Below are 70,697 nucleotides of genomic sequence, written 5' to 3'. Positions count from 1 at the left end.
TCGTGAATTTCCGTTTTGGAAGTACGTACTGTTAATCAAGGATTTGTATCTTGGAATAGGTACTTCGGTTGATCACTCGCAGCAGGCGGGACCCTCACGGGGCCGGGCAGCTTGGGATTACTTGTGAGTGGACTTTGTTTTAAGCATATGCATGGTTTTTAATTATGAAAGTTTTGTGCATATACTTTTAATGATGGTGACTTTGATTTAATAAGTCTTTGGTAGATGATTTGAATATGTTTATATATTTTGGATATATATATTTTGAATATGAACATATATATTTGAGTATGATGATTATGTTGATATGGATTTTGGGAGGGCTATCTATATTGTCTATGTATAGAGTATGAGAGGTTGTTGTGGTGAGATTGTGGAAAGGTAGGAGTTTGATGGATGGTTGTGAGATATGAGTATGGTAGGTGAGTACCCTTCCCTAGTTACTAGGCTTCCCACACACGTCGTTGGCAGTGCCGGTGGGGTGGGAAGGCCATGAGATTACGGGTCTCACACATGGCGTTGGCGATGCGTGTGTGAGACACTTTCCATACGTGTCGTTGGCGGCGTATGGGGAGAGTATGTATATTGCTTGAGTATCATCACACACGTCGTTGGCGTGCGGTGGGGTGATGATACTGTCTGCGCGCGTAGGACTTGATATGAGATTTGTGAGCTACACGTGTCGTTGGCGGTGCCGGCGTGTGAGCTATGGAGTTCCGTCCCCCGGTTGGACTACTCATCCCGGGCCGGGTTCGGTTGAAAATCCTGCGTACCAGCCAACAATCCCCCGGTTGGATTGTCTCCCCGGTACATTAGTTTGGAGTGAAGTATATATACTATACTAGAGTCCTAGCTATATGTATATTTATATATGGGTATTTACGGGTGTTGAGAGTTGCATATATTTTGGGAAATGAGTTGTGAGCCTGAGTTGTGGAGATGTTTTGGACTTTGGGATTTTTGTGTTTGAGTTTTGGTTTCTGAATTGTGAAATTGCATGTTAGAGCATTATTTTTACATGGTGGGGTTACTATGTTGTTTTAAAGTGAAACTTTATTTCATCCACTCACATCTTTCTGTTTTGCGCCCCAGACGTAGTTGCTCCTGAAGGCATTCGAGCAAGTCACGAGCTCGAACTTGTCGTAAATGTTAATAAGGGTCTGTATAAATTCTTTCTACTCCCCTGTTTGTTGTAAACAAATTCTGTAGACGCTTTCTGTTATTGCCCATGTTAGGCTACTACTTGAGGCCGGAGGCCATTTTGTGTTGGATTGTAGTATGTTAAAAGCTTGCTGGCAGTTGGATTGTATATTGATGTAAATTATCTGCGGGTTGTTTATTGTTGGTTTGAGCATTTTCTGGGGAGACTACGCCAAAATTTTGGTAGAATGTCTTGGGTTTTAGTAAGTGGGCCCGGCATCGATATGATGTCGGCACCAAACAGTCCGCCCGGTTTGGAAATTTGGGGGTCTGTCAATAGCCGTCTTGGCAAGATACTCGTTTTCCTTAATTTTTTTAAAAAAATAGCATTTACACTTTTGACACTGCACCTACATACACATAGTATAGCCACGCGGCGATACTCTATTTTTTACTTTCAAAATTAAAAAAATGTGAAATATGTTTCTTTGCTTTTGTTTTTTGGCCTACTTCTTTAATTTACTATACATAATCAAGTAATATCTTAGCCTTTTTAAATAACTTTACTTAGTAATTATATTTTAATTATTATTTAATGTAAAGAGATTGAAGAAAAAGAACACAAAGTAATTAATTTCTATTTATTAAGCCTTTTGTGAAATCGTTTGGATGTCTTAATTCAATTTCTCCATAGCCCAAGAACCATATCCATTACTATTATGCCATTACTTGAGTATTTATCATCCCCTTTTGATTTTTTACTTTTCCAAAGTTATTACCCGTATAAAGATTTTAGCACTTTCATGTTTAATAATGTATTATACACGTACGCACATATTTCTCATGTTTAAATGCACATATTTTTTACAAAAAATTCAGTAAGTCACACAAAATTCACGTATTATACATGTATTACGGAATAAAAATAATATATGCCTTTTAAAAAGGGGTATAACCGCATGTACTCATTTTCCCCAATTGTTTTCCAAATAAATAGTCTAGCCCTGCGGCTATACACGTTTTGCATAAAAAATAGTATAGCCGGCCGGCGTTACCTCTTTGACACGTGGGCTTAGGCCATGGGCTGGTCTTTCTATATATATATATTTGTATAGCCGGCCGGCTATACGCTTTTAAAATTTAAAAATAGTATATCCGCTATTTGTACTCGTCTTTTTATATTTTTTAAAAATAGCCTTTACTCTTTTGACACGTGGCACCTAGGGTGAGAACGTCATTTTTTCAGATACTTAGTATAGCCGAACGGCTATACTATTTTTTAACTTTCAATATTAAAAAAATATAAAATATGTTTCTTTACTTTTGTTTTTTGGCCTACTTCTTTAATTTACTATACGTAATCAAGTGATATCTTAGCCTTTTTTAATCACTTTGCTTAGTAATTATATTTTAATTATTATTTAATGTAAAGAGATTGAAGAAAAAGAACACAAATTAATTAATTTCTATTTATTAAGTCTTTTGTGAAATCGTTTGGGTGTCTTAATTCAATTTCTCCATAGCCCTAGAGCCCAACCCATTATTATTCTGTCATTACTCGAGTATCTATCGTCCCTTTTTGATTTTTTACTTATCCGAAGTTATTACCCGTATAAAGATTTAAGCATTTTCACGGTTAATAATGTATAATGCACGACGCTCGTATTTCTCATGTTTAATACGCATTTTTTACAAAAAATTCAGTAAGACACACAAAATTCACGTATTATACATGTATTACTGAATAAAAATAATATATACCTGTAAAAGGGTATAGCCGCACGGTTGTACTCGATTTTGCCTAATTGTTTTCAAAAGATAGTATAGCAGTGAAACTCGTTTTTGCATAAAAAATAGTATAGCCGGGCGTCTTTACCGCTTTGACACTTGGGCTTAGGCCATGGGCTGGTCTTTATATATATATATATATATAATAGTATAGCCGTCGGCTGTACTTATTTATGTACATTCCCCGTGCTTTCAAACTTGTCTCGATTACCACAGGCTTTGAAAGCGTCTTAAAATACCCCACACACTGTTAAAAATGGTCTCACGTTATCCATTCCATCAGTATTATGGACGTTCCGTTACGTGCTTTGAGCCCCACCGTTTTAATCCTTAACATTGGAGAATAAGGGTTTTTTCAGAAAAGGGAATGGGGTATTTGGGTGAGAAGGAAATTTCAGCTTTAATATTGAATCTTTAAACTGGTTTTTGCAGAAATTGGTTAAATACAAATAAACACAATGGTCTGTTAATTACATTTATTTTTAAGCAATCACAGACTACAATGGTGTATTTGTAGTTTGATGTGAGGAGATGTTTGATTAAAACTGCAGATTGGGTTCTACTTCCTTCTCATGCAGGTTATTTCTCTGCTTCAAAGTTCCTCGATTTTCTGCTTCCACTGAAAACTTGTGTTTCCAGATTGAAGAACACAGAAGTACTCTAAACCTAGTTAATGAATTTGAAGCTAAATCAAGTGATTATAATTTGGGTGGAAAGTGACCATTATGGACCCCAAATTGCCTACATTTTTACCCTTTTTGAATCAATTTTACAAGTAATTGGGTTTTGATTGAGAGATGTATTAAGCTAATGCAGCCCTAATTTACCAAGTTCTGATTGATAGACGGTACTAAAGTGTAGAATTTTCAGTTTATTGACTTTTATCTTTCTGAGATTACTTTTCAGTTTATTGAATTTTAGTTGTTTGATGATTGAGTCCAACCTGTTTCTGATACAATGAAATATCTTACAGCTAATGCAAGCTCATGGAAGGAGACGAAATTCACTTACAACTTTATTTATAAGCCTACTCTACTTCTGTTATGTTTAACCTTCAATGATTGTATCTCCATGGCGTCTCATGTTAACTCTCAAAACTATTATATTGGGATATGGTACAAAAAACTACCCCTGAAAACAGTAGTTTGGGTGGCAAACAGAAACCAACCTGTTTCTGATACATGTCTTCAACATTGCAACTCTTCCAAAATGGAAACTTAACCCTACTGGTCCAATCCAAAACTGAAATTTGGTCAACTCATTATATGTCAACGGTTTCTTATTCCACCGTAGCAATGCTACTTGACAATGGGAACTTTGTCATAACATATGCATTTAATTCATCTGTTGTTATATGGCAGAGTTTTGATCACCCAACTAATACTTGGCTTCCAGGAGGGAAGCTTGGACATAATAGGCTTACGAAAGAAAAACTAAGTCTTACTCCATGGAGAAACCCACAAAATCCAGCACCTGGCCTCTTTCCTATCTGGGCAGTATCTTGTATGTGATGGAGAATTTTATTTTCCCCTTCATTTCTCCATTCCTTTCCCCATCCGATCTAGATCTTATGAAAAGGAGTGGTGACATGAGCTTGTATCTTGATGTGCTTTCATCTATTTCAAATGGGATATATAAATATATCATTGTTCTTTGTAGTTTGTATCTTCAAGGTGAAGTATTTGGAATGGGGTATAGATTACAAGCTGCAGCAGCAGCAACCCAGCCCAAACAGTGATTTCTTCTCTAGATTCTCCCAAAATTCGAACCTCACCTCACCTCAGATTTTGATAAGCCTTAGCCTTCTTCTCCAAATTTCCCCTTCTCACCCAAATACCCCATTTCCCATTTTTTGAAGCTGAAAACACCCTTATTCTCCAATGTTAAGGATTAAAACGAAGTGGGGCCCAAAGCTGAAAAAATAGCATTTACTCTTTTGACACGTGGCACCTAGGGGCTGGGAGCGTCCTTTTTTTAAGATATGCATAGTATAGCCGCACGGCTATACTCTTTATTTTGCATAAAATATTTATAAAATATAAAATATGTTTCTTTCCTTTTATTTTTTGGCCTAGTTCTTTAATTTACTATACGTAATCAAGTAATATCTTAGCATTTTTTAATCACTTTTCCTAGTAATTATATTTTAATTATTATTTAATGTAAAAAGATTGAAGAAAAAGAACACAAAGTAATTAATTTCTATTTATTAAGTCTTTTGTGAAATCGTTTGGATGTCTTAATTCAATTTCTCCATAGCCCAAGAGCCCTATCCATTACTATTATGCCATTACACAAGTATCTATCGTCCCGTTTTGATTTTTTTACTTGTCCAAAGTTATTACCAGTATAAAGATTTTAGCACTATCACGTTTAATAATGTATAATACACGTACGCACATATTTCTCATGTTTAATACACGTATTTTTTACAAAAAAATCAATAAGACACCCAAAATTCACGTATTATACACATATTACTGAATAAAAATAATATATACTTTCAAAATAGAGTATAGCCGCACGGCGGTACTCAGTTTTCCCTCGTTGTTTTTCAAAAACATAGTATAGCCGTGCGGCTATACGCGTTTTTGCATAAAAAAATAATTTACCTCTTTGACACGTGGGCATGATCAAATGTCAAAATCTATAACAAAAATGCAATATCCAAAGAATGAAAAGCAGTCCAACCAAGAAGAACCACCAGTGGACGAATATCGAATGCATAAAGATTTATCAAGTTTCAAGCAAGAAGAACCAAACCAATCAATCGATTGCTTAACCAAACCAGAAATAAATAGTCAGAATTTGAGATTGGGGCCTAAAACCGTACCTTGTTATTGGCAAGACCATAGAAAATCCATGATAGGATAGCTTCATCATTTCCTTCCACTGAAGACAGAAACATCAATGAAGCTTTTGAGAGCACTTAATTAACTTGTTATATGTAAATATGTAAAACACCACCATGACAAAAGCGATTGCATTGAACATCAACATAGGATGCAAAAGCGATCCCAGTTAACCAAAAAAAAAACCACACATATTCTCAAGCAACATTTTTCTGATCAACTTCTCATACCAAACAATATATTAACTCTAATTCAAATCACAACATGAGTTGTTCAAATCATCATAGAATACACATATGTAACATCTTAAAAGGAGAAGTTACCCACTTCCAAGGAGCATCTCGAGCAGGAAGATTCAAAGGCTTTAGACTGAGACTAGGCAAAATATTCACGAGATCTCTTTCTTCACTATCTGCATGATTAAAAAATATTAATCATACTTAGTATAGCCGTGCGGCTATACTATTTTTTTACTTTCAATATTAAAAAAAATAAAATATGTTTCTTTACTTTTGTTTTTTGGCCTACTTCTTTAATTTACTATACATAATCAAGTAATATCTTAGCCTTTTTTAATAACTTTACTTAGTAATTATATTTTAATTAGTATTTAATGTAAAGAGATTGAAGAAAAAGAACACAAAGTAATTAATTTCTATTTATTAAGCCTTTTGTGAAATCATTTGGGTGTCTTAATTCAATTTCTCCATAGCCCAAGAACTCTATCCATTACTATTATGCCATTACTCGAGTATCTATCGTCCCTTTTTAATTTTTTACTTTTCCAAAGTTATTACCCGTATAAAGATTTTAGCACTTTCACGTTTAATAATGTATTATACACGTACACACATATTTTTCATGTTTAATACACGTATTTTTAACAAAAAATTCAGTAAGACACACAAAATTCACATAGTATACACGTATTATTGAATAAAAATAATATATACCTTTAAAAAGGTATAGCCGCACGGCTGTACTCAGTTTTCCTAATTGTTTTCAAAGGGATAGTATAGCCGTGCGGCTATACACGTTTTTGCATAAAATATGGTATAGCCGTCCAGCTTTACCTCTTTGACACGTGGGCTTAGGCCACGGGCTGTTCTTTATATATATATATATATATATATATATATATGTATATATCACACTATCGGTTTTTAATTTAAAAAATAGTATAGGCGCCACTGTACTCGATTTTCTTTATTTTTTTAAAATAGCCTTTACTCTTTTGACATGTGGCACCTAGGGCGGGAGCGTCCTTTTTTTAAGATATACATAGTATACAGCGTGGCGATACTCTATTTTTTACTTTCAAAATTAAAAATATGTGAAATATGTTTCTTTGCTTTTGTTTTTTGGCCTACTTCTTTAATCTACTATATATAATCAAGTAATATCTTAGCCTTTTTTAATCACTTTGCTTAGTAATTATATTTTAATTATTATTTAATGTAAAGAGATTGAAGAAAAAGAACACAAAGTAATTAATTTCTATTTATTAAGTCTTTTGTGAAATCGTTTGGATGTCTTAATTCAATTTCTCCATAGCCCAAGAACCATATCCATTACTATTGTGCCATTACTTGAGTATTTATCATCCCCTTTTGATTTTTTACTTTTCCAAAGTTATTACCCGTATAAAGATTTTAGCACTTTCATGTTTAATAATGTATTATACACGTACGCACGTATTTCTCATGTTTAAATGCACATATTTTTTACAAAAAATTCAGTAAGACACACAAAATTCACGTATTATACATGTATTACGGAATAAAAATAATACAAATTTATAAATAAACCCAATCCTAGACATGTATTTATAAAAAAACCCAAGCACTATTTAAACATAGAAATACACCCAAAATCAACCCCAAAGTCAACTTTTTGGGTGTGTTTATAAATGGGTTTTGAGTGTGTATAATGATGGGTTTTGGGTGTGTTTATAAAGTGTTTTGGGTGTTGGGTTTTTTTATAATTTCAACCTCTATTTTGGGTGTTTTAGTGAAACTCCCTTAAAATAATATATGCCTTTTAAAAAAGGGTAAAACCGCACGGCTGTACTCAGTTTTCCCCAATTGTTTTCCAAATAGATAGTCTAGCCGAGCGGCTATACACGTTTTTGCATAAAAAATAGTATAGCCGGCCGGCGTTACCTCTTTGACACGTGGGCTTAGGCCATGGGCTGGTCTTTCTATATATATATATATATATATATTTGTATAGCCGGCCGGCTATACATTTTTTAAAATTTAAAAAATAGTATATCCGCTCGGCTGTACTCGTCTTTTTTTATATTTTAAAAAATAGCCTTTACTCTTTTGACACGTGGCACCTAGGGCTTAGAACGTCATTTTTTAAAGATACTTAGTATAGCCGCACGGCTATACTATTTTTTAACTTTCAATATTAAAAAAATATAAAATATGTTTCTTTACTTTTGTTTTTTGGCCTACTTCTTTAATTTACTATACGTAATCAAGTGATATCTTAGCCTTTTTTAATCACTTTGCTTAGTAATTATATTTTAATTATTATTTAATGTAAAGAGATTGAAGAAAAAGAACACAAATTAATTAATTTCTATTTATTAAGTCTTTTGTGAAATCGTTTGGGTGTCTTAATTCAATTTCTCCATAGCCCAAGAGCCCAACCCATTATTATTCTGTCATTACTCGAGTATCTATCGTCCCTTTTTGATTTTTTACTTATCCGAAGTTATTACCCGTATAAAGATTTAAGCATTTTCACGGTTAATAATGTATAATGCACATACGCTCGTATTTCTCATGTTTAATACGCATTTTTTACAAAAAATTCAGTAAGACACACAAAATTCACGTATTATACACGTATTACTGAATAAAAATAATATATATCTGTAAAAAAGGGTATAGCCGCACGGTTGTACTCAGTTTTGCCTAATTGTTTTTCAAAAGATAGTATAGCAGCGAAACTCGTTTTTGCATAAAAAATAGCTTACCTCTTTGACACGTGGGCTTAGGTCATGGGCTGGTCTTTATATATATATATATATATATATATATATATATATAAATAGTATAGCCGGTCGGCTAATCATTTAAAAAATCGTGTAGCCGTCCGGCTGTACTCGTTTTCCCTTTTTTTAAAAAAAATAGTCTGTGCTCTTTTGACACGTGCCACCTAGGGGCTGGGAGCGTCCTTTTTTTTTAGATATACATAGTATAGCGGCACGGCTATACTGCTGTTTTACTTTCAAGCTGCTCTTGTTCATGCAACTAAAAACTTTTCAAACAAAAATAAACTTGGAGAAGGTGGTTTCGGATCAGTCTTTAAGGTAAAATCAAATATAGTCCTCCCTACAGTTGGCTTGACAGCTTCCACATGTCTTTTGGGTCGGGACTATGGATACAAGTCGTATATTGAACATTTGCAAACAACAGAGTATGGATTTTGGTCATCATATATGGCTAATGGATTTCAGGGTACATTAAAAGATGGACAAGAAATAGCTGTGAAAAGGCTCTCAAAACATTCTAGACAAGGACTCAATGAGTTGAAGAATGAGGTTACACATGAAGAGAAACAGAGGATTTCATTGAGTTGAAGAATAGGTGTGTTGGTGCTAGAGATAGCGAGTAGGAAGAGGAACAGAGGATTTACTCATTACTTGTTTCTGTTTCTTCTTTTAATTAAGCACAATGGTTTTGAACTTTTGATCAATTCTTTTAGGCATGGATGCTATACACAGAAGGCAGGTCCATTGAAGTGCTTGATACATCAGTAGGGGACTCCAGTGATCCACATGAAGTTGTGAGATCAATTCATGTAGGTCTTTCAAGTGTGCAGCATAACCCGGCAAATAGACCGAGCATGCCAGCTACAGTTGTAATGCTGAGTGGTCAAGGGTCATCGCCTCAACCTCAAAAACCTGGTTTTTATAGTGAAAGGGATCTCAATGAACTGGAAGTCGATCCTTCCTCTAAAGCATTTTTAGCTAATGCAGTCACAGTCCTTTTACACTAATAGAGGCTCGATAAACTATATTTCATGTTGGCGTATTAATCTGGTGCTTTTGAAGTCAGTTTGAAAAGTTAAATATAATTAAGAGATTCCCAACCCATGCGTTAGCAAATGCACCCTCTAATTTTTATTTTTATTTTTTCTTCGGAGTTGAGGTAGAGTTCACACTGCACAAACACATATGCTAATACAAGAACAAATATAAAAGCTTAAATGAATTAGATTTTTCACTTGAGGTGGTGTAATATTTCAAAATAAAATTATGTTCTTTGGTGGGTTGGTTTTTGTGTTCCTATGCAAGAGGAGGAGGAGACAAATCTCTTCTTCTTCTTTTTTTCTTTATCTTTTTTTTTTTTTTTCTATCAGCAAACAAGAGGGCATGATCAAATGTCAAAATCTATAACAAAAATGCAATATCCAAAGAATGAAAAGCAGTCCAACCAAGAAGAACCACCAGTGGACGAATATCGAATGCATAAAGATTTATCAAGTTTCAAGCAAGAAGAACCAAACCAATCAATCGATTGCTTAACCAAACCAGAAATAAATAGTCAGAATTTGAGATTGGGGCCTAAAAACTGTACCTTGTTATTGGCAAGACCATAGAAAATCCATGATAGGATAGCTTCATCATTTCCTTCCACTGAAGACAGAAACATCAATGAAGCTTTTGAGAGCACTTAATTAACTTGTTATATGTAAATATGTAAAACACCAGCCATGACAAAACAGTGCATTCAGAACATCAACATAGGATGCAAAAGCGATCCCACTAGAAGATTTAAGTTAACCAAAAAAAAAACCACACATATTCTCAAGCAACATTTTTCTGATCAACTTCTCATACCAAACAATATATTAACTCTAATTCAAATCACAACATGAGTTGTTGAAATCATGACAGAATACACATATGTAACATCTTAAAAGGAGAAGTTACCCACTTCCAAGGAGCATCTCGAGCAGGAAGATTCAAAGGCTTTAGACTGAGACTAGGCAAAATATTAACGAGATCTCTTTCTTCACTATCTGCATGATTATGTTCAACAAGACAAGTGTTACCACACAAAGGAAGGAAGGCAGGTTCAATAAATGACAAGGCAAAAAAATTACCAACCAGTCACAACTGCGCTACAATTTCAATGTTGCGAAGTTATATACTCTTAACTTAGGAAAGATGGCCACTGGTTCAAAGTTGCATCTACTAGATGGCCACTGGAACCATATTTCTTTGAATTCTGCTAACCAAGAGGAGCCTTTGGTTCTGACGAAGATATAAGAGCAACCAATTGCACTACTAAGAGTATATCAAAAAGCAAAAACTTTCACTATCTAGCATGTACTCAATCATCCATATATACAAGGGGAGAATGGAGATGATGTGGCTCATAGAATCAAAGCACGATAGGTAAAATGGAGCGTTTTGTTATGCATATATATAGTGTGATCATCATATTTTGCTAGAATTGAAAGCTAAGTTTATAGAACATCTGTTAGACCAGCCATGCTATATGGGACTGAATACTAGACGGTTAGAAAACAGACATATTCATAGTTCCTGTAGGTACATATTAGCCAACTGTTACAACCAGCACAGTGATATGGACACCTCTATGTCTGTTTCTCTAACGGCATATTATAGCCATTATTAGACACAAATTGTTAAGAGATCAGATTAAAATATTTGTCACCTTTTGAATCCTTCAAAATTGGAGATGTTAGTTGCTGAATAATCTTTGCTATCCTTCAAAATTAAAGGGTCATTGCCTCAACCTCAAAAACCTGGTTATTGGCAAGACCATAGAAACTCCATGATAGGATAGCTTCATCATTTCCTTCCACTGAAGACAGACACCAAGTCAGCAAATTTTGTGTTGTTTTCTTCTGCGCCATGCCGTCAATGGAAAGAGAGAAGAGAATAAGGCGGAGTTGGCAGAGGGAGGAATTGTCGTAGTTGTCGTTGGTGTGGTGAGGTGAACATGTGGTTTGGGAGAGAGCCTAGAGAGAAGAGAATAAGGCGGGAAACAGGGAGAGGAATGGAAATAGATGAATTAAGAGTCTCATGATCTCTTCTTCTATGGACCTGACTTGTGCTTGCTTCGGCTTCCCAATCTCAATCTCAAGCTCAAATTTGCAGCTAAACTTCTTCAATTTCGGGTTTCAGACTTTCAGTCAATCGCAGTGTTCGGAAAATCGGCCTAGGCGGGAGCTAGGCGGCTGGGCGGGAGCTAGGCGGCTGGGCGGGCCTCCTAGGCGGGGTGGGTCTTTTTTCGGTGTCGAACTAGGAGGACGAAGCAGTAGAAACTGAAAATCGAACTGAAATGGCTGTGATTGGGTCTGCAACCTCCGCCCTCTGCGAGTGCAAGCTTCGTGTTCGTTTGGATTATATTCGAAGAATATAGCCGATCGGCTATAATCTTAAAATATTTGAATATTTTAAAGAGTATAGCCAAACGGCTATAGCTTTAAAATATCCGAATATTTTAGAAAGTACAGCCGTGCGGCTATAACATTTTAAATATACAATTTTGTCATATCATTTTAGGGTTTAGGGTGGGCTAGAGTTATTTCTTCAATTATTTTATTTATACAAGCGATATTGGGGAATGAGAATTTAAATTCTTTATGATACCTCCCATTATAATGATTTCCAGCTATTAGCCCTTTATGCAAGAATAAAAAGTGAATTTTATTTCTAACAAATAATACAAGTTAAACTCATAAATACCAAGAATAATAATAATAATAATAATAATAATAAGTTTAAATGATCAAGCAAAAGAAACGAGTATGAGCTCAAAATTGTGGCATGCCTACGAAACGAGAATCAGTTCCTGGGGGCTAGGTGAGTCCTCTTTTTCTAAAAAATATTAAATAATACATCTGCGTGGCTATACCTTTAAATATAAAATATTTAAAGAGTATAGCTAGCTGGCTGGCTATACTGGGGCCCCTTATTTATTTATTTATTAATAAATAATATAGCCGATTGGCTACACTCTTTAAATATGTATGTATATATATATATATATATATGTATTGGGTACCTTTTTTTTATATATATAATTTTTTTCCCTTTTTTTCATTTATCAACAAGATTAGTTTAGAACATTATCCATTTCTATTAGGCCATTACTCGAGTCTCTATTGTCCCCTTTTCATTTTTTACTTTTCCAGAGTTATTACTTGTATAAAGAATTTAGCATTTTCCCGTTTAATACTGGTATTATACACGTATTTTTCAATAATACTTCCCTTTTTTGTACACATCTTAAAGATTCGGTAAAATACACGTTTTTTTTAACAAGCAAACATACAATACATATATTGTACACGTACCTACGTATTCTTGAAGTTCAATACACGTGTATTATACAAAATTTTCAATAATACGCACAAAATTAACGTATTGTACACATAATTTTCAAATATTGTAGAATATAAATAATATATATTTCAATATTTCAATAAATTATATTAAAAATATTGTATAGTGGCCGAACTTTTCAGTTCTAACTTGGCCAAATTTTGTCGAATAAAACACGTACGCCTAATAGTAATGGATAATCCTCTAAACTACTATGATCATGTTGTGCAATGGTGCTTTTCATGCTATTAGTTCTTATTGCGGATTTTTTGAAATTTTTTTAGTAAATAGTACAGCCACACAGTATAATTGTGCTGCGGCTATGGCGGCTAAAAAATAAATTAAAAAAATTAGGTGCTTTGAGCCGGGTCCTTTTTTTAATTTAATTTAATTTAATAAATAGTACAGAACATGACTGTACTAGGGTCTTTTTCATTTTTTTAAATAAATAGTATATGCTATACGGTTAAATGTAATATCTTTAAAGAGTATTGCCGCTCGTTATATTGGTGTCCCTTTTTTTTAATAAATTTTTTTCCCTTATTTTCGTTTAGAGCATTATCCATTACTATTAGGTCATTACTCGAGTCTCTATGGTCCCTTTTTGATTTTTTACATTTTTTGAGTTATTACCCGTATAAAGAATTTTTAGAGCTAAACCCTAAATTTACTAAGAATGGAGCATTTTCCCATTTAATACTTGTCTTATACACGTATGTATGTGTCTTTCAATAATACTTCCGTTTTTCGTACACATCTTAAAGACTCGGTAAAATACACATGTAGCACTCGAGAGAATGAGGTAGATCCAAGGCAGATGTTCGCACGAAAAAGAAAAAGAAAAAAGAAGAAGAAATAATTGAACTCTCATATTGATTTACAGTGAAATTTCCATTTTTTCAATATCTACTTTGGATATATTGAAACTAGCAAATTAATAACTATAAAGTATAAACTAATGGAACTAGGCCACGGAATTTTAAAATTTCTAGGGCACCCTTCTTTGCAAACTCACCAACTAGAAAGCTTATGTTTTGCTTCCCGCGTAACCTCTCTCTGTTAACTGTCTTTCCCGAGCAGAAGGGTACTTGCAATACAATTATAATGGGAATTCAAATCATGTCATTCTCTTATGAGAAATTCATCCTATTTATCTGTCCTTGAAACTTTAGTAATTTGCCTCCCCACTATTCAACTTTAGTATTGATAGCTTACTAATTGTCTTCGCAGCTACTCAACTTAAACTATATACTGTAGGGTTTCTACTTTCTAATCAAGTTTCCAATGCTGCTAATTAATTGTGAGATTTTTTAAGGTGAGAGACAGTTACAGAAAACTTTATCAAATTAATACAATTATCTTCTAATTAGAGTCAAACTCTCCATATACAGTGCAGACTAAAAGAAACACACCCCTCACTGATTCATCAGGTGTACTCAAGGTGAGCAGCCCTGGAATTCTTGTCTTTGTTGACCATAAGAACACTATCAATCTATTGGTAGTCTTTAATGACAATGTCTTGTTCCTCTTAGTTGGAAAGAGTCAATTTCCCCTCTCATTCTCTCTGAGTTTCTAATTTTTTTTGTTTGGCTTGGTTCCTGGCATTACATGGTAGTCTTTAACCCACCAATGAATTCTCCAGGTGTGGCTGCATCAAGGATGAAGCCTCCCCTAAAGAAAGAAACATCAATGAAGCTTTTGAGAGCACTTAATTAACTTGTTATATGTAAATATGTAAAACAGCAGCCATGACAAAACAGTGCATTCACAACATCAACATAGGATGCAAAAGCGATCCCACTAGAAGATTTAAGTTAACAAAAAAAAAACCACACATATTCTCAAGCAACATTTTTCTGATCAACTTCTAATACCAAACAATATATTAACTCTAATTCAAATCACAACATGAGTTGTTGAAATCATGATAGAATACACATATGTAACATCTTAAAAGGAGAAGTTACCCACTTCCAAGGAGCATCTCGAGCAGGAAGATATTACCAATTTTATTAAACTTAAAAAAAGACTTAAAGTATAACCAATTCTGCAGTTCCAAAATAAATAAAATAATAATTTGTAAGTCATATCCCTTGCCTGGACTAGAAATAGGTAATGAGTGCCTCATTGTTGGAACTGTGCGTGGCTCCTTTACTATTTTGGACTCCATCTTCTTATAAGAAGTTTCGCCAATTAACTAAGACATCCGTTAATTTCTTCTCCCCAATATGCTCATTTCCAGAAGCTACGGAAGTCTTTGTTTCTCCTATAACTGAGATAGGAAATCATAAGCGTTGCACATATAGCATCCATTTACCATAGGAATAAAATGCTATCTTCACACTTTTAATAACACATCCAAAATACTATGAACAAAAAAAGCTGAGTAGATACAACAAGTCTGTCTCAACACTTTTATGAACCAAATTCTATTGCATGAACTCTATAATAAGAGCAATTTATAACTTTTCTTTTTATAAGAAACACAAATTTAAGTTACAAACTTTCATTAAAACAAAGAAAGAGAATCGTGATGCAGAAGACACTGTTGATAACAATAGTGAAGATTATTTGTACCATTCCTTATACTCAGTTATGATGAATTGACTTCAGTAGCGGGCAAAGTTGCGTCTACTAGATGGTCACTGGAACCATATTTCTTTGAATTCTGCTAACCAAGAGCAGCCTTTGGTTCTGACGAAGACATAAGAGCAACCAATTGCACTACTAAGAGTATATCAAAAAGCAAAAACTTTCACTATCTAGCATGTACTCAATCATCCATATATACAAGGGGAGAATGGAGATAGTGTGATCATCATATTTTGCTAGAATTGAAAGCTAAGTTTATAGAACATCTGTTAGACCAGCCATGCTATATGGGACTGAATACTAGACGGTTAGAAAACAGACATATTCATAGTTCCTGTAGGTACATATTAGCCAACTGTTACAACCAGCACAGTGATATGGACACCTCTATGTCTGTTTCTCTAACGGCATATTATAGCCATTATTATATACAAATTTTTAAGAGATCAGATTAAAATATTTGTCACCTTTTGAATCCTTCAAAATTGGAGATGTTAGTTGCTGAATAATCTTTGCTATCCTTCAAAATTAAAGGGTCATTGCCTCAACCTCAAAAACCTGGTTATTGGCAAGACCATAGAAACTCCATGATAGGATAGCTTCATCATTTCCTTCCACTGAAGACAGACACCAAGTCAGCAAATTTTGTGTTGTTTTCTTCTGCGCCATGCCGTCAATGGAAAGAGAGAAGAGAATAAGGCGGAGTTGGCAGAGGGAGGAATTGTCGTAGTTTTCGTTGGTGTGGTGAGGTGAACATGTGGTTTGGGAGAGAGCCTAGAGAGAAGAGAATAAGGCGGGAAACAGGGAGAGGAATGGAAATAGATGAATTAAGAGTCTCATGATCTCTTCTTCTATGGACCTGACTTGTGCTTGCTTCGGCTTCCCAATCTCAATCTCAAGATCAAATTTGCAGCTAAACTTCTTCAATTTCGGGTTTCAGACTTTCAGTGAATCGCAGTGTTCGGAAAATCGGCCTAGGCGAGCGGCTAGGCGGCTAGGCGGGTGCTAGGCGGCTGGGCGGGCCTCCTAGGCGGGTTGGGTGTTTTTTCGGTGTTGAACCCGAAGGACGAAGCAGTCGAAACTGAAAATCGAAGCTTGAGTTGATAGAGAAGCGAAATGGATGTGCCTGTGACTGGGTCTGCAACCTCCGTCCACTGCGAGTGCAAGCTTCGTGTTCGTTTGGATTTTAAAGGGTATAGCCGCGCGGCTATACTCTCCGGCTATACTTTTAAAATATCTGGGAAGTACAGCCGTGCGGCTATAAATTTTTAAATATACAATTTTGTCATATCATTTTAGGGTTTAGGGTGGACTAGAGTTATTTCTTCAATTATTTTATTTATACAAGCGATATTGGGGAATGAGAATTTAAATTCTTACTGATACCTCTCATTCTAATGATTTTCAGCTATTAGCCCATTGGGCAAGATTAAAAAATGAATTTTATTTCTAACAAATAATACAGGTTAAACCCATAAATACCAATAATAATAATAATAATAATAATAATAATAATAATAATAAGGTACCGCCAACATTTTGTGGATCAAAGAATTTTGAATTTCATAGTATAAAATTGCTTGCATAGCAATTTACTTTCTAAAATGTATCTGTTGTAATTATGAACTAAACCAAATTACAACATTTTTTCTCATTGCACTTGACGACCATGCTCTTCTGCTATGAGATATGTCAGTTCGCGCTATATTCTATGTAGATGAAAAATTGGATATAAAACAATCTAACGAGACAACAAAGGGAAGTTTGCAACTCTATTTTGAAATTAATTTGAGGTATCAGAGGTCATATGACATTGTTATATGAACTATTCTAAATGAGAATTCAAACAACATGTGTTAGATGAGAAGTAGCATCTCATTCTTAAATATAACATATTATTTCATTTTTCTACTGGTTGTGCCTATTGTTAAGCTGGTGCAACCAACATTCTTTCACCAAGAAATTTAGCTAGGAAAACCTTTGGTGGGAAGGGAAAGTTAAGATAAAAATAGAGGCAGATGCAAGGCTGAAGAACAATCGCAAGCACATGTGATATTACAGAAAATGTAGCGAAAGACTTTAGAATGGCCATTTTCCAAATTAAGCATACATCTTATTATGAAATCAAGATAGGAACTTATAACAAGCCCTCATTAGAGTAACATTGTCCAAAAACACACGATGAACACCACACTCAACACACATAATTGCTCATTAGTGTTGTAAATATAAAAAAGATGAGATATCGCTTACTACAATCAAATAGTTCTTCATTCCTCATCGCCCAAATCATTGAACGCATCGCGCAAATCATTGAGCATTTCATCCCAAGTATCCTCCACATGCAGATGAAATGAGTATCCATCAACAGGAAGAACAAAATTGTCCATACCACAAAGAAATTCAGGAAATTCAGAAACCTCGCACATAAATTTACTAATATGAGACGCAAGTTTTGATATTTCATCGTCATTCTCATCGAAACCAGAACAATCTCTAGCGTCCAACATCACCAGATCTTTGCATCCGCGCAACAACATGACAAGACCATCCCGATTGACTTTTGCACCCTTCAAATTTAAGTACTTGATATTAGGCATCTCATTGTTTATTGTTGAAAATATGTTTCATCCAGCAGTTGAGGTTGGTGGTGGATTCTTCTGATACTGTGAGATTTTCTTCATTCCCTTGGTGGTTATATTATGTTATATAATTTGTTTATGTTGAAAAATAACCGTTCTGGTATGTCCTTGTTTCATTTTTTATAAATAAAAATAAAATGTAATGATTATTTGTTTATGTTTTTCAATTAAATAATGAAAATGAAGAGGGAGATGTGAGACAAGAATGAAGAAAAGAGATGCAGGAAAATTAGAAAAGATAAAAAGTCCTTTTGCCTTAAATGTTTTTATTAAATAGTATAGCCGTGCGGCTATACCCATTACAGCCAGTCGGCTATACTTATTTTGGTCCTTTTTAAAAAAAATAGTATAGGGCTAGACTTGGTTTTATTAATGTTTCTTAAAAACGGTATAGCCGTGCGGCTATATTTATTTTAAACAACTTCTTAGTATAGTCGTGCTGCTATATTCGGTTTTTTATTTATAAATAGTAGAGCCGCACGGCTATACGTGGTTTTATTTTTTTATTAATATTTCTTTGGAAAGGTATCGCCGAGCGGCTATATTTAAATATTTATTTTATAAATCGTATAGCCAACCGGCCATACTCGGGTATCCGAGCAGCTATACTCGGTTCTGATCATGTTTCTTTAAGAATAGTATAGGCGGACGGCTATACTTCTGTCCTGTTTACGATGCTCCAAAAACGTCAGCATGCACTCCTCAATTATACCACCATAAGAAAAAATATTGAACTAGAGAAGAAGTTCCCGATGATTATCTTGCGGCTTTAAACTTGAAACAACCCAGAGTTTATTTTGATTTGCCTCCACAGTCAAAACAGACAACTTAACTGTTTTGAGCACAAGAAGAAGAAGAGAAGGGAAGTCAAACCCAAACACTGTCTGCTGCTGTCATTATTCGTCAATTAAGCCTGTCTTTTACATCCCCATCACAAATATGAATAATATAGTCATCTCTCATTCGCATTGGTCTCTTCTGTGTATCTTTGTTCTTCTCTTTCCACACTGTATCAAAACCCAAGTAAAAGAAAGCCTGAGTCTCCAGAGCATAATCAAGTACAACATGGAAGCAGAAGCAGACGTTATGATTGTGGGAGCTGGAATTTCTGGCCTTGCAACATCCTTAGGACTTCACAGGTTCTCTCTCTCTCTCTCTCTCTCATGGTTCATATATTACTATGGTTGGAAGCAAAATTGAAATTTCTGGGTGCAGGCTGGGGATTGGAAGCTTCGTGTTGGAATCATCTGATAGTTTGAGGACAACAGGGTTTGCATTCACAAGATGGATAAATGCATGGAAGGCCTTAAATGCCCTTGGTCTTGCCAATTCTCTTCGCCAACATCATGTCACACTTGATGGGTAATTTCCTAACATGTTATGTTATCAGACTGCCAATCTCGACCGTTAGTTACGCAAATACAATCCTAACATGTATGTTGGTACTTACTAAGTTCTACTTTTGCACGCACGAAACTGATTGCAGAGATTTGAATGTACAGGAATGTGACTTCCTCAAGAATTACAGGGCTTCAAACGTTTGAGATGTCATTTAAGGCCAAAGGAAAACAGTAAGTTTATCAATAGTATAAGTGCTAAAAGTATTTCTTACTGATGCTTAATATTGGATTTCAATTGTTTGCTAGATTCTATCACTTTGCTTCTATTTCATTGATTTTGTTAGTATCAATATTCAAGCATGCGCAAATGATTGAGAGTCTAAATGATGTGCAGCGGAGACCATGAAGTTCGATGCTTGAAAAGGAACTTGTAGTTGGAAGGCCTTGCAAATGAACTCCCTAGTGGCACCATCAGGTTCTCATCCAAGGTGGTTTCCGTTGAAGAATCGGGCTACTTTAAGCTGGTGCATCTGGCAGACGGGACCATCTTCAAAGCTAAGGTAGACTAATCTTTCCTTTTTATCTCTATTTTTCCCCCTAAAAACCCTTGCAAAAGTCAAGTCATTATCAGAAGGCCAAGATGCACTCGCTCCTGCAACTTATCCCACATCGCTCGGTTGATATAAAAAACTACACTTTATAAGCCTAACACGAGGAAGTTGTAACGCCGAGCTTCGCAACGTGAGCTTGTAACCCAAGTGGGGGCTTTGAGGTGCTGGAACATTGGCCTAGTATTAGCTGGTCGGGTTTGGGTTGGCTATCTTCTGGCCCACCCATTCCAAGCCAGGAGTTGAACCTTGTGGCTTGAGCGAAGGCTCTGGGTCACTGGGTTTCTAGAGAGGAGGGCACTGCGTAAGGCTGGCTTCACAGAGCAACGACTACCTCCCTCTCTTGGCAGTGGAAGGATAACGGGTCGGTGCCACTTGGATCCGCCATGGCCTGCTGGACTGTCCCAATTGAACCAAAACCTTCTTGCTCACTTTTTGTGAGTCTGATTATTTTATGTGGCTGGTTTCTTACAAGATAGTAATGGAAAAATTATGAACTTCTTCAGGGACAAATGTTTATCTCTAATCCTGGCTGGTTTGTTGTTGAAGAAGGCAGATTTTGATTGTGGGAAGCTCAGCATCTCTTAAATGCAATGATACTTCCTCTGCATATATAATAGTGATTTGCATGTAACCTTATATGTCAATCATATTAGTGCAAGAACTTTCTTTTGTTATTTTATAATTTGTATGAAGTTTCTGTAAGGGGACATTTCTTTTTAATCTTTATTAACAACAAGGGAAACAAGATTCGAACTTGAGACATCTTTTAACGTTGAAAAGAGAAATGCCATTAGATTAAGATTTAGTGGGTGTAAGACGGCTTATACCGATGAATCCAACAAACAATATTACACTAGATAGCTGCTAAAAAGATATGGCTGCTAAATAAACAATAAAATGCATTTGATGGCATCATTGGGGTTTGTGCTTCAAAATTGAAGTTCATTAATAATAGATAAGGTAGATCAGATTGAACATTGGCTGTTTTCACTTGTGTTTGGTGTGATCGTCATCTAAATTGTACTCCCACTATAGCACTATCCAATTGCCGCTGCAAAATATAATATAAATACCCATCTCATCCTTCTATGTCTATATCTTTGTTCTGTGAGTCTGTTTCCACTAAAACCAAAGTAAAAGCCTCAAATATCATTCATGGAAGTAGAGAAGCAGAAGCACAAGTTGTGATTGTAGGAGCTGGGATTGCTGGCCTTGCAACATCCTTAGTGATAGGATATAAAGGCACTTGTACCTATTATAAGATGACGAGTGTCATGTCGTGATTTGTTGAGTTAGTTAGATTGCTTAGTCGAGAAGATTACAATGTAACAATACATAAGAATCGTGTAGGCTGGTAATTGATAGATTTAGCAAGAAACAGAAATAGAAAACAAAATCTTTTTCTTCAATTCTCTCAGATTCTTCTCATTCTCTAATGTTTTCACTTAGGACTTCATAGGTCTCTCTCTCTCTCTCTCTCTCTCTCTCATCTGTGCATGTCTGTGTGTGTTTTAGTACTGCTAAAACAAGTTATGATTGTAAGCATGTAGTTCACTATGACTCTATGCAGCAAGCAAAATTCAAATTTTTTTGGCTGCAGGCTTAGCATCCGAAGCTTGGTGTTGGAATCGTCGGATAGTTTGAGGACAGCAGGGTTTGCATTCTCAACATAGACAAATGCATGGAAGGCATTAGATGCCCTCGGTATTGGCGATACTCTTCGCCGACAACATGAGACGGTTCATGGGTACATTATGTCATCATTTTGGACAATTTGACATGTTATTGTGTCAATGTTTGAACACTTTGACAACACAGCCAAAAATAAACCGAGTTAGTTTTGCTTGATAAATTTATGGACAATTGCTCTTTGTGTGTGTGTGTGTATATATATATATTTTCAGCTAGTAGTTACTTGCTTTACAGGCACACATGAAACTGATTGCAGAGTTTTGAATACAGGAATGTGACTTCCTCAACGGTTTCTGGGCTTCCAATATTTGAAATGCCATTTAAGGCCAGGGGAAAAAAGTAAGTTTATACGTAGAGCAGTCTAAGTTCCTCAGTAGCTTCTAATCCTCTAGTTGCTGCATCTCATTTTCGCATACCTTTCGACCCCGAATATTGTTTTCCTGTTTTTCTAATTTTTACCCTCTATTGAAAATCACTTATAACAAGACTATTAACGTTCAGTTTGAGCATGCTCAGATGATTGAGAATTTGAGAGTTTAACTGATGTGCAGCGGAGATCGTGAAGTTCGATGTGTGAAAAGGAACTTGTTGTTGGAAGCTCTTGCAAATGAGCTCCCTAGTGGCACCATCAGGTTCTCATCCAAGGTGGTTTCAATTGACGAATCAGGCTACTTTAAGCTGGTTCATCTTGCTGATGGAACCATCCTCAAAGCCAAGGTAGACTAATCTGGTGCATAAGAACATCTCAACCTTGATAGCTGCACATTGTACACCATTAACTATATAAAGTTCTTATTGTTGAGAGAACGCAAAGCCTTGCCTTACTATATATAATGTTTTAGGCCGCCTTTCGATTATACGTATAAGTATCTTGAATCTAATCACTTACAATATCAACGCCTTGATTGAAAAGGTCTTGGTTGGGTGTGATGGACTGAACTCCGTGGTTGCGAAATGGCTTGGCTTCAAACAGCCGGCATTTACAGGGAGATCTGCTATTAGAGGTCGTGCCGACTTCAAGAGCCCTCATGGTTTTGATCCCATTTTCATGCGGTTCTTTGGGAATGGTGTTAGATCTGGTGTCATCCCTTGTGATGACAAAACTGTTTATTGGTACTACACTTTGGGTTCCTTCCAGCCAAGGGATAATTTATAATACAAAATAATTACTAGCCCCCTTGGCACACGCTCACGCATATGCCAATTGATTTTCTTTTTTTATTTTTTATTTTATTTTTAGAATTAAGAAAAGATAATATGAGTAGTTATGTTCCATAAAAGTAGGATCTATTATCTGATTTTGTTTTAAATTTTAATTTTTTTTTAATATGAAAAGTGTGAATTTACCATATTATCCTCATTTAATTAATAATTTTAATTCTTAATGTTTGAATTAACCAATGACATTTTTTGGTATTTTGAATGTTTCACCATTCTCTACATCTTGCTTTATATAGATAGAAGATAATAATAAATAAATAAAAAATGCCTAGGCCCCGATTAATCCTCTAGGCGCTAGGCCCTTGTCTGCCACCTGCCTACCGCCTAGCAATTTTTCGAACATTACTGCATGATGAATGAGGGATGTGTTGTTTTTGGTCCACATTTCCTATATGTGATGTCTTCGCTTTTTTGTTAAGAGCCCTCATTCTGACTGACCATGTTATACCAATATTGTCCTCAACTTAATTAACTTGGCTAAGTTCAAGTATAAGGAAAGGTTAAGGGGTAGGGTTTCGGTTCCTATGCAATGCAACAACGGAGGAACATAAATACGAGTATTTCTTACTTGTCCAGAACTTTTATGGGTTGCTAAACATCATACAGCTGCCAAATGGCGAAAGCCAAAATATATGAACGAATTGATGTGGCTTTTGATGCCAGTCAAATGCATGTGTGACAATAAGGAAACGTGATATTTGTGAAATAGAACCATAAACCATTCAGATTTTTTTAAATGTCACTTCATTGATACCAAAAACTAAACACATAAGCAGAACATAATGACAATTGTGACAACTTCACAACATTCAGATGGATACTCTTGTACTACACAACAAAAGGAAGAGAGATAGTTGAAGATGGATGAACGGCTCTTTGTCTTGCATAACCAGAACATCAGTAATCTTCACTTCCCCCCTCTTCATCATCTACACCTTCAGCACCAACTTCCTCATAATCTTTCTCTAGAGCAGCCAGATCTTCACGAGCTTCAGAAAACTCTCCTTCTTCCATGCCTTCACCAACATACCAGTGAACGAATGCCCTCTTCGAATACATGAGATCAAATTTGTGGTCAATGCGTGAGAACACCTCAGCCACTGCTGTGTTGTTGCTGATCATGCACACTGCTCGCTGTACCTTCGCAAGATCACCCCCCGGTACAACTGTTGGAGGCTGATAGTTAATGCCACATTTGAAGCCTGTTGGGCACCTGCAGAATCCAGGCACAAAAGTCATTAGATCAACAACCTTGGATATAATTTTAAAAAAAAGAAAAATTAAACAAATTACTATTTTTTCTTCTTAGGCTTGTTCTTACCAGTCAACAAACTGTACAGTCCTTTTTGTTTTGATAGTAGCAACTGCGGCATTAACATCCTTGGGGACAACATCCCCCCTGTACATTAAGCAGCAGGCCATGTATTTTCCATGCCTGGGATCACACTTGGCCATCATGCTTGAGGGCTCAAAAACTGCATTTGTGATCTCAGGGATAGAGATCTGCTCATGGTATGCCTTTTCAGCTGAGATAACAGGAGCATATGAGGAAAGCATGAAATGAATGCGGGGATATGGTACAAGGTTAGTCTGGAACTCTGTGACATCAACATTAATGGCTCCATCAAATCTCAATGATGTTGTCAAAGATGATATGACTTGCGATATCAATCTGTTCAGATTGGTGTATGTTGGTCTCTCGATGTCTAGAGATCTCCTGCAAATGTCATAGATAGCTTCATTGTCCAAGAGCACAGATACATCTGTGTGTTCAAGGAGGGAATGAGTAGAGAGAACACTATTGTAAGGCTCGACAACTGCTGTTGAAACCTGTAATGCAAAAGAAATAAGTCATAGATGAGCTCCACATTATTGAACTGGTTAGTGCTGTTAATTTTATTGTATCGGATATAAGCTAACATATAAATAGAAATATTCTTCAATAACAGAACAGTCTAGAAGAAATATTTGAGGATGGCCATTTCTAAAATCCTGTTTCATCTGCCAAGCGTGAATAAGAAACTGCATAAACTTATGCAGGTGAGCAGAAAATCATAATATTTGTAGCTGTAAGTACCTGCGGAGAAGGATAGATGGTGAATCCAAGCTTTGACTTCTTTCCATAATCTACAGACAACCGTTCTAACAGCAAGGACCCCAAACCAGAACCAGTACCACCACCAACAGCATTGAACACCAAAAATCCTTGTAAACCAGTGCAATTATCGGCCAATTTCCTTACTCGATCAAGGCAGAGATCTACAATTTCCTTTCCGACTGCAGAAGGCAACCATAAAGGCGAAATCAATGAGATTAACATAATAAAAGAGTTCACTAATGTAATTTAGATGCAGGATTTATTACCTGTATAGTGTCCTCTTGCAAAATTATTAGCAGCATCTTCTTTCCCAGAAATGAGCTGCTCGGGGTGGAAGAGTTGGCGGTAAGTCCCAGTCCTTACTTCATCAATAACAGTTGGTTCCAAATCGACAAATATGGCCCTAGGGACATGCTTGCCTGCTCCAGTCTCACTGAAGAAGGTATTGAAAGCGTCGCGGCCAACACCCACTGAGGCATCACTTTGAAGACACAAAACCATAACTTCCATTAGGCACACAATTGTCGACACATTCAAACTTCAAATTGCAAGCACATGGACGACACAAAACACAGTTTTGAATGGGCCAACAAATTTAAAGGCTTCAGTTCACATTTCAAGCGCCTCATTGTCTGCTATAAGATGATGTTATTAAAAAAAATCCATGAACTCAGAGGGGAAAAAAAAAATCAATAGAGTTTTACTTATTACTATTATTTTTAAATGAACAAAGTTTTATCATTACCATTATAGTACCTCTCACAAAACCATAGAATATCAAGCTAAGTTCCTTGATGCTGTCTCAATTGAAGACATATCAATGACCAAAACCTTGCAAAGAAAGCATATACACACCATCCATCGATAGGATTGAAGTGAAAACTATTGTATTTGTTTTATGCTGTTTTTAGTTTTCAATTGAATACATTTCCAAAATCCCATTCTTCAGTTTAGATCCATTCAAAAGAACTCCAACAAAATGCCAACGCAATATATAGATTCATCGACATATAAAGTGACACATCTGCAATCCCTAGTATATTATACACAGGAAGATCTCAAACACCTATATATTAAAAGACAACTATGCCAAGAAATCCCAATAATCCATAAATTAATAGTAAAGTCAGACTCAAAAACATATTCATCATCTACCATTAGACAAAACCCACCGAAATTATGGAATATATATAAATTTATATTAAAAAAAGTAAATAAACTGACCTGGGCATCTGACCATCGGGTTGAATTCCATGCTCAAGACAATAGAGTTCCCAACATGAATTCCCCACCTGAATTCCAGCCTGCCCAATGTGTATGCTTATAATCTCCCTCATCTCTTTTGCTTTGATCCTTCCGTTTCTCTGAAAAATAACTCTCTGTTGGTGTTGTGTGGGTGTATGAAGGCGTGGGTTTTGTGTGTGTGTTTTGCCCTTATTCGATAAAATGGGAATGGACAAAGATTTGAAGTCCGCTGCTAAAGAAGGAAAAATAGACAGCTCTCCCTCCCCTCTGCCATTTGGCGCCAGGCTAACCCTGGGTCCCACCTCCCCTTACGTCAACATTTTCGGTTGACATATGCCTATTGACTCCTTTGCCCTTTTCAGATATGACCAAGAAAAGAACGGGTCATGTGCTGCCTACTCACTCATGCAGAGCAGGAGCAGGTGGATGGAAAATTTGCTATAATAAGATAAGGGTTGGTTTTGAGAAGCAAGGGCAATATGGGTAAGTTGAAAAAGTTGGCGGACCCAGCTTGTCCATGTGCAAGCAAGGCCTAGGCGTCTTTCGAGTGTGATTACTGCTGGCTGTTGTTGCATTTCTCATATTACTTATGCTGAAAAAGCTGGACTGGAATGGATGTAGCATTTTTATGTCATATTATTCTTATTTAGATATTTGATGCTTTGTTGGTTTTGCCTTTTTCTGATAAAATTCTTGTCGGTTAATAATAATATTTTTTGGTAATTAATTATTTGCTGTTTCTCTCAGTTATATATTTAATTATGAACTAAAACTAATAATGCATTTTATAATCTTTGTTTCTTAACACACCATGATACCATCCACTTTCCTATGTTTTCTTTTCTCCAAAGTATATAAGTTTGTTTGAGTATGTAAGAGTAATTCACACATCAAATATATATATATATATGTAAATGAGTGCAACTTTTCCATTATTAAAACTGAAAATTCATTGTCGTATTGGCTTTTCACAAATAGGTCCATTTTAATAGAGTTTTTATATATGTATAATTAGATTTATTTTAATTTAAAATATTATGAAGATTGAAGGCTAGGCTGTCAGCTATAAAGTTTGCTTCCCTATAAATATGTTTGCAAGATACATCATCACAAAGAGAAGAAAGCAGGAGGATGTCTTGGATCAGAAGCTTAATTAACACAATCAATGATAAGTTTCGAATCACCTTCAAGGCATAATTTTACGCTAAACCTTATGAATAGCATAGGCCAAACCATCCCTAAGAGCTAGACAATCTGAAATAGTAATGGAAGTTTGTCTAATTTTCTTGGTCAACAAGCATTGTCTGATTACAAATCCTGTATCGCAACCTTTGCGAACTAGGCCATCAAAGTTCAGCATCAACAAGGGGGCATCTGTACTAATGCCAAATAACAAGGGATTTATATTTTATCTCAATGGGTTCTGATTCAACAAAGTTCCTGTAGTCGCAACCTCATTGCGAACTAGGCCATCAAAGTTCAGCTTCATCCAACCAGAGAGAGGGGGTTCTTTTTAATGGATGTAGGGAGTGGTAGTTTTAAGTGGTGGAGGGAATTTTCCCTAAACCCTGTAGCTAATGAAGCTATTACTAATTTACTACTTGTTAGGTTTTATATTTGGAGAAAGCTCAAGTATGGCAAAAAATCACGACTTACTTTTTTAGTCTATCTGGTTTCACTTGTGGTCTATTTTACTTGTATAAGATTTTTGTTTGATTGGATGTTCCATTTTTTGTTGTCTCTTTCTTTGTATTTAAGTCCTCAGATTACGACATGAAGAATCAATCTCTATCTCTCTCATACACGGATTTAAATTAGAGAGGAAAAGACGCACAGCCAGTCAAATAACAAGGGATTTGTATTTTATGGGTGCATGCTTTGAAAGTGGGTTAAGCCCAAACAATTATACCTTGTCCAATTTAATGAGCATACGCTCAATTCCAATAAGAGCATCAATAGCCGGATAAGATGCTGCTAGTTTACTAATCGGTCCTCTTGCAGTTCACATGAGTTTGAATATCTATTCTCGTAAATTATAAATAATTCAAAATATCATTTTTGGGCGTTAAAATATTAACAAGAACAACGAACACAAAAACGTGACGCACCTGGCAACTTGCATGCCATATCACGCAGGAACAAACACTCTTTCTTATTTAATAACCAATCTCTGAAGTTGTGAAGTTGTGAGGGTGAATAAGTAGGTCGAAAAGTTTATGAGAATATATTGAAGTTGATTATCATATTCATATGCACAGAGGGACCATGACCACGTCACCACGTGTATTGAAACAAAAATCCAACCATCTTTTTGGGCGGTGTGGTGTGTGAGTAAATGCTCTTAATATTACTCCGCCACAGGGACAACTTTGTCATCTACAGGATTGGTTGGATAAGTTGAGCTAAGGTTCTCGTGTGCGTGCGTGAGGCGGGCAAATGGGCAATTGGGCGTCATTGATCCCAACCTTTGATTTTCCTAAAATACCCTCCCAACATCACTTCATTTATTTATTTATTTATTTATTTTGGTCATAAACTTCATTTATTTTGGACGGCATCAAATTATCAAACCCCCGAAATATCATCACTTTTGTAATATGCATGAATCAACATAGTTTCAACGTCATTTCCCATTTTCCATTTCCATTCCCACAATGAGCTCAATCTATTCGAAAATTAAATTATTCCATTTCCATTCCCACAGAAAGTCAATGTTGCTACACACTCTCTCTCTCTCTCTCTCTCAAGGTTTGTTTGAAGGGGGAAGGAAAAAGGCAACACCAACCCCAACTAGTGAACTGACGGCTCTATCCATGTGTATATAATAAAATGTGACCTAGATTTCGGATTCAAAATGCAATATATTATATTGATGTCATTTCATATTAACTACATTGTATTCAATTGGAAAAAAAAAACAAACAAACAAACTGCATTGTATTTAAAATGCAGTACTAATTTTACATTTGGAAATGTTTAAAATTAGAGCTCACTAGCCAACTAAATTTTAAAGTTCTTCCGAATCCAATGATTTAACATAAATGATTTGAATTATAACAATAAACTTTGTCGTAACTTGAATCATTTACTTTAACCTCTTTATATCCAAAAAAGACCCTTATAACTATTTGACTCAATCAACTTTCATTTTTGCATTTTAGAGCATTTCCAAAGATTTAGGAAGTCTCTTAAATAAATAAGGAGGAGATGGAGATAAATCGGTTCTAATGTGCTCCCTATTCTACCCTTTAATCAACAATCCAATTTTGACTCCCTACTTTGGAGGAGACGGTATAGAGAAAACGTGATTCTATCTGACACATGTTTTAATTTATTTATTTTTTACAATAACATTTTGTTCTTTTTTCAAAGTCCTCAGTTGAATCAAAATAAGTGTTCTATTGGTTGAAGATATTCTAGTGTATTGGCAATTTAAAAACATCAACATCAAGCTTGGTTTGTATATTCCTATATCAATTGGAAAAGCAAGGAATAAAATGGTTGCCCTAATTGCACGAAAACAACAGGTTGTTTTTGACATCTTAGTTGTTTTCCATAGAGTACTCTTCCTAATTTTAGTTTTATTTTTGTAATATTTTGAAGTTTTGAATATGATTTCGTGGATTTGAATTTCAAGACCATGTAGTAGAAGCCTATAAAGTTTTGTTGGAAGACCAATAAATGGCGTAGAACTAGAGAATTCTATCACCGACGTGGCCATTCACAATGTTACCAATTTAGGTGTAAGTGGGGGATTATATAATTGCGTTTGCATTTATACTTTTATTATTGAATAATTATTAATTTTTGGGTTTACTTATAATGTAAGGCTAGACAAATAATTAATAACCAACTAATTGTAGAATAGTCGGCGGAAAACATACTTGATGAGGGTGATTTGATTTGAACCAATTGTAGGATAGTCAGTCAGATTTTTTTATTTATGAAATTGCTATTTTATTTGTTATTAATTTTTATTTTCACAATCAATTTGATTTTAAACCTTTTGAACAAGAGGAAAAAAAAGAGCATTTTCCTATTGAGAAAAATAATAGTGTGGGCTTAAAACAATAAATCAAATAATTTGACAATCAAGTAAAGTCACCAACCTTTAAACCACAGTCGGCCTTAAAAAAAAAAAAAAAAAAGGTGGTTCTCTGACATTGTAATTTGGTAGACATCTAAGGTCATACAATAAACTTGTCCATTTTCATTTTCATTTTTAATTATAGTAATTTTCAGGTCGTGAGGAAAGCGAGGAGGAAGAGGGTTTGTTGTGGGTACAGAGTACTCTGTTAAATTGCCTCTTTGCTTTCCTTTGTTTTCTCCTCTTCTGCAACTCCAAAGCAGCCTCCTTGGAACCCATCTCCCCTTTCTCTCCCTTCGAGCTCTCACTATCTCACTTCAAATCCAAATATGGGAGACAAAAATAAGCCCAAGTCTGGTGTTTGGCCCACCATTAAGCCCTTCGTCAATGGCGGAGCCTCTGGTATGCTTGCTACCTGTGTTATCCAACCAGTCGATATGATCAAGGTATGAATTTAGCGATTTGTATTAAACCCATGTTTGTTATTTCGTGTTAGCTGGTTCCCACTTTAATTTTTGAGCTGATAACGAGTTTCTTTGATGATTTTTAGATCTACGATTTCTGGGTCTTTTTGAAAGGTTTTGTTTTGTTTAGTGCAGTAATGTGGTTAAATGGGGCTGACGCGTTAATGGTTCTTCTTATCTTGGGTTGGTGCAGGTGAGAATTCAATTGGGTCAGGGATCGGCGGCCCAGGTCACCAGGAACATGATTAAGGAGGAGGGTATCGGTGCTTTGTATAAGGTATGTATTTTAAACGTGATTAGAACTTGAGTTTTGTTTCATGAATCTTGTTGATCCATTGCTGAAATGAGGTTTGGAATCAAGCGATGATGCTTTAAAGTTGAGGACCTTATATAGATTTGAATTTGTACCAGTAAAGTTTCTGACTTTTAGGTATGGGGTATGATTCAGGCTCTCACTGCCAATCAGAGATGCATGATGTTTTGATTCAAGCTATAATGTTAGGTTAGGCTGAGCGAGATTATATAGGTTGTTTCATCATTTACAAGTTGAGACATTAACATATACTTCAGTTGGGAGGTGAGTATTTATGTGTAAGGATCTTCATTGAAGTTTTATGCTGAATATAAAAAGAAAGATAAGTCCTTTCAGCAGTATCACTTGATACAATTTCAAATGGTACACATTACCAAGCCATCATCAAATTCATCGTCTTTTTAAGTTTTAGTACATCGTTGAATTTAACTAACATCACAAGTTTTGTCATTTTATATTACATCCGACCAATTTGTATTCCAAATCCCTTCTCTCTGATTCACAGATCCAAATTCAATTTTAGGTATTTTTTGTCAGATTTGAGGTTCAAAATGTGGATGAATGTTTTTTATTGACATAAGTTTTTGTTTTGTTTTGGTTTTTTTGTTTGATTGATTGGCTTAAGTTCATACGTTACAATATTTGTTTCTCTAAACGGAAATCCTATGAGCAGGGACTCTCTGCTGGATTGCTAAGACAAGCTACATATACCACAGCTCGTCTTGGATCATTCAGGTGGGTCTTTTGCAGCATTCAGACTCAAGTGAAATTGCATAATCTATATTTTATAGCTTTTAAATTTGTTTATTTGAAGCTTCACTTACGTTTAGTTTCATTTGCTTGATATTGTTAAGTAAGTTTATCATGTGGTATTTTCATTTATATGTACATTGTTTATTAGATAATAACATTGTTAATCTGATAAACTTGTTTAGGATTCTGACAAACAAAGCAATTGAGGCCAATGATGGGAAGCCCCTACCTCTATACCAGAAAGCCTTGTGTGGGCTAACTGCTGGTGCCATTGGAGCATCTGTTGGAAGTCCAGCAGATTTAGCTCTCATTCGTATGCAGGCCGATGCCACTTTGCCTGCTGCTCAGCGCCGTCACTACACAAATGCTTTCCATGCTCTCTATCGTATTGTTTCAGATGAAGGGGTTTTGGCACTTTGGAAAGGTGCAGGCCCTACTGTAGTTAGAGCAATGGCATTAAACATGGGAATGCTTGCTTCTTATGATCAAAGTGTTGAGTTTTTCAAGGATTCCCTTGGATTTGGTGAAGCTACTACAGTCTTGGGTAAGATTCTTTGCAAGTACTATAAATGTGATTGTTTTTTACTTTAGACTATTTTGGGTGTAATTGAAATGAGGTTTTATTTGGCTTACTTTTACTGATTAAGGAACTATTTATTCAATCTACTCTGTATATTTGACTAATCCTCTTTGTGAGGAATCCAGTATTGTTAACATAGAATGAAGAGCAATGGACTTCATATGTTAGGGCAGGTTTTCCTTTTATGTGAGGAAAGACTTGGAGTGAGCACTGTAGTTAAGCTAGCCAAAACACCCTGTTTGTGTTTTTATAATTCCAAACTTTACTATTAAACAACATTGTTTTCAATAACTACGAATGTTGGTGGTTGATTTGTTGACAATTTGGACAGATTTTCTTGGCTGAAACTTATTATGACCTTTGCCCACATACAGATGTTGAGTTCATCTTGTTTATATTGTGAATTTTAATAGTTAAGGGGTATTGATGATGATCCTCTCTCTCTCTCTCTCTCTCTGCTTACTCTTGGTTTCATACATCCCGTTCCCTCTGTTTCATTGTTAAAATATGCTTATGCTGAATTGACATGTGCTTGCTTGCTCTTTGTAGGTGCCAGTAGTGTTTCAGGATTTTTTGCTGCCGCCTGCAGTTTGCCCTTTGATTATGTGAAAACCCAAATTCAGAAAATGCAACCTGATGCTCAGGGAAAGTATCCATACACTGGCTCTTTTGATTGTGCCATGAAAACCCTGAAAGCAGGAGGACCATTGAAATTTTACACTGGGTTTCCAGTATATTGTGTTAGAATTGCCCCCCATGTCATGGTACTCTCTCTCTCTTTCTTCTCTCTCATTTTGATTTTGTTGGGGGAACAAGGGTGTTTCATTTAGTTTCAATTGCTGACACATTTTGGTTGATGATATTCTGATTGGTTGGTGTTTAATTATGCAGATGACATGGATTTTCCTCAACCAGATCCAGAAGTTGGAAGCAAACTTTGGGTTGTAGTTTTCTTCCTGGACGGATATTTTGGCTGGAGTTGAGTTCAAACTTCAAACAATAATTTTTTTCTAGTTGTGTTGTAGTCCCGTTTCTGCGATTTGACGTTTTCAACGTCAAACAAATATTGGAAAATTTTTATAGCGGGGTTGGATTAGGATTACTGAATTTATGGTATTTGTACTTTGTAATTTTTAGGGTGTGATTGGAATAGGATATTACACCCCCCTTATGATTCTGAAGCTGAGAACTTGAGAGAGATCGTCTCATTAGGCACAATTGGACGACTACTGAAGAGAAATAAATTTTGTACACCACACTATAAAACAGGGGTTTGACGTTTTGAGCATCAAGTTTTTGCCATCGTTTTCACCGTCTACAAATTGATAATTTCTTCCTTCTGGTTAAGTTTTAGAGTTTTAGCGCATCGCGTTAAAAATGATTTCTGTCTGCTTGAGGCAGTGTAGTGGAAGGAATGCTTCTTACTATTGACTATTGAGGATCGTCGTTCCGTTTCCATCTGCTCCTTTTAACCAAAATTAAAGAACTCCACTCATTAAAACAAGTAAAAAAAATTGGCATTAATGCTGTTTGTTTCTCTTTCTTCGTGAAAACTAAAGGGACAATTGGGTGAAATTCTTCCTGGACTAGTTGAATTTCCAGGCATTATTATCTTTATCAAAACTGATTTCAAAATTGAACTATGATTATTTCCTTGGTGTTTAATTTTATGCTACCCAACGTTTGCAGTTCTTTTATTGTTTTATGCCTTGTTAGAGTAGGTTGAGTCTTTATACTAAGGTTCCGACTTCTGCCATAGCTCTGATTGTTAAGTGTACATTTTTGTTGGTTGAGTCTCGCTCTGTTTGATATTTTTTTTTGGTCTTAACGCTCTGTTTGATATGGTTAAAGAAAAAGGATAGCATTCTCCATAACAAAGTATAAAACAAAACGGATATAGTCCAACTTGTATGTGTCCTTTCTAGACCTATTAAATTTTAGAACATTAGCATTTCACGCTTCATGAGCCAACGAATTAGTATTATTGTTTCTTTTTTGGGAATATGTTCTTCCTGAGGTCCTAACTCTTGGTTTAGCGGTAATTCTTTTTTAATGGCTTGAATGAATGTCAAAAAACGCTGCCATGTATGCTTGCTGGATGTTGTGGGTGGATAATGCAAATGTGTTATCGACGAAAATAACAATGAAAGCAAAAGTAAACTTGGAGCTCTTGATAATAATAAGAAGAAAATCTGAAAACAAACAACGCAAACCGCCTCCCCTGCCGGCCCCTCCTCTCTCTTCCTAATGACATCAAAAACTATATAAAAAAATAATAATAATAACTTGAACTGATGGCGAGCTAAAAATGATCTAGAGACGGCATAATACTCTTCCCCTTTTCATAAAACCATAAAGTGATAAACAGCAGTTTTATGTAAATAAGAATGTGAAACGTTACTTTCTATAAACTAAATTGCACGCAGAAAACAATTGTTCATCATGTTCAAGAGCAAAACTTGGATCCTCCCTAAAGAGCTGTGTATCATTCTCTAATGTTGCATGAGTAAACATAACATCACACTGAATCAGCAGCAACCTCATCATCAAGGTTAATAAATTCATCCATTACGGAGTTGAACTCAACAAGTGATCTTAGACTCTGCCCAAATGATATTCCATCTCTCCATCAGACTGAGGCAACGATATTAAGCACTATGCCTTAGCCCTGAAAGCAACAGGAAATAAAAAATGAAATAAAAGCTTACTAGAAAATCTAGAAACCAAATTCCCAACACAGGCATTATGCGCCCCCTAGAGTCCAGCTGAAACATTCAAGTTATAATTATTTATGGATAACTACGTAGAAACAAATGACAGCATTTGCGGTGTAATGAAGAGATCCGGTGACATTATGCAAAAAGAGTTGTAAATATACATGGATAATAACAACATTACATTATAACCGGAACATCTCAATCATCAGGGCCTTTTGAGTTATAGAGCAGAAAAATCTTGTCATATAAACATTTATAAATATTAGGTAAATCTTGCTATTGCTAATAGGATGCTTAGGTGCTTACTTTATATCTAGCTGTGCAAGAACAACTTAGAAGGATGTGATACACGCTCAGAGAGACAAGTAGAAAATTACCTTCTGACATAGGAGTCGTCCTCAGTGTCAATTATCACAGCTTCACCAGCTATGATGTGAGGTGGTACCTAGCAAGTCCGGAATGAAAAAGAAAAAATAAAGAAGACATTAATGCAATCTATGATTCATGACACCTATAGCATATCCTCAATGCACCATTCGCCATGTAATCTGCATGCTACATATGTATTTATCTTCCAGCTTATAGAATGGTAGAACAGGGAGAGAGGAGAGGGAGACTCTGGGCTCTAAGAACAAGCTGAACTTTGCAAGAATATGGGAGTCCAGCAAGCCTTCAGGATCAACAACTTATAAACTCAATCCAGACATAATGGTAAGCTATCTGCTCTATATGCTCATACATGCATTCATGAATATTGTGAGCTCTTTAAATCGTCATACTATATAAAACAAAGCTCTTGATAACTTGAAAACTTCTCCAAAAAAAAAAGTGTTGACATCATGCAATATGAAAAAGTTCTTCAAATTAAAAAACCATACTTTGTAATGCCCACTATTCTTTACTTATTGTTTGCTGCAGGTTTTGTAAATACCTTATTTTCTTCTAATATTAGCTACCGAAAGCAGTAAATTAGCTTATCCAAATTATTTAAAAAAGAAATTCTTACTTTCATGGTGAAGCCATTTTGCATCTCAGCTATTTTATCCCTGCATTTTAGAGAAAAATCAGGGGATAGCAAAAGTGCACAAATAATATATTAATATTACAATGTACACTAGTGTCAACATGATAACCAACAACCTAATCATGAACAACTTTAGCAAAGTCCTCAAACCGGCATACTTAAAGGTTTTAATGCATGGGGCCCACTAGTATCAATTGATGCCTTGATGAGGGCATGTCCATGACAAAAAATCTACGGTTATATCTTTTCAAGCTTTAGTTTAACAGGTTAACTTAGAAATCTACGGTTTAGCAATTATATCCCTTGTCAGAATAATGACAAGAATTCAACACTGAAATTGATCAAGCAGTTTATTATATCAAGTGATAATTCAAGGTGTAGGTGCAACTGAAAGACAAAGCAACATTGAGTAGTGAGATGAAGTCTACAAAAACAATAGCATTTGCACAATGAAAACATACTTAGGTGTTGCTGCAATCCCCTTCACAGGAGGTTGTGCTTCCTTGACAACGCATGTCACATGTTTTGGAACTGATGCGGACAAAGGGATTCCGTTAAACAGCTCCACTTTAACTTTCAGTTCCTCTGTTCACAGTGAATATCATATTTTATTTTGGTATACAATAACAATGATGATGAAATTTAAATTCAATTACATATCTGAATAAAATTTTCAGCCAAAATAGGAAACAAGGCATTATTATTATAACACCCAAAATGACTAGGACGGTTTAGATAATTGTATCTAGGAGGCATCACAGTATTGGAGTTATAAGATGGTTCAGTGCCAGTGGCTGGAAGGTCCTGATACTAGTAGAGTTATTAAGCCGTTCATGAAGAAGAGTTTTTCACGGATTGCTAATCACAATGGCATTCTGAACAGAAGAAAAAAAAAAAGTAAACAACTACGTGACAGCAGCTTCCACCACATGATTATTTTCAGATACCACCATGTAGTTTTATCCAAAACACCATTCGTGGCAGCTAGAAAGTAAATTGTTGTAATAAATAACTCTGAATCAATTTACATAAATTTATTTACTATGAATTTCATGCTCATTGATAATCAGTAACTTTTGGAATACGGACAGTAAGAAAAAAAAAAAGTAAAGGTAAAATCATGGAAAATGAATGAACAGAAAGGAACATGAACTATAATAAGCCTCAACCTTGTAGGTATTTAGCCTTCTTTCCAAATAAGTCCACAGGCACTTCGAGCTGATCATACGTATCAGGGCTGATAAAAATTACAAAGAGAAAGTATTTCTTAAGAGAAAGTAACAGCAGGAAGTGAAAGGAAGAGGATGCTGGAGGGAAATTTTAAAACATAAAACTCACTCCATCAATAATACAATGCCATCACGATCTGTGCACATGTAAATGTAGCTTTTTGTCTCAACAAATACTCCTGCAGCAATCATACAAGATTTTATCATTTTAGCTCACACAACCATAATAACTGAAAGAATGGCACGTCATTGAGATCAAAAGACCTCAGCCAACTTGACATAACTGTGATAATACAGCCCATTTGTCGGTATTATTTTTAATTTAGGAAAAGGTACCAGCCACTATTGAGCAATGGGCGTCCACTAAAGCATAAACCAGTGCTTATAACTAAAAGAATAATGGGCATCCACTAGAAGGGTTAACATGAACCGATTAGTTTCAAGAGGTAACTTTCCTTGCTGAAACTGACCATTATTCAGTTCAAAACAACCTACACTCAAGTAAATGCATAAAAAAAATTTGTGAACACTGGGCAATGTCTTTGTGAACAAGCCTCACAAGCAGACATTTAAAAAAAGTGAAATGAAACAAAACCAGAAGAATGAAAAGCAATGCAGAAAGAGACATCCAAGAAAGGAAACGTATTGAACTACCAAAGAATGCTTACATCAACAATTTAAAGCAATCTGATAGGGAACGAGCATTGTAGACTATTACGCTAATGGTAATGGGAATTTACAAAAAATTCATACTTTCAACTGCCTCATCCGTCGACAACCTTTGGGATGTCTTGTTTCCAGAGTCAACATCACGAAGCTCCACCTACAATGAAAACACAGCTTCACATTTCAGCTTGCTTTTTTAAAAAAGCACAAAAAGTACAAATCAAAACTTATGAATAAGGTTCTAATAATGATAAGGTTTGAATGACAGAAACACACCTTAATGTGCGCTTTTCCTCTTCCTTCATGGGAATGTTCTACCTTTATCACCTAAATAATAACAAATTATGCATCAATTAAATCACAGAATATTCATCAATAACATTATTGCACCATTCAAAAATACAATAAACCAATTCACCTGGTAAAGACGATCTGAAGCAAGTATTGTCCACCATAAAACCAAGCGCAACCGCAATGTGATTTTTTTAATTATAAATTATTCATAAAATTTGTTAGTAAAAAAACAAGTTTAAATGAATATTCAAACAAAACCCAACGAGATTCTGTGTAAAATTGATTGCAAAGCCAAACTGCCAACCCACCTTTCCTCTCAATGACATTTCCAGCTCTCACCTGCACAATCGCAGGATCATGATTCATGGCTGTGAATAACAACTACAATTCAAAACGTCGTTGCTCAGTAGGAAACCGAAATGAGATTGAAAAACTTACATCGGAGCCCAGGACAACGGCTCCGCGGTGTTGGATGGCGGACCAGGGAGATTGAAGCAGAGTTTTTCCAGTGAGACACGTGTTGGTGCAGTGGGTGATGCTGGTGTCACAGCCCGACGAGGAAAGCAAGTTCGATAAAGAAGAAGGAGCAGTGAGGGTGGTTAAGGTTCTTGGAGCGAGGAAGAAGAGAGGCCGAGTGAGGTTTTCGCTCAGCTTTGCTACTGCTCGCATCTTCTTTTTCTATTTTCTATTTTCTATTTTCTATTTTCTATTTTCTGAAACGAACGAACGACAGGATTTGAGAAAGCAAGCAGCAACCCGCGCTCAAATAAATATATATTACATACGCTCAAGTCAAGAAGCTGGGATCACTTGAAGGCCACTCAAAAATTGTTATTTCAAGTAAATTTGTAACTTAAAAAAGAAAGGACTGTAATTAACTAGATATTATTGCATATCAAGGATTGTAATCTAACTTGTTATGACTTTCACCTTTTTTCTTCTTCTTTTTTGTTTATGTGAAGGAAAGACTTGAACCCTAGGAAAGACTTGAACCTTTTCATCGTTGCTCAGACCTGTCCCTGCCCATTTGAGCTAAAATCTTGAGCTTGTAGTTGTTGATGGCTTATAAGTCATTGGGTGACAAAAAAAATTGATGTTTCATTTTGTCCTGTACAGTTACTAGTTGGATTGGATCCTAGCCCATACAACTCTTTTACTCGTTTACTTGTCGGTATCATTGCAGCCACGCGATCTTGAGCAATACTTGCATAATGAGAACTTTAGATGAAGACTTATTTCTTAATTGTTTAATGAAATTAGTTAGTTTGATTTGACGTCAGAAAATAAATGATGGGCTTAAGCACTATGAACTTGTGTATATTGGTCACGTTTGCAACATCTTTTGTCAAAATTGCCATACATTGATATGGAACAACCCAACGCAATGTTCTAATAATAATGCTAGGGGGACACCAATTGGGTATAATATGCATCTATTTACTAATATATATCATACATTCTTAAATCAATAACACCAAGTATATCCTGATATTGACCCGTAAACGCAAAATAACCCGTTTAATCTAAAAGACCGGGTGCCCATATATCACCCGCACGAGAAAAAGCCAAACCCGTCTGTGTACGCCATTTTACCCGTTGTCCCGCTTCCTTCAAGGGTGCCGTCGTAACAAGCCCTGTATCACTCTCTTGCCTTACATAGTCCACTGCTCTGTACGTTCCTTTTCTACTATTGATTTTGCATTTGCCTTTGATTATTTTGTTAGCAAAGTTAGTTCGCGAGGCTTTATATAAGCTATTGAAAGTTTTTTATTTATTTGATCATTGAAGGTCATGGCGGCAAGGGCTTCAAGAAAATTACTAAGAGACTTTTTGTTCAGAAGGGCATGCACAACTCCTATTGCAGGTGCACGACACTGTTCTTCTGCTGCAGAAACTGCTCCAAAGATTCCTCATTTTTCGAAGAAAGTATGCTCTCTCTCTCTCTCTCTCTCTCTCTCTCTTCTTCTTCTTCTTCTTCTTCTTCTTCTCCTTCGTATATGTATGACACTATCTTTTTGGTTGCAAAGAATCACAGAGGAAGAACTATGACGATTATAGTTTTATTTGTTTCCAGCAAAAAGGCAAACCCATCTCACCAAAGTGGTGCCTTTTCATTTTATATTGCTTACACTTTTATTTTTAAGTCAAATTTGTTGGAAATTCAATGCGTTATTGTTTGATTTTGAAGTGCTGTCTGCTTATTTTGAACTGTAGGGGAGGTTGTTGACGGGAACCACCTTAGGCTTAGTTATAGGCGGAGGAGCTTATGTGAGCACTGTGGATGAAGCAACTTTCTGGTACCTCATTTAAATCTTTAAGTAGAAGTTTTGCTCTGTTTGCATTTAACCTTTCACACGGTTTACAATTATGGTTGCAGTGTTTCAGCATTTATGTTTAATTCCACTTACTGTTACCTATCAGCCAGAAAAGTATAAGCATAAAACATGTGGAATTCTCTTAAGGCAACCTCTGATGCTTGAATTAAAAGTCTGTCATGCTGTATTGCTTGAAACCTGTGTGGTGTAAGCGTGTGTTGTTTGGTTTTGGGGCTTGGGGTGAATTTCTCTGGATTTCTCCTTGTTACCTAGAAACTTTGGAATTACACTCCTAGTTGTAAAAGTCATAAATTTCTTTTGCTAAATTAATAGCTTCGTGGGACATTAGACAAAAATTATGAATTGTCATTTGTTATGTTCTGCCTCATTCTTGCAGTGGTGATGAGGTTGTTCATTGTTATGCTATTGTGTACTTATTTATGTGGACGAAGCAGAAACCGTGTAATTCAGTTTATTTATCAGTAGTTAGTTGACTGGCTTAAGTTTTTTGTAAAATGTTGACGTTTAATTTTAGTTACGTTTATTGCTAATTCTTGGATATCAAATTTTTGAAGTGGCTGGCTATTCTCAGCTACAAAACTTGTGAATCCATTCTTCGCTCTTCTGGATCCAGAGGTTGCTCACAGACTGGGTGTCTCAGCCGCAGCACGAGGTTGGGTTCCTAGAGAGAAGAGACCAGATCCATCAAATTTAGGGCTAGACGTTTGGGGAAGGAAGTTCTCCAACCCTGTAGGTCTTGCTGCTGGATTTGATAAGAATGCTGAGGCTGTTGATGGTTTACTTGGTTTAGGATTTGGCTTTGTAGAGATTGGCTCTGTAACCCCCGTTCCCCAAGAGGGCAATCCAAAGCCTCGTATCTTCAGATTGCGTGAGGAAGGGTAAGAGTATGTTTTGTGTTTATCTTATTATGTTCTGATGAAGACCTGAATTGCCTTGAATTTCTTGTGTTAAGTCAAATTTTCTATTCACTTTTGGAAGGTGATTATGGTGCTTTAGCTTCTGAATCTTTTTTTCTTTTTTTCAAAAATTGAGCTGGGTTATATTTCTTGTTCTAACTCATGTGCTATCAATCTACCTGATGTTGTGTTCAGAGCTATCATCAATCGATGTGGCTTTAATAGTGAAGGAATTGTTGCTGTTGCAAAGCGGTTGGGTGCTCAGCATGGTAAGAGGAAGTTGGATGAAACTACAAGCTCTTCATCTTCTTCAGGTGAAGAAGTCAAACCTGGAGGCAAAGCTGGCCCTGGAATACTAGGGGTGAATCTTGGGAAGAATAAGACAAGTGAAGATGCTTCTGCAGATTATGTACAAGGGGTTCATACATTGTCCCAGTATGCTGATTACTTGGTAGATTGTTCTCTATTGATTTCTCATAGTCTAGTAATTTTTCTGTCTGACATTGTGACTCTGCTGCTTTGCAACTAAAGACGTGTTCATTCCCTCTTGTGGAAAGTGCATCTTGATTGCAAATGTTGGTGCCCTAGGAATAGGATCTCCGTCTGTCCAAAGGAGGTTGCGTGGAGGGTAGTTCTGCTGACTGAAGCATAATTAGGAAAAAAACACTCTCTTCACTGTCCAACTTGTTCTTTCTTTTAACAAGAGTTCACTTTGTGGTTGTACTCACAAATGCATCAACTTCATCACGATGCCTGTGTTAGTATGCTGTTTTCATGGCTAACATCTAATAATATAGGTTCTTGTTATGTTGCTTCTCCACATGGAAAAGCAATAAGAGGTGCATTTGAATAGGCCTCTTGTTGTGGTCTTTTTGTTGGTTCATTCATTTGATTTTGAGTTGTATAATTTCATACCATCTTTAGGCTATTTTATCGGTTGTCACAAATTATACTACAGAATTGGTTACATATTTCCTTGTCTGTTGATAAATGATGCCAAATATGTCTTTTGAGGGTCACAATCAATTTACTAGAGAATAGAGATTTTGGAAAATAATTTCTTAAAAGCTCAGATGGGCAGCAATTGTTCGGAAGTCCGACTTTTTATTACTTGACTAGGATATTTGAACAATCAAATTTATATCTGGAAATGATTCAGGTTAAAGTAAAACTTCCTCAACTTCAGTTGTGAAAGCTGAATTTTCAGTGGGTTGAAATAGAATCTTGCATCATTTCTTGATATTGTTCCTCAGAAGTTGAGTTTTCGGTAATAATTCACGAACTGCAAGCATTAAGGTTTTAGTTTCTGCATATACGTTTCAAGTTCAAATCCAGTTTCATTAATTCGACAATATTTGTGCTGATCTCTTTGCAGGTGATTAATGTTTCATCACCCAACACCCCTGGGTTACGTATGCTTCAGGGAAGAAAGCAGTTAAAGGACCTTGTGAAAAGGGTATGGATCTCAGAGGCATGAACTTTCTCTATCTATATAATTATCACAATGTCTGCAAAAGTTAGCTCTTATAACTCTTTTCTTCTATCTCAAGGTTCAAGCTGCTCGTGATGAAATGCAATGGGGTGAAGAGGGCCCTCCTCCATTGCTTGTGAAAATTGCTCCAGATTTGTCTAAAGAAGACCTTGAAGATATTGCTGCAGTATGCGTTTATGCTCGTAATTGATTACTCTCTTCTCCCCCCTCACCCCCCTCTCTTCTCCTTAAAATGGTTTTCTTATGGTGGTTTGTTTATGGACATAGGTTGCCCTTGCCCTTCGCTTGGATGGATTGGTATGTTTACTTCCTATCACACACTTCACAGTTTTCATTGTTTACCATATCCATATCAAAAGTTTCCACTCTTATGAGCTATTTAGTGCAATGATAACCATACGGTGTTCTACGTGTTAATATTAGAGTAAAGGTTCATGACTTTAATGTTCAGTATATTATTTACCTAAAAGTTAGTGCCATTTGTTCTACTCTTATGAGTTGTTTTTATCTTGTTTATTCTAGATTATATCAAATACAACTGTTTCACGATCAGATCCTGTTACTACAAACCCAGCAGCTTCTGAAGCTGGTGGCTTGAGTGGAAAGCCACTCTTTAATATCTCTACTAGTCTCTTAAAGGAGATGTACATTTTGACGAGGGTACGTTGCCCCTTTGTAACTCATGTAACCTGTTATTCACGATACTTACACTGGGGTAGATTGCATAGAACATATCTTTACAAGATGCCACTTATTTTTATGATATATTATTGAAAATTTTGAAGATGCGTGAGTATGTTGGCTTGATATGTCATTCTATTGTTGTCATGACCCATCATCCCATTGTGGCTTATGTACATGTGAAGTTGGACTATTAATTTTACTTCTTTACCCTTGCATTAGGAAGTACAGAATTATGAAAGCATAAAATATCAGTATACAAGCGTCAAATTTCATGTAGAGTAGCTTATAATTGTTTTTGGGTTTGATGAATAGGACGTCTAGACACAGCTGGACACAGGTGGCCGAGCGCACCTTAGTTTAACTAGTGCCTAGCTGAGTTCCTTTTATTTATTTTTACTAGAGAATATTTATTGGCTTGAACCTCTTAGTTGTTATTGCTAGACATTTAGGTCCTCTTTTGGATGTTATTTGAACTATTTGTTTAAATTGTATGTTCTTTCCTTTTGGTTTCATTTTTTTGCCTATGTATCAGAGCTTGACCCTGTTAATTTAATATCAATCAGGGAAAGATTCCTCTAATAGGGTGTGGGGGCATTAGCAGGTAAGATCAGAACAGCCCTTTGTTGATATTGTTCATATTTTAATTATTATCTACTTTTTTCCCCCTTAATTGGACCTTGTTTATGCCATTGATTTAGTGGTGAGGATGCTTACAAAAAGATACGAGCTGGAGCAAGTCTTGTTCAGCTATATACAGCATTTGCCTATGGGGGACCTGCTCTCATCCCCAAGATAAAGGTATTTTCTGATGCGCTCATTCTGCCGAAAACCTTTTTTTTTTTTCACCTAATGTCAAGGACGTGCTTATAATAGTCTTACTATCTTTGCTTCTCTCTCTCTCTCACAGGCTGACTTGTCTGAGTGCTTAGAAAGGGATGGTTTCAAGTTCGTTAGTGAAGCAGTTGGTGCAGATTGCAGAGTGGCAACGCCAAAAGCATAAACAATAGATATGCGATGAACTTATTTGCAGAGCAAATTTTTACATTGCATGGTGTAAATTCTGGTTTTTAAACAGTCTTATTTTTTGTACGGGAGTCGCTGAGGAAATTTTTGTAGAGGCATTATTTGTAGTTTGTACCCGTAAACTTTATACTGAATACTAAATTTAATTGTAGGCAATGGAAAAGAAAATCTGCTGCCACTCCCGGATATGCAAGCTCATAGTTAGAGCTGATATGTACAAAATTGGATCCATTCTAGTTTCTATTTTGTTACTCCATTCAGCTGGTTTGGACGTGCTCTCACATCCACTGAAAAATAACAACTTGCTTTATGAGAAACTCGTCTTATATTTTATATGCACCTACCTCGAGTAAGAACCTTCCTTGCTTTATGAGGAACTTCAAAATTATCCCAATCCCAGTTGCCACTCACACTGCTAGTATAATTTCGGATGATCGTATTCTTAACTACTCTGGTTAATAGTCCCCTATTTCCCATTATTTCTTTTTGAGAAAGCCACTGTTTCTATGTTGCTATGTTTGATGTGTGAAATCAAACTTCCAATGATTACTGCATCAGTACAGATGGTAGTTTTTTAATATATTTATTTTTCATTTAAGTCATTTTGTGTTGATAGATTTTATCTTTTTGAAAGCGAGCAATATCATTCACTCCAAAATTAAAAACAATATAAGAGAAAACAAATGGCACGTATACTCCAAACCAAAGGAAACATATTATACAAATATCAAGGCAGTTACTATGGCTGAAATCAAAACTTGCAAGGAATCGTACTGGTTACTTCGTGCATCATCATCAACCAACTGATGCTTCCTCATTTATGCAGTTAGCTGAGCTGTTTTTGCTGTGTCCTTTCGAGAATGAACGAATACCAGTTTCTGAGCCTGATGATAACATTGCTTGAGTGATTCAACAACCTAGCAAAAAAAAAAAGTATCAATCAGTTAAATAATCATTCTAGTACATACATTACACAAAGGAGAGCCCAAGGAAAGAGAAACCTTCTTGTAGCATATCTCATTCTGCAATTCAATACGGGCTGTAAAATTCTGCTCACTAATACCAATATGCTGCTGTGCGAGGAGCACAGGGCGATAACTAGAATCAAAGAAGAACACTCCTGCTTCTGGATTCACTCTGAGAAACTGTGCAACCTGGGTGGTTGTAAAAGAATAATTCACGTTAACAAATAAACAGAATAGACTTCAGAGAGTACGACATTTTTTTATTGGTTCGGATACTCTGCTTGACTTTTATTATTTACATGTCCGAGCCTAATCGACTCTTTAGTATTCCAAAAATGGATTTTAGCCTCCAAACTTCCAAGTCAATACATGATTCGATAATATCAACTACTTGTTGGAATTTGAATGAAATATATGAACTTGAGTCCTACATTGGAAAAGAAGAGAAAGTCTCCACTCCTTATAAGTGGGAGTCTTCCCACACATGCTATATGGAAGGTGGGCCTTGTGGGTTACGTCCAGTTATGTCAACTAACTGTATATTGCAATTGAAATTCTAATCGTAAAGCCCTAGGTCGAGTTACATGAGTATCCAAGACTAATCAAGTCATAAGTGCCCCATAGTAGTCTTGTGGTTGGATTTAGGGTTTGAAGGCTCAAATCCATTTTTGAAATACTAAAATAATTTTCTAATAATTGAAACAATTTTTACAATATATTTGGAGATAAGTAAATATAAGTAAATATAATTAATTACTCTTTATTAAGTATTTTATGACATTAGTAAAATATTTTAAAACTAATTATTCACAAAAAGAAATAATAATTCAAACATAATTACTAATTAAAGTAATTAAAAAAAGGCTAAGATACCACTTAATTACAAAAAAGGAAAGCAACAAATATTTTTACCGTATGGCCGCACGGCTATACTCTAATATGTTAACCGTATAGCCGAACGGCTCTACGGAATATTCGAAAATATTTAACCGTACAGCCGGACGGCTATACTAATTTTTTAAAAAAGAGAGAACCGATGGGTGGCCACGTGTCAAAATAGATCTAGCCGGGCGGCTATACTGTTAAAACAAATAAAAACCAAATATAGCCTGCGGCTATACGATTTATTTTTTAAAAAAAAAAAGAGGACTCCCATAGCGGTTAGGCGCCCACATGTCAAAATACGTATAGTATAGCCGTGCGGCGATACTATTTTTTAAGAAGGATAAAACCGAGTATAGCCGCACGGCTATACTATTTCTTTTAAAAGAAATATATAATATGAAAGACTATTAGGTTGTTAATCCTTATATTTATCTGTATATTACTAGGTTTCGTTGTGGATTCTTGTTTGTGACCTTATTATGGAGTTATGTTTTATTATGAGATTATATTGATGAAACAGAAATCAGAGCATTACCTTTGTCCCCCAGGTGCATGCTTCATATGTAATTAGTTTGCTGCAGTCTGACATAAAGACAGCCTTGAAATCTGCATTTGGTATTTTGGATGGGCCATTGCTTGTCACCGATTGGTGAGGTCTCAACCAATTAGGTGAAATCACAGTTGATGGATATTCTGCTGAGTCCACTATAAGTGAATGTAAATATCATCATGTATTGTAGCTCCCTCTATTGTAGAACCATTGAGCCCAGTGGCGGAGCTAGAAGCTAATCTGTGGAGGGGCCAGTACCATAAATGCAAGATTATATAGAGCTATATTTAACTAATATTGTAGTTGATGCTCATGGAGTTTGGGGGGCCCTGGCCATGGCAGGCCTAATGTGGCTCCGCCCCTGATTGAGCCCATCACCATCTTGATGAACCATGCACTCTAATCATAGCTAATTAACCCTAAACTCTTTTAATAACATATGCTTAAAAAGTTACTTCTTATAAAAGGCCAACGAGGTCTAATTCAGTGGAAAATGCCTTGACTTGAAGACCAATGGTCTTAGGTTCGAATCCCATGACACATTGACAGTGTGTGAGTGAGAAAATATCCTCCCCAAATATCGCTTTGCTTGTATAAATTTTTTTATTTTTTAAAAAGTATGAGATTAAAAAAGTATGAGAGAGAGAGAGAGAGAGAGAGAGAGAGAGTTGAGACTAGAAGGAGTTGGGCTAGAGTTAAGACATTGACTTGTTGAGTTTTGGTTGGGACCTGGTTTGTTATATATGTGGGTTGTGGGGCTGAGATGACCCAAGATTTTAATCTCCTCTAGCTCCCTGACCAAACTCTACCACCCTTAACAGATGTATTTACAGCTCTCATAGTCATAGGCCAAGGTAGGAGTTTTCTTTCAAATCACTGCATCTCCAAACCTCATTCACTGACTTCTCCTATCTTTCCCTTCAAAACATTCCAGTTTTCATTTGCAAAATCCCAAAATTCGTCTGGGAGTCTCTTCCCCCTTTATTGACAACCCACTTTTGTTGTTAATTGAACTTTCCATTTTTTTTTCTTTAATACAGTAGTTTTGTGCCCACATATAGAAAAACCCACCAACCTAGTCTGCATGCTCTTACTCTTTTCATGGAGATGATATGGACCAATAAGTTTACCTTATTGATGATATTGCTGATTTCATTATACCTAATAGTTTGAGTGTCAACAGTTTATAGTGCAATGGATGGAGCAAAAGTGGACGAGACATCCCAAAGAAGATCAAACCAAGAAAACTGTACTTCTGAGTCTGATCTTCAGATGTGCTCCCGGCTAAGACCGACACTTTTGTTATTCCATTGCCTGCAATACTCGTTGGGTGTGTATCCTGATACCACTTTTGTGTCACGACATCTAGAAGTGAAATTGGACATAAATTTGTTTTGTTTAACAACAAATTTGTTATTCCAGCTGGCTATACTCGTGTTTTTCTAATTTTTAAGAAAGAAATAGTATGGCACCGGCTATACTCCCTTTTTTTATTTTTTTTAAAGAAGAAATACTTTAGCCGCGCGGCTGTACTCGGGTGTTGAATTCTTTTCAAAGAAATAGTGTAGCCGGACGGCTATACAGGGTTATGTCTAAATTTTCCCAAGGAAATAGTATAGCCGATCGTTTTTTTTATAATTAAAAAAATCATATAGCCGACGGGCTATACCCGGGTTTGTCTAAATTTTTTTAACAGAAATAGTATGGCCGCACGGCTATACGTGGTTATTTCTAATTTTTTTTTACAAGAAATAGTATGTCCGGACGGCTATACGAGGTTTTTATTTATTTATTTCTTTAAGAAATATTATAGCCGAACGGCTATACTGGGTTTTGTCTAATTTTTTAGAACATAAATAGTTAGCTGCGCTGCGATACTTGAGTTTTTCTAATTTTCTAGCTACACTCGGGTTTTCTAATTTTTTTTTTTAAGAAATAGTTTAGCCGCCCGGCTATAAGTGTTTTTAGTCCGGCTATTCGAGATTTTTTTATTAAAAAATTCAAAGAAATAGTATAGCCGAGCGGTTATACGCGGTTATTTCTAATTTTTTTTTAAAAAAAATAGTATAGCCGAACGGCTATATCCGGTCATGTCTTTTTTTTATATTTTTATATATATATATATATATATATATAAGAAATAGGATAGCCGAGCAGCCATCCTCGCCTCTTTTTTTAATTTAGGGTTTGCAGGCTCAAATTCATTTTTGGAATACTAAAATAATTTGCTAATAATTGAAAGGGTTTAGGGAAAGACAAAAATGTTGAAGAAAAGTATGAGAGGATACACGCCTGCATCTTTCAACCAAGTTTCTTTTTCTTCTTATTTATTTATTTATTTATTTTCTTTTTCAAGCAAATAAGGAGTATTTGGGTTTAACGGGTCAAATAGTTACGTTGAATGTTTGCCCAAAAAAGAGTTACTGAATGGGTAAATTGTTATCGGGAAAATAATAGAATAAATATAAGGGAGTTTCACTAAAACACCCAAAATAGAGGTTGAAATTATAAAAAAACCCAACACCCAAAACACTTTATAAACACACCCAAAACTCATCATTACACACACTCAAAACTCATTTATAAACACACCCAAAAAGTTGACTTTGGAGTTGATTTTGGGTGTGTTTCTATGTTTAAATAGTGCTTGAGTTTTTTTATAAATACATGTCTAGGATTGGGTTTATTTATAAATTTGTATAAATATAATTACAATAAGTTATTAAAAACTAATATATATTATCACAATTTTACAAACAATCACACCAATTTATGAAATATTGTGATAGAATTTAAATTTGTGTGAATATAAATCAAATTAAAATAGGCAAAAGAAGTATAAATTATCTTTGTTGACAAAGAAAAGAAAAAAACGTTATCTTTGTTGACAAGGTTTAAAATGACGTTTAGTTAATAAATTTGTAGTAAAAATAGAAACTTAACAATAAACAAGCATATACAATGATACTCTCTATTTCTTAGCTAAAATTTAGCTAAAAATATAAGAAAGTTATTTTAGAAGCTCTCTAAAAAATTTCAACTCCAATCATACTCCATAATTTGGAGAGTCATAAATGCTATAACTATTTTTTGATTGGTCCATCTCTATTAAAAAATAAAAATAAAAATAGTTAGAATTAAATAAATATTTGAAATACTCATTAAATAAAGCAGCATTAAATTATAGGGAGTCACTATGAGTTATTTCTCTCTTCTCAGATTTATGAGCTCTTAGAGGACTCCTTATTTTAGGAGGTGGATAGGGAACGTGGTTGGAGTTGCATTTTTACAATTTCTCCCTAAAATTTGTATAATAAGGTGATTTAGGGAACCCATTGTAGATGCTTTTAATAACTACTTTCATTTTAAATCTAAACAATTTTTAATATGCCACACCATTTAAGATACAAATTTGGTGTCCCCGGGAGCAACCTTTATATATACGTGCCGCACCGTAAGCGTGCCGCACCCTAAATCCATCGGGTCGGGGGCAAATTAACACAGAGACTGCAGCAAGCACGACGTCAAATTGGATCCAAGTGCGTAACCGAACGAAATAGGATCCGACTGAGATCCGACTCGTTTACACGCTCTATAATTTATAGGTGCCCGAAACAAATCGATCCAAATTCATACTTGGACTGTTGAGAGACTTGAGTGAATGAAAAACCCTCTGAAAACTCTTCAAGCACGCGAAAACCAAACCAATTCAAATCCCCGACTGAAATTTCCAGTTAACCAAACAAACTGAAGGTACGCTAATTTATATTACACTTTATTGCTGTCTCCGTTTTTCCGTTGTCAGGAAATCTTTGGAATTGGGAAAGAGATACATGTGAAATCTTGCCGCAGGTTTATGAAATTCTGAGTTTTTAATTTCTTTCCCTCCCCGTTTGTTGGCCACCGAACGCTTTGCTAGGTTTTATAACTCTTAACATATAGACGCATATATACTTACTTACAATCAATAAGTGCAAACAATTTTATTTAGTTGCTTTGTTTTTCTTTGCTTTGGAAACGTGTAAGAATTTTCGTTGTGCTGTTGTTTGCAGGGCTCAGAAATGCTTGGGGATTTGATTTGATATGAATTTACATTAATAAAAGAAGGTTGCAAGTAGTTGAAGACTGAGGGGAAGGAGCTCTAGGGCTTTATTGAAAAGGAATGTGGACCAATGTTTTCAAAATCGTATGGTCATTTACTCTCGTTTTATTCGTTCTGTTAGCTTTGATTTCTTGAAGTTTCATTTCTTTGATGTCATTTTTAATATTTGCTTAATGGCTTGGATGCAGTTATATTTGATAACTTTGCAATAGGGAAAGAAGAGAGAGAGAGAATGCCAATCTTATTGAACGTGTAATGATGCATACAATAATGAAGATAGAAACCCTAAACTAACTATTAGAGATAAAAACCCTAAACTACAACTAATTTATGGATCCTGTTCGGAACCGCATAATTCAACACAAATTTTCAGCCCCTAAATTTTTTACCATCTAAGGGCTGAAATGCATCTGACATAACCGAAGAAACATGTGCTTTTATCTTGCATAATATACGAGGAATGTCTTTAATTTCTCTCTATATTAGTTGTACATTTTCTCTCTGTAACCCATAAAGTTCCGTTTCCTCCCTTCATCATGGTAACCCGTCAAATAAGGAAACCTAATAATCATGACACCTGAATATTGAGAGTTAGAGGTGTAACCCATGGTGACATTAACTGGGACCACGATATATCACTCACAACCATGTCTTTCTTTAATCTCTCTCAAAATCGCTCGCTAACATCTTAGGAGGCTAAACCCTAAACCTTTTGGAAACAACAACAATGGACTGATTAGTTTTGTTCATAGAAACCCCATTAAGAAAAGGTTAAATTCCTCTTGAAGTCTGAGTTTGCAAAACGACATAGAGGCATGTGTCTGTTTATTCACAAATCATTTGTTATTAAATTGTCGTTGTCATAAGGTAAACTCAAATATGATTGGTTTTGAAAGCTTCTTATGCTTTATTCGTTGCTTTATTATATTAAATTGCAAAGTGGATCTTGATTGAAAATCCTTGTGTGGGAGTAATACAGAAGATGGATGAATCTTGATATTAACATACGAAAAACCCCTTCCAAATTTACCCCGTTTTCACTGCTGGAGAAAATAATGTATAGTCTTCAAGAAAGCCTTTTATCTTTGCAGAGCTAGAGAAAGTAGATGGTCGGGTGTGGAGAAGATTTTCTTTTTCATTCGGTTTCAGTGACGGAGCGAAGGAAGAGAGATAATGTGCCGAGGGGGAGAGAGAGAAAAAAAAAAAAAAAAAGAAGGAAAGTTGGTGGGTTTCAATGGGTTAAAGTAACTCTCTAAATCTTATTGAAAAAACTACAATTTTCTAACAATATTTACTTGAAGGGTGTGCTGACTTTTTCCTTTTTGGTGTTGTAAGCTATCATATTTAATAGAAGGCCTGAAATATATGATTTTTTAAAAATAGTATTATTGTAACTGTTGTTGATCATTTCAACAGGGCGGTCTTCATCAAATATCATGGTTTCAGTTCCTCCCTCATGATTCTGAGTTGATCCCACAACCAGATAAAAGGTGAATGTACACCCCAAATTCTCTTTAGTTTCCTAATAGTTAGGCAGATGGCTCAGTTTGTCATGTTCTCTAAGCATTAGCAAAGCTCACTCTTTTCTGATGTTAAGCAGTGTGAAAGATGCTGCCACACAGCTGGTACTTTCATCGCATCTACAGTTGCAGAAGGAAGGATTTCTCAGCACATGGACCAACTCTTTTGTTGGGCCTTGGGATCCATCTCAAGGTTTGCACAATCCGGGTAAGAATGGATCATTTAGTTCCTGAATACATGCCAGTCTGTTATAACTTATAACTGTTTGGTTGACAATGTTGAAGAAATAAATCCCACGTTGGTTTGATGAAATAAGTAGTAAGTATGAAGTAGACCTCTTCACCTAATAGCTTAAAACTTGTTACATTGGATGTTTATTTGTTACTTGTTTGACAGAATAGAGAGAAAGTTACCATATTCCTCGTGTCCTATAGTCTATAGTTGGCCATATTTGGTATTTAACTGCTGCTTTGTACAACATACACAGATGAGAAAATTAAACTCTGGCTTTTTCTTCCTGGCCGTCATTCAAGTTATGCTGACCCTGCTCAAGCTGCAGTCTCTAAATTAAGAGGTACTATGTGTTCTTCGGTTTTTGTTATGATTGTTGCATGTATTATTTATGGATTGGTGGTTACTTTGTTTGTTATCAAATACTTGTTGTGTACCATAGCCAAATTATATATTATTGTGGTATGCAATTGTATCTGCAAAGTTATGTACTGATTTTAATTTATTTTGAGGAAGTTGTTGCTTCTGGACTTTGGATGTCTCCTGGGGACTCAGAAGAGGTTGCGACTGCCCTTTCTCAGGCTTTAAGGAATCGTATAGAAAGGTCATTGCTCATCAATCATCTGAAATCCAAGCAGTAAAATTCATGTTGTTGATATCTTGACAGTTATTTTCTTGGTATTCACAGGGCGCTGTCTGGACTAGCCTACATGAGATTTGGAGATGTATTTTCAAAGTTCCATGCATCACAAAGTGAAGAGCTTCTCAGGTGTTTTATACCTTGAGTGCTAGTTCCATTGGTAGAAATGCTTTCTAAAAATTAAAATGTAGTATTTGCTGTAATAACGACAGCATTGATAACCTGCTTTTAACATAAATGAGCAATATTTAATTTGTTCTTGAATGATTTTATTATTTTATCTCCAATCATCGTACCCTTTGTTCCCCAACTTAATCATATATGTACTTTTTCTCATAAATCATCTGACTTCTTTATCATTACAAAATGTGTTTGGGATTGTGGTTTGCATTTACTAACACTTGTTCCAACATGGTCTTAGAATCAATACATTATCTTGGCTGCATTTTCATTTGTTGTTGTTTTGGGGTGGGGGTGTCCCACTGCTCCTGTTAAACATGTCTTATTATATTTTAATATCAACATGGTCACAACTAGTAACTCCCTAAAAGGAGAACTTCCCAACTGAGGATCAGAAAGATCAAAATAAATGATAAAGAACTTATTCTTTTCTCTCTTCTAGGTGTGTGTAGTGTGCATGGATGGGTGATTGTGCAATAGTTAGTTGTCATCTTAATAGGTAGTTTAATGATGCCTTTTGAATTGCCTAATTCTTGATTGATGTTTTGCAGGAGAGGCCAGCCTACAGTTGAGTTTATCTTTGCTGCCACTGAAGAGGGAATCTTTGTGCATGCTTTAGTATCTGCGAAGTGTGTAAATCCAACTTAGGAATAATTTTTGTGTAATGCTTGTTGAAACTTATTTTAATGTCTTTTATTATTTATAACTCTTTATAGGCATATCCGAGCACTTTCCAGTGATGATTTGGAGAGAGTACAAAAGCATTCTTCCCAAAATTCGTGTTATGGGCTTCCAGGTTGGTCTACTTTCTATACTCTCAACTCTAATTCCTAATGTACTTTGAGAAAGTGTGTGCTAGAACTCTTTAACCATACCTTCTATAGTGGGACTTGACCTGAAAATGTGAAGGTTCTTTATGTTATAACTAGAAAATTGGTTCTATACTGATTTTGTTTGAAATTGGTTGTCACAGTTATTGTTTCTCCTCATGGAATATGTGGGAGGCTAACTGGATGTTGTCCAGGTGATCTTGTCAAACAGGTGTATTTCAGGTAAAATTTAATCTTTTATCTTGTATTTATTCTTACTATTTCAAATATCACTTCTTCATTTTGTGTTTTTTTTTTTCCTTAAAAGAAAAACGAAACATTAATGTTTGTTTATTGTTCTTGTTCATGTAGTTCTAGCAAGCTTAAGACTTCAAATTTCATTGGTCTGCCAAACCATGTCTCTCAAGGTTCTGGTTCCCAACTGACGTGGCAAAATTGCTATGTTGAAGTTACCCTTGGCTGTCCTAGACCTAGAAGTGACCGGGCCTTACAATCAAACTCAAATTCCTTAAGGAATGTAGTGAAGCATCACCCTGTTGAATCTCCTTCTTTGGGAAGAGGTGATCAGAAGGGTTCATTGGATAATATATCAGTTTATGAAAAAACATTTGTATATCCGGCTGAGGCAGTGCTTGTCCCATCCTTGCAAGTGGCCGGATCATCTCTGAAAAGGTACCTTAATTTTTCTGTTCTGAGCGTGAGATTGATTTCTTAACATGATTTGGAGCCTCGCCCAAATGGGAGGCAATTGTCTAACTCAGTTGGATGTGTTTATATGTCCGTACTTGAGCTATTTTGGGAATAATCATTAGTATTTTTATTTTATCCATTTTTTTAATGCGTGCATGCATGAAAATAACATGGGTGTTTCCCAAGCATTAGTTCATTCAAATATGATTTTATTCCTATTTTGTGCTAGGTTCAAGCTTTAGCTGTTTAGAATTATAATCTGTGGTCCACTTGCTGCACTGCCCATTCTTATTCAGCTCTTTATATTGTTGTCAACACGTAAATTTAACTTGACCTAAAACTGTTGATGTGAACTTGCAGATTTTGGCTTCAAAATTGGATTGGACCCTCCATGCCTGGCTCATCATTCTTTATGCTTTGGTTAGTGACTTCTTATCTCTACTTAAGCGTTTCTCGAGTTAACATGTTTTATTTTGCCATTATTGCAGTTTTAGTATATTAAGTTAATTTGTTTTGCGGTTCTCTCTACCCCTTCAATACACTTACATAAATGTAAAATTGCTTTTTTGTTAGAAGACTATGATGGTTGCCGATTTTCATCAGTTTGACACAGAACAGTTAGATCGATAATGTTGCTTGTTATTCTTATGTCACTTAATTTGGTTTGATGTTCCAAAATATATATTTGACCTTTGACTATGGTTTTGGTCTGGTCATTAAACTCTTTTATTTTGAGCTTCATTATAACAATATGATTATAGATAGGGTCTAAACACTGTTGCTAAATGTTATATCTCTCATTTATGGCTGTTCTGGTTTCTGCAGTTCTGACAGCATAGAACCAATGGAGGAATGCAACGAAACCAATGGGATACGCACACAACGTGGGTATAATAGTAGTAGCAACAGTAATAGTAGCAGCATTAGTAGCATAAGCAGCAGCTCCAGCGATAGTGATGACAAAATGGCTACAGGAGCCAGTGAACTAGAGGCAGATGCTGATTCTTTAACCTGTAGACAGTCTGGTTTATCTTTTAATAATCGGTTGGGAAATGATATCTCCAAATTGGTACATCATCTATTCTTTAGTTTTTTTTCTTTAGTTTTTTCACCTATGGTATATGGACACACATTGGTATTGTACTTCAAGCTAAATAAGCAATCTTAAAGTTTAGTCAGCTAAGTGGATTATTCACGACATGCTGGGACTAGTGTGTTAAGATTTCAGAGAGACGGACCATTGACACACTACTTACTGATCCAACACCGATACTGTCCCCAACTTGTGTAGCCCACCAGGTTTGGGGTTTTATCACAAAAGGCCTCGGTGTTATTGGTAGTGGAACCACTAAGTTACATATTGTATTTTATTTTGTCAAGTTTCCATTGTGGTAATTTTACGTTCCTCAACATAGTGTTAACTAGCATTTGAAAATCCAATTGCTAGTGGGGAGAACGGTTTGCAATATCTTAGGTTTGTGATGCATATTATGCGTTTATGGAAAAGGTTCCTTTATATCATGAGTGCAGACAGAGATTCATGGTGTGCATGACATCTGTGTTGTTTGGTCTTTTGTCTTTAATAGCGATGCTATATCCTGTGTGATAACTGTTAATTTTTCAAAATTTTATATGTAGCTCAGGTGGATTCCTGGTCAACTGGTTGATGCACTTTTGATATAATATGGGTGAAAGTTGTTTCTTATAAAAACATGTAGCTGGGTGTAAACCTTGTGGTTTGTTTTCTTGTGATAACTGTGGGGGGCAGCATTATGGGAAAGACCATTTGGAGTTCACTTTGGTCTTTGGTTTCTTATAATTTTTGGGAAATACCGTATTTTGTTATTTTTGCAGATTGGAGGGCTGTAGTTAACCTAGTTTTCAGTGTTCCCTCAGTTTAAGCTATTAATAAAGTTCAGCTCTCTCATTAACATTGATGATATCACTAGAATATTATACCTGCCATTAAGCATCTCACCATTTCTTTGGGCTGACGAGTTTTATTAATGGCTTTGCTCTTGTATTTTGAAGTGATTAATAAAGTTCATTTTTTATGAAAAAAGGATGGAAATTCCATTTACTGAATAAATTTAAGTTTACATTAGCTCTCCTATGTTGTACCACTTTTATTACTGTTTGTTTATTTGGGATGAGTTTGTGGGATAAGTGATTATTATTTCTCCACAGGGTTTTAAGCGTCCGCGAGATGGGATGGCAGAGTCATTTGCTGAAGTGGGAACAGCTACAAGTGCTTCTCTTCAGGATACATACAACTCTGATTTTGGTTCCATGGAAGTCAACAACTCAGCGATCACTGTAGTTACAAATGACCAGATTGGATCTCTTTGGGATTGGGATGGTGATGACAGATATGGCACTGATATCCATGCTTTGATTAATGAATTTGGAGATTTTGGTGACTTATTTGAAAGTGATGTTTTGCCTTTTGGAGAGGTATTTTCTTATCCTGTAAGATATTTACGTATACATTCATAAAGCATTGAATGTTTCCAGGAACTTCCTTTACAGGCTTCTTGTTTGCAGTTTGTGTTGCAATATGTTTTTCTTGATCAAACCTATATTTTAATGATTCTTTTATGACAATAAAGGGCAACCTTTATTTGATAGTGGTGTAAGCGTGTGCACTTAGACCTGCATTGTGTTGTCCTCCCTTTCATTTTAATGACATGATTGTGGTTCTTTGATCTGATCATGTTTCTTTGTTTTGTGAAGCCCCCAGGAACTGCTGAATCTCAGGCTCTCATGTTTTCTGCACCAGATTTTGGTGATGTAGTTGACAACCCAGTTGGGGTGATGGATGTTTCTGATCAGTTGCTTTTGTCCGAGGGTTTTGCATCCTTTGAAAGCTTTATTCCTCCCCCTCCTGCAGCCATGGAAGAGACACTCATAAAAAATCAAGAAGCCATAAATAGTGCTTTGTCCTCGGGTCCAGTGAACTGCTCTTCAGCATCTAATATAAGTGAATTTGATCACATAATAAAAGCTGAGGCACTGATGACATTTGCTCCTGAATATGGAGCTGTTGAAACACCTACAAGTGAAGTCTCATCATCCATTTTCAGAAGCCCATACTTGCCCAAATCTAGACAAGCAGAGAGTTCAAATTCAAGCCCAAGCATTTACACATATGGTCCAACACCACCTTCTTCTTGCTTTGATGGATTTGATGAGAAGACTGGCATGCCGTCAAATTCTAAACCATGTGCTGGAAAGAAAGATGCAAGCAACATTTTCCGGTCGAAGAACTATTACACTCATGTGGAGAGTGGAAAAGAGCAACAAGACAGAAGATTGCTTACAAGTAGTAATGGCATTGCAGTCGCACATGATGGGGTGGCACAATCTCCTTTCCCTGTTCTCAATTCTACAAATGCGGTCAAAGCGGCACAGAGGAAAATGACTGAAGGCACATTTGAATCAGAAAATTCCTTTCTATCTATGAGGACCATTCCTGCAACTGAAATTGAGTGCATCTTATTTCAGGCATCAATGTGTAGAATACGACACACCTTGTTGTCTTCAAGTAGTCTCTCATCTATTGGTTTTAGTAGGCTGCCAGGTGACCAAACTGTCATGCCAGAAAACATATCTGGAAAGTATGAGGCGAGGAGGAAAGAATCGATACCCGTTAGAATTGCTGGTGATATTGATGGAGGAATGATAGATGGGCATCTCAATGCACCTGTTGGTGTCTGGCGCTCCGTAGGAGCTCCTAGAGTCCCAAAACCCTCAAGTTCATCTAGTATGGAAATTAGCTCGTCCTTGCCTCATACTTCATTCAATGATGAAAGTATGCTTTCTTATGGGAGACAACCACTTCAGGAACTTCTTGATGGTTTGTCATTACTTGTACAGCAAGCTACTTCCTTTGTTGATTTGTCCCTGGACTCAGATTGTAGTGATGGTCCTTATGGTTGGCTGGCGTTACAAGAGCAATGGAGGAAGGGATTTTCTTGTGGGCCGTCTATGGTCCATGCAGGTTGTGGGGGTACACTGGCTTCTTGTCATTCCCTGGACATTGCTGGTGTCGAGTTAGTTGATCCACTCTCTGCTGATGTAAGCTTTTATTGCATATAATGCTCTTTTATTTAGCAAGTTGACGTCCTTGTTATAATAGCATGCTGTTGCTCACTATTATTCCACTTTCAAACCTCATTAAGGATAAATTCTAATGTGAGATTATTATATGAACCTTGGGTTAGTGTACTAAGTATTTAGTGCCTGTCTTTGATGGATCTATGTAGGTACTGTGTTAAATTACTTACTTTTGATGCCTCGTAAATTGCAATTATCACTTTGTAAGAGTTTCATCTTATGGTTTGTAGTTTGAGACTCCAGTCTAAGGGAGGCAAAATGTATTTGAAGAACTAACTAGATATGTCGAAAGTTTCTTGGATAATCAAGCTAGAGTCCTAATAGACTGCTTGGATGAGCATGCAGTGCTTTGGCATCTATATTAGGATATAACTTGTGCCAATTATGATCATGCTTTCAGTCACAATGTTTATAGTGTGATACTTTTTAATTTTCTTGAAAACCACCTCCTCCAAGTCATTATTAAGGTTTTGTTCAATGAAACCAAGTTATGCCATCATATTTATTCCAGTTATTACTTGTTCCATAGAAAAGCAACATCGTGGTTGGGTTTTGAGTTTTTTTGGAAACAATATATAATATGAAAGGCTATTAGGTTGTTAATCATAATATTCATATGTATATTACTAGTTTTCGTTGTGGATTCTTGTAGGTGACCTTATTATGGAGTTATGTTTTATTATGGGATTATATTGATGAAACAGATATCAGAGCATTACCTTTGTCCCCCAGGTGCATGCTTCATCTGTAATTAGTTTGCTGCAGTCTGACATAAAGACAGCCTTAAAATCTGCATTTGGTATTTTGGATGGGCCATTGCCTGTCACTGATTGGTGCCGAGGTCGCAACCAATCAGGTGAAAGCACGGTTGATGGATATTCTGCTGAGTCCACTATAAGTGAATGTAAAGATTCATCAAGTATTGTAGCTCCTTCTATTGTAGAACCATTGAGCCCATCACCATCTTGTTCTGCTGGATCAACTTGCCTTAAAGGTATACTTATACTTGTATGTACTTGATGATATTGCTGATTTCATTATACCTAATAGTTTGAGTTTCAACAGTTTCTAGTGCAATGGATGGAGCAAAAGTGGACGAGACATCCCAAAGAAGATCAAACCAAGAAAACTGTACTTCTGAGTCTGATCTGCAGATGTCCTCCCGGCTAAGACCAACACTTTTTGTTATTCCGTTGCCTGCTATACTCGTTGGGTATGTATCCCGATACCACTTTTGTGTCACAACATCTGGAAGTGAAATTAGACATAAATTTGTTTTGTTTAACAACAAGGATTCATATATAGGGAGAGTTTCCAACAGAATATGGAGGATTCTATGACCTCCTACACAGAATAGCCGAACAACACCCCAGAGATAAATATAAGTTAGCCTTATAATCAACTCATAGGATATGAAACCAGACCAAAAAAATTATATAACTGTACTATAGCAAAAGAGATCAGAACCAACTGATCTTTCTTTCCAAAAGTAATATGCTATATCAATGAGGAACCCCATTATTGAACTCCATATTACCATTTTCCTCATGAGTTCTATTTTTATCTTTGCAATTGTGCAATGATGCTTTCATCTAGTTGAACCTTAAATAACTAAACATCTTTTGGTAATGTAACCGTACATCTCATACGGTTTCCTGTAATATGATTTATCTGTGTTCTCAAGGATTTTGTGAGGTGTGCTTTAGGGCGGAGCGAGGGGGAAACACACTGTTGTTCCCTGTGTGATGAAATTCTGCAAAGGGAGCCTCTTGGCGAAGTGTATGTCTTAGGATGTACCAAAAAATGTATGCCTTTAGGGATGAGGCGTGTCCCTAGAAATTAAATCTAAAATTTCTTTCCCCAAAAATCAGTCAGTACTTAGCCGGGCCGTGGAACTAAAAAGCCCCTTCGGATGAAAAAAAAAATTATTAAGGGTTTTTTAAGCCTTATTTTTTATAATGTAACATGGTATTATCTTTTTTCAATTGGGAGGGGAGATGGCTGAGTGGACTAAAGCGTCAAGTGTTGGTTTTGTTCGGTCTTTATTCTAAAACCTGTATCAATCCCTAAACACCCCAATTCTCTTTCCTTGACACAATAACTCCCTCTGTGTCGCGGCGTTTCATTTTTAGCGTCCCTTAATCTCATCCATCATGGTCAGTTTTATTAACCTTGAGTAAGAAGCATTTTTTTGGAACTGTGCAAAAGACATTGAAGGAGAGAAATACCTTAAGGCCCCATTTGGTTCATGGGAAAGGAGGCTTGGTGATGGGAAATCAATTGCTTTCCCATGTTTGGTAAGTCCAGGCATTGGAAATCGTTGTCTGGCACATGGGAAAGTAGTGGGGAAAGTGAAGCCCTCCTTTCCCTCCTCATGGGAAAGTTTGGGAAGATGAGCCAACATAAAACACACATTTTTCATGACCATGTTGTCCCCATTAACAATTTAGAATTACAATATATCATTAAATGCATTCTTTTTTTATTTGATTTAATATGGATATAATTGGAAAATTATACAAACTTTGTTTTCCATTTCTACTCATAACAAACATGGGAAAGGAAATAAAGTGATATTTCCTAGTTACTTTCCCAACATTACCAAATGTGGGAAATGAATCTTCCATTTCCTATCCCTTGGGAAATGACATGGGAAGTGATTTCCCCGCAAATCCGTTCCGTGAACCAAACGGGGCCTAAGTGCAAATTTTGTAATCAACCATCTATTGGGGCAATGTTGACTTTTTTTATGTGTAAAATTTGTGGGACATGTTTTGAAAGCTAGATACATGATGTTTGTGGTGTTAAAAGATTAGTGTCATTTAGCACTTTTATCCAACTATTTTGATACCTTCTTGTATATACACGTAAGTGTAGGAGTCCAAGTTTCGTGCCTATCACCAACCGTCCCCTACTCCATCCCTCTGCTTGGCTCCTGTTGTGGATAATGGAAGGATAGTTCTTCCTCCGAAAGGTCTTCTTGTATACTTTTTTAGGCCACGTAGGCCGGAAACTGCCTTACTTGTAGCGTCCCTTCCCCCTTTCTAGTACCCAGTCTACGAACCTGGCCTATTGGTTGATGATAGGGTTCCTGTTGGTGGAGCTCCTGCCCTTGGCCTTGGTTCCAGCCTGAAGGCGTAGGCCTTGTTTTGTGGTGGGTGATAAAACACCTCGTTTGACACCTCTTCATTATTCATGAAACTGTGAATAGTTCTCTATTTATGGATGGTCAGATGAAAATGTATAGTTGGATTGGAATTGAGAATAGCTTGTTGAAATGCTTGTGTTGTGGCATCTTCTTACTGATTTTTCTTGAGGATATGAGTTTGTTGTCATATTTGAGATAATTGTTATGTCTTTTTGCACGATTCACATATAACAGAAATGTGCAAATGATGATCTATGTATTAGGTATCAAGATGATTGGCTTAAGGCATCAGCAAGCTCTCTGCAACTTTGGGAAAAGGCTCCGCTTGAGCCATATGCTCTACAAAAACCTGTAAGTTAATTGAAATTTGCAACAAATGCTAGATAGAAATTATTCATTCTAGTGTTGAAGAATATTTGAAATGCTTGTATATGCGAACGGTTCTTCAACTTTCTGTTCATTAATTGTTGCAGATTACTTATTATGTTGTATGTCCAGACATTGATCCCCTTACATCTGCTGCTGCCGATTTTTTCCAACAACTAGGAACTGGTAAGTCATAATTTGGTTCAATGAAGATTATTATCATCTGCTTTTCCGTTTTACAAGATTTGAACTGGTATTATTGTCTGTTTGCACAATTTACTGAAGTATCATAGCAAAGAAAGGAATAATCCTCCTGCACTACAATAATTTTGTTGTTACAAAAGTTCCTTATCCGATGGAGATCCTACTTTTTTAGGGATTTGATTGGGAATTTTTGTTTCATTAGGGAACTTAGTTTGAGATGATTTTGAGTTGGCCTCTATAAATTAGCTATGGTATACTCTTTTGATAGACTAGATATTTCCCCCATGATCCTCTATTTCTCTCTTCTTCTCTTGCTTCCCCTTCTATTTTCCATTTTCTGCCTCTCAATGTTCTCTCTGTCTCTTGGTTCTGCATCATTATCTCAGTGGAGAAGAAAAATTATGCTATCAGTCAGTCAGGACGACAAAGCTCTAATCAAACAAGGGATTGACTAATTTTACAGAATAATTCTGCTTCAGGCAGCTGCCCTGACCCTCATAGGGGCAAGTTAGGTAAGGGGCATGGGGTTTTCTCTAGCCTCTGGAAAAGGCTCAACGCAGTATAATTTATGTTAGAGTTATACATGACTGGTCAACCCCTAAAACAAGATAAGTTAGACCGTCCTTAAGGAGAACGATGACTAGAGAATTATCTTAGGAGAAAGCATACTATTCTCCCAAAGCGTTAATATTTTAATTAAAAGAGGAATTTCTGAGTTGTTAATTAAAGGGAAAATAAAACTTGGCCTTGCAGAAGGCCTTGTTCTTGGCTCTTCATAACTCGTTTATTTATGGTGAATTTGCATGGTTCCTGATGTTCTTTGTTTAGTAGGAGATAAGTTATTTGTTCCTTAACTCTATCTCTAAACCCCTCCCCCTTTTCTTTCTGTGTGTTTTTATTCTTTCTGTTTATTCCTTTTTCTTTTCCAGTCTATGAAACATGCAAACTGGGAACTCATTTACCCCAGAGTTCTGGGAGCCAAATGGAGGTTGACTCTGGGAGAAGGCCATCGTCTGGGTTTGTCCTACTTGATTGTCCTCAAGCAATGAAGATAGAAAGTAGAAATGCATCTCTTGTGGGCTCACTAAGCGATTATTTTCTTTCTATTTCGAATGGTTGGGACTTGACAAGCTACCTTAAGTCTCTCTCAAAGGCTCTCAAAGCTTTGAAACTTGGTCACTGCTTGTCCACAAATGCAAAAGAAGGAAGTAGTGGTCCTTCTACGGTGAGTAGAATTAGGCCTTCAATTATTGTTGTATTCAGACCTGTTTCCTTTCCTTTTCTTTCATGATTTTGCAAATTTCCTTTTGTTCCTATAATTTGGATAAATTGATATTTAGGCTTCATAAGTATATGCTAAAGTGCAAAGCTTACTTAAGTTATCTATTTGAGACTCTTTTGAGTTCGCTGCAAAGTCATTTTCCCTTATTTTTATAGTTAGTTGGAAAATGTATTTCCGCTAATTGCTCAATATAATCATGAAGCATATGTAACTGCTTTTGATTGACATCACATGTTTTGTTGGTTCTATGCATCCAGGTGATTTATGTAGTGTGCCCCTTCCCTGAGCCTATTGCAATTTTACAGACTGTCATTGAATCTTCTGTTGCTATTGGATCAGTCATTTTCCAATCAGACAGAGAAAGGAGATCTATATTGTACAGTCAGGTTTCGAAGGCATTAAGCTACTCGGCCACAGTGGATGAGGCATCAATATCAAATATTTTAGTACTCTCTGGGTTTGGTATTCCTAAATTGGTACTGCAGATTGTGACAGTGGATGCCATTTTTAAAGTTACAAGCCCGTCACTGAATGAACTTGTGATTCTCAAGGAGACTGCTTTTACTGTTTACAACAAGGCTCGCCGAATATCACGGGGAGCCTCTAGTGATGCAGTCCAATCATCGCTGTCTAGTAGATCCCATACAGTCCTCTCGCAAATGTCTTCTCCTACTCCAGGGACGTGGAAGGACTGTGGTGGCCCTCGAATTACTGGGCATTCCCTTCCAAGAGAGGGTGAGATGGATGCTAGTTTGAGGACTGGTAGCTGGGATAGTTCATGGCAAACAACAAGAACTGGAGCAGCAAACTGCGATCCCAACAGAATTGGAGATATTTTTTCTCAAGATGAGACTCGCTACATGTTTGAACCACTTTTTATTCTTGCAGAACCCGGTTCTCTGGAGCGTGCGTTTTCACCTTTAGCTTTTGGTAATTTATCATCAGAACCTTCAAAGGCATTGTCCTGATGACATCAGTGGAGGCTTTATGCAGAGTACAAGTTTAGGTGGAAGTGCGGATTCTGGATCAGGCTCTCAAGCTGATGGATCAGAGCTAGATAAGATTCCTCCTAGCCTACATTGTTGCTACGGATGGACAGAGGATTGGCGTTGGCTAATATGCATCTGGACAGATTCAAGGGGGGAGTTACTTGATAGCCACATATTCCCTTTTGGTGGAATTAGCAGTAGACAGGACACAAAGGGACTGGAATGTCTTTTTGTACAAGTTCTGCAGCAAGGCTGTCAAATACTGCAGGCTTGCTCTTTGGATACCGGAGTTGCCAAGCCGAGGGATTTTGTGATTGCACGCATTGGAAGTTTCTACGAACTTGAATACCAAGGTATGCAGAGTTCATCCCTATCATTTTAGCTTTCAAGGTTCTTATGCTTTTCTGTTTAAAGTTCAAGCAGTGTTTAGGTTCTGTTAGGAAGCTGCAACTAATTGAGTGGAAACTGTGTTGTGCAATTTCTTTGATGAATTGTAATGGAAGATGAATTATATGTAAGGTGAAGATTGTATCAAGAGATATGTTCCTTTTCTCTGTTGGTAAATACATTTCTTGCAATCACCTTTTGTTTTTGGAGGGGGGTTGGGTAGGATGAGGTGGGGCAATCAATTTGAATATGGTTTGTACAGCCTATTTGTTGAAACCATTTATTCTCTTTTCTCAAATTGGCATTGGTGTTCATTTTCATATTTTCCCATCTGATTGTGAACAGAGTGGCAGAAAGCAATTAATTCAGTTGGGGGTTCAGAAGTGAAAAAATGGCACTTGCAACTGCGGCGATCTGTGTCTGATGGAGTGTCTGCTAGTAGTAACGGGCCTTCCTTGCAGCAGCAGGAGATGAGTTTGATTCAAGAAAGAACCCTACCTTCTTCACCTGGTCCTCTGTATGGCAGCTCTCACTCAAAAATATCTGGATTTATGAAAGGTGGTTTAGGACAACCTTCTGTGAGAAAGCAGCTTATGGGCACACAGTTGATTGACAGCTCAAGGAGTTTGCTTCAGTGGGTGCAAAGTATCAGCTTCATTACAATTGCAATTGATCATTCTTTACATCTTGTTTTTCCAGCAGATACGCAATCACCAGGTGAGTTATTTCCTCTCTACTTGGTATGCATAGAAAATTGTCTATTATGAAAATAGTTCAGTTAGCTAAATCACATGAGTTGTTTGATACCAAGCCACTGCAAACATCTGACTACATAATCTGCCAAGAGGATCAGAGAAGTTATTTTGAAGTTGTCAGATCATAATATTGATTCCACTCTGTGCAGGAGCTCATGGTGGTGTTGGTGTGGGCTCATCAGGGTATCTGGAAGGCACACCTGTGAAGTCTCTTGGTTCCACACCTGCTGCTTACATTCTGATCCCATCACCCAGCATGCGTTTCCTCCCTCCAACACCACTTCAGCTGCCCACATGCCTCACTGCTGAATCACCTCCACTAGCCCATCTCCTTCACAGTAAAGGCTCTGCTATTCCCCTGTCTACTTGTTTTGTGGTCTCAAAAGCTGTACCTACTATGAGGAGAGATTATAGGAGCAACTTGAAAGAAGAATGGCCTTCAACTCTTTTGGTCAGTCTTATTGATCATTATGGAGGTAATAACTTTAGCCAAGAAAAACTCATGAGAGGTAATACCAAACAAGTGGGAAGGAGTCCAAGCTCGGAAGCTAGAGATTTGGAAATTGAGACGCATGTAATTCTCGAATCCCTGGCAGCAGAGCTTCATGCACTCTCTTGGATGACTGTAAGTCCAGCATACCTGGAGAGGCGAACTGCACTGCCTTTTCACTGTGACATGGTTTTGAGATTAAGAAGGCTTTTGCATTTTGCTGATAAGGACCTCTCCAGGCATCAAGAGAAGCCATAGTGCGGGTGAGAAAACAAGACGGCAGTTAATCACTTGGTCATTTATTGGTAAATATATTGTTGAATGAAATGCCCAAGTGAACTCTAGGTGGCCGCGATACAATTTAGCGACTCTATATACAATTTTTGCAAAATAGAATTGTAGATGTAATGTTAGCCCGCTAATTTTGCCATATTTTTTCAAATGGATGTAAACATAAATAGGCTGTCCGGGAAGAAATAGTTAGATCTAACAGGTGTAGATTTTAAAGATGTATATGAACTGTTGAAGGATAAATTTGATGTGCAGATTTCTTTACTTGGAGAGGTTATCATCCCATTTTAGGAATTCAGTTAAATCCTGATTTATATTCGAATTCTGTATGAATAATGTGTAAGAAAGGGATCATGGTATGATTTCAGTTTCATTTTTGTATTTGTTCAACGTCTATAATATTCGAGCCCAACACCTCCAACAAAATAGTAACTGGGTCACAACAACAAGGCCAGCTATGTAAATGGGCTGACTTTTGGGGCCTAAATAATGTGTAAGAAAAGAATCATGTTCAAGTAATGATAAAGCAGATCATGCTGGCTGCTAGCATAGCACTTGTCCTTCAGAAGATACAAATTACAAAGTAGATTCTAGAAGGTGAATAATCATGTTCTTGTGTGACGCATGCATGATCAAAGTGATTATGGCAACATTAACTAGTAGTGAGTGAGCAGAGCACTGGGAAACTTAAAATGGTAAACTATTCTATGGGGATCTAATTACACTAACAACGACAGACTTCTAACTTCTCCACTTTGCCTTCCTTTGGAAAAGCAATTTTCCATATGTCAATTATGGCCTACCATTCTTTCCTTCTTCTTTCTTTCTTTCTTTCTTTCTTTCTTACACCAACTCAACCTCAACAAGCATGTGATTGATCATTGCTTCTCTGAATTTTGTATTAGAAGATAAGACGTTACTTTTTTTTTTGTTTTAAAGAGAGGAGCAAATATTTTTCGTTCCGTTCCGACTTCCAAGTGAACTGATTGAATATGACCCTGAGATGATTTATGGGTAGCCAACCCTACTAGTCAATGACACACAAACAATACAATAAGTTGCAGTTGCAGACGTCGATTAGTTTAGTTGTGCTTCATTGCTTTGCATTTGAGTTCGATTTCCTTTTCCGAAATTTAGAATATCCTTTGTATTGAAGACAAAACACGCAAACAATACAATAAATTCTTGTACAAAAGATATAGGATATTTTAGGCATCAAGTCATTTTCTTCATTTAAAACATCTGAGGCTGCTCTCCAAGACACAAACTTGATTTTTCCCAGGATCAAAGTATTTGGTTTTTTAATTTTGTCTTTTCTTTTCTTTTTTGATCGATTGGTTTTGTTTTTCTTGGTAAGTGATCCAAGTAGATGGTTTAGGTAAGAGGGACTCAAGCCTCCTCTTGAATCTTGATCACAGGACTACCTGTCCATGACGCTAGGATGCTACCAAGGGGGATCAGAATCTGCCAAACTGGCTAGCTACAGCTCATCATGATTCATCACCATTCACCACCACAAACAACCCTTTATATTTTCCTCTTTCTATATAATCCTTTTCTATTTTCTTATGGTGAAACTGAAAAACTATTCAGAAATATTACAGACAGAAAAATAAAAAAATAAAAAAATAAAAAATATAATGGAATTTATTACTACCAAACCAATGAATCACAGATACAATGATAGGGAAAATCTATCCACCACTAGTACAATGAATCACATTCTTCCCCATGATCTCTTTATTATTATCCTAAATTTAACATCCCATAGGCATTTTCCCCCATTAAAAACAAAATTAGACAAAATGAACATTTAATTATACATCATATATGATACAAAACCACCAACAAACACATCAATCACACCCAAACAAATCCCAACATCAACAATAAATAATTCAATTTAAACCTGAAATTCCCAAATAATATAAAAGAAAATCCCAACCCATTTTCCCTCTCTCCCCCCCTTGCTCCCTCTCATTAAACACTCAATACAAGTGATTAAAGAGAGAGATTAGGAGAAATGGAGAGAGAGAGAAATGAGCAATCAACCATGAAATGAACCTAAAATGCAGTCATGAGCTCAGAAGAAGAACCCAAAAGCCAAAGCTGCTAGAGATGCGAAGAAAGTGGGGAAAAAGGCATAGGCATCAGAAGTTGGGCTTGGTGCTGGAGAATCAGCTGCAGCTACTTTTTGAACGCCAGACAAGGCCACCATCACAACCACCAACAAAGCCACAAAAACATTCATCTTCATTGCCTCCATTTCTAGCTCCTTCACTTAAACTCAGACTTGAGAAGAAAAAAAAGATTGAAAGAAAGAAGCTCTGGCTCTGCACTTGCTATCTAGTTTAAGAGAGGCAGAGTTTTGTAAGGACAATAGTTGTGGGTGGTAGGGGTATATATATTATACACACTCAAAGAGAGGAGAGAGAAAGAGAAAGATTCGAAGGTGTTATTGCAGATTTTAATTTTCAATTTTCGAAGGAGGCTGAACTGCCCGAAACCCCAAAGTGAACGTTGTGGTGGTTGATGAGATGAAGTTGACACTTGACAGGGTGGCTTTGGCATTTTGCCATACAGCTGTGTCTTTGCCTCTGGGTCCCCACCCACCATTGCTGTCTTCTTTAGAATCTTTAACTACTGTTGTTGCATTTTTGTATATAAAATTTGCACTTTCTTTTTACTAGTTTATTCATTAAGTTCATGTTGATGATGCCTCATGTGCTCCTGATGAGTGAATGTTTTGCTTTCTTGTTGGTTGGTTTTATTTTGAATTTGCTAGGAATGAGAGGTGATGAGCTGTTTATGCTGCTTCTAACAATAGCTCAGTGGATTGTTATAATAATTGGAATGCAATTTGAGCTTCGATTATTATTATTACATGTATTTTCTCTCTTTTAGTTGTAGGAGAGAAG

General features: G+C 36.2%; 7 protein-coding genes and 1 non-coding gene across 9 annotated transcripts; 5 read left to right on the top strand and 3 right to left on the bottom strand.

Moving 5' to 3' along the window:
* The first annotated feature begins 19,377 nt into the window (after nt 1-19,377).
* LOC103323500 (monooxygenase 2-like) lies at nt 19,378-23,269 on the top strand. Its single transcript, XM_089041905.1, has 5 exons — nt 19,378-19,531; nt 19,608-19,754; nt 19,895-19,963; nt 22,587-22,752; nt 22,949-23,269. Exons 1-5 carry the CDS (start codon nt 19,458-19,460, stop codon nt 23,189-23,191), a joined length of 699 nt encoding a protein of 232 aa, XP_088898031.1. The 5' UTR covers nt 19,378-19,457; the 3' UTR covers nt 23,192-23,269.
* LOC148921263 (signal recognition particle RNA) lies at nt 20,459-20,764 on the top strand. Its single transcript, XR_016123471.1, has one exon.
* Nucleotides 23,270-23,857: 588 nt separating the features above from the next.
* On the bottom strand, nt 23,858-26,807 carry LOC148921262 (tubulin alpha-5 chain-like). The gene is made up of 5 exons (XM_089049452.1): nt 26,579-26,807; nt 25,621-25,835; nt 25,334-25,533; nt 24,578-25,086; nt 23,858-24,469 (listed from the first exon to the last, which is right to left on the bottom strand). Exons 1-5 carry the CDS (start codon nt 26,689-26,691, stop codon nt 24,154-24,156), a joined length of 1,353 nt encoding a protein of 450 aa, XP_088905578.1. The 5' UTR covers nt 26,692-26,807; the 3' UTR covers nt 23,858-24,153.
* Nucleotides 26,808-30,750: 3,943 nt separating this feature from the next.
* LOC103323303 (mitochondrial dicarboxylate/tricarboxylate transporter DTC) lies at nt 30,751-34,084 on the top strand. The gene is made up of 6 exons (XM_008225325.2): nt 30,751-31,132; nt 31,344-31,427; nt 32,137-32,198; nt 32,399-32,760; nt 33,346-33,560; nt 33,688-34,084. Exons 1-6 carry the CDS (start codon nt 31,016-31,018, stop codon nt 33,742-33,744), a joined length of 897 nt encoding a protein of 298 aa, XP_008223547.1. The 5' UTR covers nt 30,751-31,015; the 3' UTR covers nt 33,745-34,084.
* A 1,026-nt stretch (nt 34,085-35,110) lies between these two features.
* Nucleotides 35,111-39,475, bottom strand: LOC148921261 (uncharacterized). The gene is made up of 11 exons (XM_089044124.1): nt 39,165-39,475; nt 39,035-39,065; nt 38,851-38,864; nt 38,709-38,759; nt 38,520-38,589; nt 37,876-37,945; nt 37,707-37,774; nt 36,999-37,122; nt 36,520-36,559; nt 35,891-35,958; nt 35,111-35,464 (listed from the first exon to the last, which is right to left on the bottom strand). Exons 1-11 carry the CDS (start codon nt 39,393-39,395, stop codon nt 35,452-35,454), a joined length of 780 nt encoding a protein of 259 aa, XP_088900250.1. The 5' UTR covers nt 39,396-39,475; the 3' UTR covers nt 35,111-35,451.
* Nucleotides 39,476-40,240: 765 nt separating this feature from the next.
* On the top strand, nt 40,241-45,413 carry LOC148921260 (dihydroorotate dehydrogenase (quinone), mitochondrial-like). Of its 2 annotated transcripts, XM_089049375.1 has the most exons (12): nt 40,241-40,397; nt 40,515-40,652; nt 40,941-41,023; nt 41,617-41,940; nt 42,154-42,409; nt 43,334-43,414; nt 43,509-43,616; nt 43,718-43,747; nt 43,973-44,110; nt 44,698-44,735; nt 44,833-44,932; nt 45,042-45,413. In XM_089049375.1, exons 2-12 carry the CDS (start codon nt 40,518-40,520, stop codon nt 45,132-45,134), a joined length of 1,386 nt encoding a protein of 461 aa, XP_088905501.1. In that variant the 5' UTR covers nt 40,241-40,397; nt 40,515-40,517; the 3' UTR covers nt 45,135-45,413. The 2 variants fall into 2 exon arrangements, with proteins under 2 accessions (XP_088905501.1, XP_088905535.1); XM_089049409.1 differs by lacking the exon at nt 43,973-44,110.
* A 5,625-nt stretch (nt 45,414-51,038) lies between these two features.
* On the top strand, nt 51,039-68,043 carry GCT (RNA polymerase II transcription mediator). Its single transcript, XM_008225007.3, is given in 24 exon segments — nt 51,039-51,310; nt 51,610-51,743; nt 53,076-53,149; nt 53,260-53,387; nt 53,668-53,754; nt 53,928-54,015; nt 54,100-54,180; nt 54,783-54,860; nt 54,948-55,027; nt 55,205-55,283; nt 55,413-55,733; nt 56,112-56,171; nt 56,577-56,820; nt 57,939-58,205; nt 58,485-59,828; nt 60,600-60,861; nt 60,933-61,080; nt 63,279-63,366; nt 63,489-63,567; nt 64,515-64,810; nt 65,125-65,832; nt 65,834-66,209; nt 66,589-66,960; nt 67,148-68,043. Coding segments are annotated over 23 exon segments (5,883 nt in total). The 5' UTR covers nt 51,039-51,310; nt 51,610-51,719; the 3' UTR covers nt 67,747-68,043.
* Nucleotides 68,044-69,797: 1,754 nt separating this feature from the next.
* LOC103322914 (arabinogalactan protein 13-like) lies at nt 69,798-70,186 on the bottom strand. Its single transcript, XM_008224905.2, has one exon. It carries the CDS (start codon nt 70,043-70,045, stop codon nt 69,863-69,865), a length of 183 nt encoding a protein of 60 aa, XP_008223127.1. The 5' UTR covers nt 70,046-70,186; the 3' UTR covers nt 69,798-69,862.
* Between the last annotated feature and the right edge of the window lie 511 nt (nt 70,187-70,697).

Source organism: Prunus mume, linkage group LG1 (genome assembly GCF_029339155.1).
Source record: "Prunus mume cultivar Tortuosa linkage group LG1, ASM2933915v1, whole genome shotgun sequence".
NCBI classification, from domain to species: domain Eukaryota; kingdom Viridiplantae; phylum Streptophyta; class Magnoliopsida; order Rosales; family Rosaceae; genus Prunus; species Prunus mume.
Note: the sequence above shows the minus strand (reverse complement) of the source record. Positions and strands in the feature narration are given on the sequence as shown.

Coding starts and splice junctions, on each gene's coding strand:
- LOC103323500 (XM_089041905.1), top strand. CDS start 19,458: ATGGAAGCAGAAGCAGACGTTATGATTGTGGGAGCTGGAATTTCTGGC. Junction 19,532..19,607: donor ACATCCTTAGGACTTCACAG/GTTCTCTCTCTC, acceptor TTCTGGGTGCAG/GCTGGGGATTGGAAGCTTCG. Junction 19,964..22,586: donor TTTAAGGCCAAAGGAAAACA/GTAAGTTTATCA, acceptor ACTGATGTGCAG/CGGAGATCGTGAAGTTCGAT.
- LOC148921262 (XM_089049452.1), bottom strand. CDS start 26,691: ATGAGGGAGATTATAAGCATACACATTGGGCAGGCTGGAATTCAGGTG. Junction 25,836..26,578: donor CCCGATGGTCAGATGCCCAG/GTCAGTTTATTT, acceptor GTGTCTTCAAAG/TGATGCCTCAGTGGGTGTTG. Junction 25,534..25,620: donor TGCAAGAGGACACTATACAG/GTAATAAATCCT, acceptor TGCCTTCTGCAG/TCGGAAAGGAAATTGTAGAT.
- LOC103323303 (XM_008225325.2), top strand. CDS start 31,016: ATGGGAGACAAAAATAAGCCCAAGTCTGGTGTTTGGCCCACCATTAAG. Junction 31,133..31,343: donor AACCAGTCGATATGATCAAG/GTATGAATTTAG, acceptor GGGTTGGTGCAG/GTGAGAATTCAATTGGGTCA. Junction 33,561..33,687: donor GAATTGCCCCCCATGTCATG/GTACTCTCTCTC, acceptor TTAATTATGCAG/ATGACATGGATTTTCCTCAA.
- LOC148921261 (XM_089044124.1), bottom strand. CDS start 39,395: ATGCGAGCAGTAGCAAAGCTGAGCGAAAACCTCACTCGGCCTCTCTTC. Junction 37,775..37,875: donor GGCATTGTATTATTGATGGA/GTGAGTTTTATG, acceptor AATTTTTATCAG/CCCTGATACGTATGATCAGC. Junction 36,560..36,998: donor GGGATTGCAGCAACACCTAA/GTATGTTTTCAT, acceptor TCTAAAATGCAG/GGATAAAATAGCTGAGATGC.
- LOC148921260 (XM_089049375.1), top strand. CDS start 40,518: ATGGCGGCAAGGGCTTCAAGAAAATTACTAAGAGACTTTTTGTTCAGA. Junction 43,415..43,508: donor TAAAGGACCTTGTGAAAAGG/GTATGGATCTCA, acceptor TTCTATCTCAAG/GTTCAAGCTGCTCGTGATGA. Junction 44,933..45,041: donor CTCTCATCCCCAAGATAAAG/GTATTTTCTGAT, acceptor TCTCTCTCACAG/GCTGACTTGTCTGAGTGCTT.
- LOC103322914 (XM_008224905.2), bottom strand. CDS start 70,045: ATGGAGGCAATGAAGATGAATGTTTTTGTGGCTTTGTTGGTGGTTGTG.